The following is a 72,089-nucleotide window of genomic DNA, read 5'->3' as shown; positions in this document are numbered from 1 at the left end:
GGGATTATCATTCTCACCGGTTATCCGGCTGTTGCTTTGTTTTGTATGTGTACTTGGCAACAGGAAGGGCAGGATCAAGTCAGCATAGACCTGGTTAGCGTCCAGAGCAAGAGATAGAAGTGAGACTCGTTTAGAAGTCGAATTAGCATGTCAAACTAGTTATGTTTTGCGATCATGTTTAGTCATTCGAACTTCTCGTATTTGTTTTGTAAGCAAGAAACGATGTAGGTACTATCGAATTGAATGTTTCTCTTCCCTAAACCTTTCTTGTATTGTTATTGGAATGTCAAATACTCTTATGCTAGTGTTTAGGTTTTGATTGAGTTTATTTCAGTGCCTTAACTTCTCTGGGCGAGGGGACGGCGCGGGCGCGCGGCCTCTTTGCGAGGTGTGGGCGCGGGCGCGCTAGTTTTTGCGCAGTATAAGCACGGGCGCGCTTCCTTAGGCGCGGGCGCGCTGGGTTTTGCGGGGCGTAGGCACGGGCGCGCTGATGTCAGCGCGGGCGCGCGAGCCTCCTTTTAAAAAAAAATAAAATAAAATACTTTGGGTTCTTGTTTACATATCGCTTGTCGTCTGATATTAGTTGATTAGAAACGAGGTCTCACAACATGTAATTCAATCATGTAATTAAATCATATCATAATAAAATAAATAAGCAAGGAAGATGACTCGATCTACCCCACTCGCTATCTAACTCAGTCCAGAATTTTCTCGCTCTGATACCACCTGTTGTGACGACCCGAGTTATAATCTCTCATTAATCAAATCATTGTAAATAATAGACAAAGAATCAAAGTCTAAATAAAGTAAAAAAAAAAAAATTCAAAAATGGGGCACCTCGCTCGATCGGTAAAAAGTTACCGATCGAGCGAGCACTTAAGCCCAACTCTCGGGTAAGTTCAAATGAGGCCTCGCTCGATCAGTTACTTCCTACCGATCGAGCGAGCACAAATTGCTCATGGTTCTGCTTCCAAAATTAAGGCCTCGCTCGATCGGCAGGAATCGCACGATCGAGCGAGCTCAATTCCCAGAAAATCCATCTGGTGTAATTTTGCTGTCAAAATGTGTTCCTTTATTTCTTCATCAACTACTATCAACTCATACAAAGCCTATTCCAAATCCTAAGCTATCATGCATTCTAACATGATTAAGTTAATAGAAATAAATCATAACAAAGCCTTAAAATCAATTCAAGATGGCTAACATATCAAACAAGAATCATTGTATACAACAACAATTCAAGTCCTAAGAAGTAATATATATCATCAAAAGTCTTGAGCATATAAGTAATACATCAAACTCATAGCCAACACGTCTTAGTACATGTAACTACAACAAGATCATGTTCTTGAACTCAACACTAACACTAACAGCTCACACAAACCATCTAAACTCGAATCATCACGCTATTCTCCTCATCCCTTGTTCTTCAAGATCGCTTTTGCCCGGTTCCACTCCCGCCTATTGCCATGACACATACAACACAACAATAGCCGGATAACTCCGGTGAGAAATATATTTCCCAGTAAAAGCAAATAAACATGCATATCAAAGCATATATCAAATTCATGATATAAAAGTAACTACAATGCATGTTTTAAAACAAGGTTCTCTAGTTCATCATTTGGGATCCCGAGAAAAAGATATCATAACTAACTACCGACTCTCCCGATCGATATGGGGCTACTTATCTTGCTTCTCTAGACTTTGAAGCCATTATATATGTATATCAGATGCTAAGCTAAATCAACCACCCAGGCCGTACATATATAATCCCTCAAATCATCCATTCGAACGTTTTTGTTCATTTCAAAATCAAAGAATAAGTCTTGCAAGATTAATGCAACGTATATCATCATAAAAGCATTCATTAACATCAAAGACTCATTCAACAATTCATAGAAGAGCATATAAAAGCAAATAAGTATGTGATTTAGGGAACTCGATACAAACCATCTCGAGTTATAATCCCAATCGAATCCTAGTTCACTTTTACCTTTCAATTGTGGCGTTTCAAGGTATCTTCAAAGCTCTCCAAATCTGAACAACAACATAACCAAATCTCTATCAAAATCTGCCCTCAAATTTAATCCAATTCTATTGTCAAATAGGCTTCAAACCTTGCTTCAATTCTCTACCGGTTTGAAGGCGATGTTCTCAAGCTCGATATCCCTTGATTACAAGCTGAAACCATAACATAATTACCAAGAAATATCAGCTTAAACTTATCTTAATAGCAGCTCTCAAATAAGATAGTAAAACAACCTCAAATCAAAAATTCGACGGCATATCGGTATAAGTCGGCAATCCGAAACCCAACTATCAAATCTCACAAATATATACACTTATATCAGCTGCATATCAACTCAAACCCATCATATCAGCAAGCATATAAGTCGACTAGTAGCTGGGAAATCATAAAACTGATCCAACAACCCAACTTCAATATAATCAAGGAATACAAGCTCATCAACCTCAACACAAACACAAATCTGATGTCTGTCAATTTCGAATTCTCAAATCATAATGAAAGAACAGAAAACTTACATCAAATCGAAGGTCTTGTTTCAAGGAGTCCAGAACACCTTTTGGAATCGAAATCGGATAACCTGAACTCAAGATATCTCAATTTGAAAATTGAAATGGCAAAGAAAAGAGGAATCGGTTTCTCTGTTCTTGTTTCTATCAATTGTCTGAATTGATTCTCACACATACACGTATACATGCTGAGTAATAACTTAAAATTCTGATAACTCATTCCTATTTGCAATTTAGCCCCTCAAATCTTAAAAATTGCAATTTGGTCCTCAGCTTCTCATTTCATTCAATTTCAATCCTAAATAATTTAAGAATATTAGATTTTAAATCAAAACACCAAATATTCCCAAATTAAATATTCTCGGATTAAAATTAAATAATTCCGGGCGTTACATCATTCTTCTTTGAATCTACCTCATGAACAAGTTTGGGATGGTCATCCAGCTTCACAACTCGCTCAATCATGCATAATTCCTCGATGGGTGGATTACTTGATTTCTTGAATATGTTAAAAATAACTCTTTCTCCGTCCACACCCATCGACAACTCAACATTCTTCACCTCAATCTTGGCATCAGCAGTGGCCAAGAAAGGTCTCCCCAATATCAATGGCATATTTGCATCCTCCTCCATATCTAGCACAACAAAATCCGCCGGAAAAATAAATTTATCTATTTTTACCAAAACATCTTCAATGATTCCAAGCGAATATGTGATAGATCTATCAGCTAGCTGTAATGCGATCATTGTGGGCTTCACCTCGCCAAGTCCTAAGCTCCTGAAAACAGACAAAGACATCAGGTGTAGTAACTGTTGGAGAACGGTGATCAGATCAATTGAATCGATACCCGGTGCAGCGGAAGTTTAAAATTTTTATATGGAACGATTCCATAATGGGTATCAAAACTTTACGATTAAATTGTGCGTGTAAAAATTAAATCACAATTAAATTTTTACCTCCAATCTCTAATCGAGATTATGGACACCAACAGATTACTCTGCTCTTGTTGTATATCCCAGGAACTGATGGACGAACTGTTCTTCAATCAGGTCCACGAACAGAGATTTAATCCCTCTGATAGATTGCACTAGAAAATCTATCAGAAGTTTCTACGAAGAGAATTAACGAATTTGATCCGTTAAACCAGACTGCAAATTCAAAATTCACAGGCTGGATTTTCCCGAGCAGAGAGGGAAGGGGGGGGGCCACTTAGAGAAAACACAGCTAGGTTTTTCGAAAATATTTTGTGACCTCTGTTATGTAATTTTTGTACTGCAATAACTTATTTATAATGTGGGCTGCTAACAGCTTAGGGCCCATTAGTCATAAGTTCAAGCTTGACAAGCAAAGCCCGCATGTTCAGAAATTAATATAAAATTCATCGTGACTCAGATTGATAAACCAATTTCACCAATGTTCACAGAAACCATTTCTGCATCTTTTAGAGTCAAGATAAATTTTCTGAATCCGAATTCAGTGGTTTTCAAAAATGCCCATCCCTATGTCATTTTAGGCAATCTTACTCCTCTACTCTTAAATAAGAAGTCCCACTTCTTTGTTCATTAAATTTAACTTTTTAAATTTAACTATCTCAACGGGGATTAAAAATCCATTACTCTGTGTGACCCTCAATGGTTCAGGGATACAGCTAGCCGTGGGCTCACAACTCCTTGTGACTCGGAACAACAATTTCCGACTTGCCCATCGAATCATGGTAAGAGCGCCTAGATACATCGCCCCATGATTCCCTAGGTATTACTGATAGTGCCTGCAAGAACCAATAGATTTTGGTTAGCGTACAGTACGGTCTCTTCATCCATATATCCCGATCGAATCAACAACCATTGGTAAATCGAGAGTCGTTCGAGATTCGATAACTATGCAATGCATCTTGAAGATCAAATAGTGACATCGCATGTGCTACTAAGAAACCATTTCTTAAAACACATCATGTACTCTGGCCAGAGATTCGTCACACTAATATCTCCTCAGATTGCATAGGATATCCACACTATCAAGTATGTGGTGAATCCTTGACAATAAAGCATCGACTCCTATATGTGTCGTAACTGCACCCAATCCCGACACCTGATGACCCCAATTGTAGTGACCCTTACCCGGATCACCTACTAAACAGAACTTAGGCATGCAATTAACTTAATAAAATAGATATCAGAATAAAACTGCGGAAACCAATAACATTATAGAATCCCAAGTAAAGGAATCTGTAATTATCCAATAATATACAACCAAATCGAATAGCTGTATAAACCCAAACCAACAGTAATAAAACCTAGACGAAGCTCCAGCTGGCCAACCACTGACTAGCCCCTCCTGGATCCACCCTCCTCGTCCAATCGCAAACCTGCCCCATGGAATAGGGTGTCCAGAAAATACAGAGTACGAGACGTGAGCATAAAATGCTCAGTGCGAGAGTATGAGTATACATGCATGCAAAGTGAACTCCCTATAGACTCGAGGTCAAGGATCAGATAACAGAGACAGACCGGGCCCTGGTATGTAGCACGCTGTGCCGTTGCTTCAGGAGGTGGCTCCCATACCGAGATAACTGTGGATACGCCGGACCCAAATCGATGGAAGTCCATCCACTAACAGGATAGGGTACAACCCTACTAACAGACATCTCGAAGGAGATACAGCAAGATGCAAATGAATGCAGCGTAATATCATGGCATATAAATCATGCAGTCATATAATACATGTATACTCAGTCAGGATATCTCGAACAGTACTTTCGTACCTCAATACAGTGCAAGCTCTACCAACTCTAGGTCCACGCCTATAGTCTGCTCTACACTGCCAAATGATACTACTATCATCAAAGTGCTCTAAAAGCCTTAACTAAGCTATTGCATACTCCTAAATATTTATAGGGAGCAAAAGCTATACCTTCGTCCGTCGTTAGCCCTTTGATGTCGATGCCTCCAGAACTTGGGCACAACTCCGCTACGACTACCGAACGCCTCTCCGACCTCCGAACCAAGCCTAAGAAGACTAGAACAGCTCCAAAAGGACTAGAAATAGAGAGGAAATCTGGAATTGGCAAGGAGAAATGAAGTCTCGGCCTTCTATTTATAGACAACGATCGGAACTTCCTATCCTTGATCGGAACGTCCGAACCTCGATCGGAACGTCCGATCCTGCCATCGGAGCTTCCGAAGATCCTGATCTGCCACGTGTCAAAATATCATTTGATGACTCCGGATAGGGGTGATCGGAACGTCCGATCCTGATCGGAGCTTCCGATCCAGCCATACGTCATGGATGACGTAATATCATCGGTGCCTCCGATCCTCATCGGAGCTTCCGATCCCGATCGAAGCTTTCGATCGTCCCTTCGGAGCTTCCGATCCGTCCGATCCCCAATTTATTTAATTAGCATTAATCCTTTAATTACTCAATTAGGGTTCGGGCTACTACACCAATAGAGTCGGTAAACGAGTCAAAGCACAGTACTAGCATATAGAGTCTCAATGATGTTTCAAGTAGTAAGGACTAATGGTGTACAACTAAAACCGCGGACTTCATCCACTCGATAAGTGATAACCACTTGGAAAGTCCGGATAGGGTAGTTCGATCATTCATCGTATGAATATCCATTTGAATGCTTTGAACATCTCTATATTCCATACCAATGAAACGTGGTACTCGGCATCGTAAATGCTAGTCTCAATCTCGAGCGATCCTTATCCTTATTAACGGACGGCTCAATCGACTAGGAACTGTTTAGAATATACAGTGACTATAAGATGTGTTTCATGATAGACATCCCCATGTACTACCACATCTTACATACACTATAGTATATTCAAGGTCTTTATCAAAACAACAATAGTATATCACAATATAACAATATGAAGAAAGATAAAGTCATTGCCATTAATAAAAGTGTAAATTATATTAAACAAAAGATTATTTATACAAAGTGTCATCAAAGCCCTTAGCCACAAGTTGGCTCACCGGGCACCCACTCTTTCAATCTCCCACTTGCCCTAAAGCCAACTAGTCATACTACGTAGACCCATTGCTTTGCGATGTTTGTCAAATAATGGTCCTGGCAAGGGCTTAGTAAGTGGATCAACGATATTGTCTGTAGAGGCCACTCTCTCGACAGTGATGTCTCCTCTTTCCACGATCTCCCGGATGATGTGGTATTTCCTCAGTACGTGTTTGGATCTTTGATGAGACCTTGGTTCCTTTGCCTGAGCAACGGCACCCGTGTTGTCACAGTACACCGGGACTGGACCAACAACTTCAGGAATGATGCCCAACTCTTGGACGAAATTCCTCATCCAAACGGCCTCTTTAGCAGCAGCTGATGCCGCAATGTATTCTGCCTCAGTGGTGGAATCCGCTGTGGTGTCCTTCTTGGAACTCTTCCAAGAGACAGCACCGCCATTGAGCATGAACACAAATCCAGAGGTTGACTTCGAGTCATCCACGTCACTTTGGAAGCTAGAGTCGGTATAGCCTTCCAATTTTAGTTCTCTTCCTCCATATACCATGAACATATTCTTAGTCCTTCGTAAGTACTTAAGAATGTCCTTCACGGCTTTCCAATGCATTTGACCGGGATTAGCTTGATATCTGCTCGTGACACTCAGAGCAAATGCTACATCCGGTCTGGTAGATATCATCCCATACATGATACTACCTATGGCTGACGCATATGGTACATGTGTCATTTTCTCTGTCTCTTCATCAGTCTTGTGACACATAGACTTGGATAGAGAAACTCCATGACACATAGGTAGATGTCCTCTCTTGGACCCATCCATTGAAAACCTTTTCAATATGGTTTCGATGTAAGTTGATTGAGTGAGTCCTATCATTCTCTTAGATCTATCTCTATAGATCTGTATCCCTAGAATATAGGATGCCTCACCCAAATCCTTCATCGAGAATCTACCTGATAACCATATCTTTGTTGACTGCAACATCCCTACATCATTTCCAATGAGTAGGATGTCATCAACATAAAGTACTAAGAATGTCACAGCATCCTTAACTACTTTCTTGTACAAGCACGGTTCCTCCGGGTTCTTGATGAAACCAAAATCCTTTATTGTTTCATCAAATTTCTGGTTCCAACTTCTTGATGCTTGTTTGAGACCATAGATTGATCTCTGAAGCTTGCATACCTTATGCTCGCTTCCCATGGATGTGTATCCCTCAGGCCGCGTCATATAGATCTCTTCCTTAATGTTTCCATTAAGAAATGCAGTCTTCACATCCATTTGCCATATCTCATAGTCATACCAAGCAGCTATGGCAATAAGGATTCTTATGGACTTGAACATTGCAACTGGTGAAAAGGTTTCATCATATTTAACTCCTTGTCTTTGAGTATAACCTTTCGCCACCAATCGTGCCTTGTAGGTCAATACCTTACCATCAGGCCCAAGCTTTCTCTTGTAGATCCATTTACACCCTATTGGAACAATTCCATTGGGAGGATCTACTAAAGACCAAACTTGGTTTGTATGCATCGAATCTATTTCCGACTGCATAGCTTCAAGCCATAAATTTGAATCCGCATCAGAAATTGCTTCCTTGAAGTTTCTTGGATCACATCCAACATCGGGTTCATCTTGATCCCCTTCAAGAAGAAGATCATATCGAATAGGAGGTCTAGAAGTCCTCTCGGATCTTCTAGGTATAGGCGTGTCTATCAATGGTTCCTGAGGTGTAGGATCATTATTTTATATTTCGGGTTCTTCTCGAATTTCTTCGAGTTCCATCATCTCGCCTTTCTTATCCAATAAGAACTCCTTCTCCAAGAAGGTGGCATTCCTTGAAACAAACACCTTTGTTTCAGCAGGATGATAGAAATAATATCCGATTGAATTCTTCGGATACCCTACAAAATAACATAAGGTGGATCGACTATCCAACTTATCTCCCACTGTCTGCTTCACGTAAGCAGGACATCCCCAAATCCTCAAGTACGAATACTTAGGAGCTTTGCCATTCCATAACTCGTATGGTGTTTTGTCCACTGCTTTGGTGTGGACGTTGTTCAACAACAACACCGCCGTTTCAAGAGCGTAGCCCCAAAACGAAGGTGGAAGCTCAGTGAAGCTCATCATGGATCGAACCATGTCCAACAAAGTTCGATTACGACGCTCCGATGCACCATTTAGCTGAGGTGTCATAGGAGGAGTCCACTGAGAAAGAATCCCATTCTCTTTCAGATAGTCCAAAAACTCGGTACTTAAGTATTCTCAACCTCGATCCGATCGAAGTGCTTTAATACTTTTACCTAGCTTGTTTTCTACTTCAGCCTTGAATTCTTTGTACTTTTAAAATGCTTCAGACTTATATTTCATTAAATATAAATACTCATACCTTGAATAATCATCAGTAAAGGTAATGAAGTAGGTGTGGCCATATTGAGTACCAATTCTAAATGGACCACAAACGTCTGTATGGATCAAATCCAACAGATTTTGACTACGCTCAGGTTTCCCCTTAAAAGGAGATTTAGTCATTTTTCCTTTCAGGCAGGACTCACAAGTAGGTAGAGAGTTAATATCAGACATATCAAACATGCCCTCTCCCACTAGCTTATTCATTCTCCTTGAGGAAATATGACCTAGCCTAGCATGCCAAAGGTTTGCCGGGTTTTGACTATCGATTTTCCTTTTGTTTGTTGTTACCGGTTTATCAACATAATTTATTGGAACGTCTTTTAATTTTAAGTTATATAGATCATTTTCAAGTTGTCCATTTCCAATCAAACATTCATTCTTGTAAATATTGCAAATCCCATTCACAAAATTGCAAGAATAACCATCTCTATCAAGCCTAGAAACAGAAATAATGTTTTTAATCAAATCTGGAACAAATAAAACATCTCTCAAAAGTAACTTAAAATCGTTCTGCAAAATTAAATAAGTGTCTCCTATAGCTTTGGATTTATCTCTAGAACCATTCCCGAGCCTTGACTGGGTCTCACCCATCCTTAGCCTTTTACTTCTTGTCATCATTTGCAACTCATTGCAAATATGAGATCTACATCTGGTATCCAATACCCAAAAAGTAGTATTAAGAAAAACATTTATTTCAATGTAAAACATACCCTTTGAAGTTCGCAACTGCTCGAGGTATTCCTTGCAGTTACGTTTCCAATGACCGGGTTCTTGCAGTGATGGCAAACTTGTTTAGACTTGTCCAATTTTTCATGTAACATTTGGCCTTGAGATTATGGTCCAACCATTTCTCTAGTTCGGCCAACCTTTCGGCAGTTACATTAGCCGGGGCTGTTTTCGGAGAAGCCTTTTCTAACACTTAGAAAATCTTTTCCGAACTTAAGACAATCTTAACTTATGGAATCATTCTGTATTGTTTGCGCCAGTAAGTTTGTTTTGTTGGAGAATTGAAACATGTGGATTACGAAGATTCATCATAATGATATACTGAGATGAAACAGACAATTATCGATGATTGTTTAATTAATTTACTAAGACATAAAATAGGCGAAATTTATTTTATGAATCTCACTTCCACTATTTTAATGATTTCACTACCCTCTATTGAAAATGGGAAACTGTTTTCCTTAGTGGGAACATGGAGTCCAATTGACAAACTTGTTGGAGAACGGCGATCAGATCAATCAGAATTGATACCCGGTGCAGCGGAAGTTTAAAATTTTTATATGGAACGATTCCATAATGGGTATCAAAACATTACGATTAAATTGTATGTGTAAAAATTAAATAACAATTATAAATTTTTACCTCCAATCTCGAATCGAGATTATGGACACCAACAGATTACTCTGCTCTTGTTGTATATCCCAGGAACTGATGGACGAACTGTTCTTCAATCAGGTCCACGAACAGAGATTTAATCCCTCTGATAGATTGCACTAGAAAATCTATCAGAAGTTTCTACGAAGAGAATTAACGAATTTGATCCGTTAAACCAGACTGCAAATTCAAAATTCACAGGCTGGATTTTCCCGAGCAGACGGGAGGGGGGCGGCCACTTTTAGAGAGAAAAACTAGGGTTTTCGAAAATTGTGACCTCTGTTGTGTAATTTCTGTACTGCAATAACTTATTTATAATGTGGGCTGCTAACAGCTTAGGGCCCATTAGCCATAATTTCAAACCTGACAAGAAAAGCCCGCATGTTCAGAAATTAATATAAAATTTATCATGACTCCGATTGATAAACCGATTTCACCAATGTGCACAGAAACCATTTCTGCACCTTTTAAAGTCAAGATAAATTTTTCTGAATCCGAATTCAGTGATTTCCAAAAATGCCCATCCCTATGTCATTTTAGGAAATCTTACTCCTCTACTCTTAAATAAGAAGTCCCACTTCTTTGTTCATTAAATTTAACTCTTTAAATTTAACTATCTCAACGGAGATTAAAAATCCATTACTCTGTGTGACCCTCAATGGTTCAGGGATACAGCTAGCCGTGGGCTCACAACTCCTTGTGACTCGGAACAACAATTTCCGACTTGCCCATCGAATCATGGTAAGAGCACCTAGCAACATCGCCCCATGATTCCCTAGGTATCACTGATAGTGCCTACAAGAACCAATAGATTTTGGTTAGCGTACAATACGGTCCCTTCATCCATATATCCCGATCGAATCAACAACCATTGGTAAATCGAGAGTCGTTCGAGATTCGATAACTATGCAATGCATCTTGAAGATCAAATAGTGACATCGCATGTGTTACTAAGAAACCATTTCTTAAAACACATCATGTACTTTGGCCAGAGATTCGTCACACTAATATCTCCTCAGATTGCATAGGATATCCACACTCGAAAGTATGTGGTGAATCCTTGATGACCCCAATAGAGTCGGTAACGAGTCAAAGCACAGTACTAGCATATAGAGTCTCAATGATGTTTCAATTAGTAAGGACTAATGGTGTACAACCAAAACCGTGGACTTTATCCACTCGATAAGTGATAACCACTTGGAAAGTCCGGATAGGGTAGTTCGATCATTCATCGTATGAATATCCATTTGCATGCTTCGAACATCTCTATGTTCCTTACCAATGAAACGTGGTACTCTGCATCGCAAATGCTAGTCTCAAACTCGAGCGATCCTTATCCTTATTAACGGACGGCTCAATCGACTAGGAACTGTTTAGAATATACAGTGACTATAAGATGTGTTTCATGATAGACATCCCCATGTACTACCACATCTTACATACACTATAGTATATTCAAGGTCTTTATCAAAACAACAATAGTATATCACAATATAACAATATGAAGAAAGATAAAGTCATTGCCATTATAAAAGTGTAAATTATATTAAACAAAAGATTGTTTATACAAAGAGTCATCAAAGCCCTTAGCCACAAGTTGGCTCACCGGGCACCCACTCTTTCAATCTCCCACTTGCCCTAAAGCCAACTAGTCATACTACGTAGACCCATTGCTTCGCGATGTTTGTCAAATAATGGTCCTAGCAAGGGCTTAGTAAGTGGATCAGCGATATTGTCTGTAGAGGCCACTCTCTCGACAGTGATGTCTCCTCTTTCCACGATCTCCCGGATGATGTGGTATTTCCTCAGTACGTGTTTGGATCTTTGATGAGACCTTGGTTCCTTTGCCTGAGCAACGGCACCCGTGTTGTCACAGTACACCGGGACTGGACCAACAACTTCAGGAATGACGCCCAACTCTTGGACGAAATTCCTCATCCAAACGGCCTCTTTAGCAGCAGCTGATGCTGCAATGTATTCTGCCTCAGTGGTGGAATCCGCTGTGGTGTCCTGCTTGGAACTCTTCCAAGAGACAGCACCGCCATTGAGCATGAACACAAATCCAGAGGTTGACTTCGAGTCATCCACGTCACTTTGGAAGTTAGAGTCGGTATAGCCTTCCAATTTTAGTTCTCTTCCTCCATATACCATGAACATATTCTTAGTCCTTCGTAAGTACTTAAGAATGTCCTTCACGGCTTTCCAATGCATTTGATCGGGATTAGCTTGATATCTGCTCGTGACACTCAGAGCAAATGCTACATCCGGTCTGGTAGATATCATCCCATACAGGATACTACCTATGACTGACGCATATGGTACATGTGTCATTTTCTCTATCTCTTCATCAGTCTTGGGACACATAGACCTGGATAGAGAAACTCCATGACACATAGGTAGATGTCCTCTCTTGGACCCATCCATTGAAAACCGTTTCAATATGGTGTCGATGTAGGTTGCTTGAGTGAGTCCTATCATTCTCTTAGATCTATCTCTATAGATCTGTATCCCTAGAATATAGGATGCCTCACCCAAATCCTTCATCGAGAATCTACCTGATAACCATATCTTTGTTGACTGCAACATACCTACATCATTCCCAATGAGTAGGATGTCATCAACATAAAGTACTAAGAATGTCACAACATCCTTAACTACTTTCTTGTACACGCATGGTTCCTCCGGGTTCTTGATGAAACCAAAATCCTTTATTGTTTCATCAAATTTCTGGTTCCAACTTCTTGATGCTTGTTTGAGACCATAGATTGATCTCTGAAGCTTGCATACCTTATGCTCGCTTCCCATGGATGTGTATCCCTCAGGCTTCCTTAATGTTTCCATTAAGAAATGCAGTTTTCACATCCATTTGCCATATCTCATAAGTCATACCAAGCAGCTATGGCAATAAGGATTCTTATGGACTTGAACATTGCAACTGGTGAAAAGGTTTCATCATAGTCAACTCCTTGTCTTTGAGTATAACCTTTCGCCACCAATCGTGCCTTGTAGGTCAATACCTTACCATCAGGCCCAAGCTTTTTCTTGTAGATCCATTTACACCCTATTGGAACAATTCCATCGGGAGGATCTACTAAAGACCAAACTTGGTTTGTATGCATCGAATCTATTTCCGACTGCATAGCTTCAAGCCATAAATTTGAATCCGCATCAGAAATTGCTTCCTTGAAGTTTCTTGGATCACATCCAACGTCGGGTTCATCTTGATCCCCTTCAAGAAGAAGACCATATCGAATAGGAGGTCTAGAAGTCCTCTCGGATCTTCTAGGTATAAGCGTGTCTATCAATGGTTCCTGAGGTGTAGGATCATTATTTTGTATTTCGGGTTCTTCTCGAATTTCTTCGAGTTCCATCATCTCGCCTTTCTTATCCAATAAGAACTCCTTCTCCAAGAAGGTGGCATTCCTTGAAACAAACACCTTTGTTTCAGCAGGATGATAGAAATAATATCCGATTGAATTCTTCGGATACCCTACAAAATAACATAAGGTGGATCGACTATCCAACTTATCTCCCACTGTCTGCTTCACGTAAGCAGGACATCCCCAAATCCTCAAGTATGAATACTTAGGAGCTTTGTCATTCCATAACTCGTATGGTGTTTTGTCCACTGCTTTGGTGTGGACGTTGTTCAACAACAATACCGCCGTTTCAAGTGCGTAGCCCCAAAATGAAGGTGGAAGCTCAGTGAAGCTCATCATGGATCGAACCATGTCCAACAAAGTTCGATTATATTGCTTCGATACACCATTTAGCTGAGGTGTCATAGGAGGAGTCCACTGAGAGAGAATCTCATTCTCTTTCAGATAGTCCAAAAACTCGGTACTTAAGTATTCTCCACCTCGATCCGATCGAAGTGCTTTAATACTTTTACCTATCTTGTTTTCTACTTCAGCCTTGAATTCTTTGAACTTTTCAAATGCTTCAGACTTATATTTCATTAAATATAAATACTCATACCTTGAATAATCATCAGTAAAGGTAATGAAGTAGGTGTGGCCAAATTGAGTACCAATTCTAAATGGACCACAAACATCTGTATGGATCAAATCCAACAGATTTTGACTACGCTCAGGTTTCCCCTTAAAAGGAGATTTAGTCATTTTTCCTTTTAGGCAGGACTCACAAGTAGGTAGAGAGTTAATATCAAACATATCAAACATGTCCTCTCCCACTAACTTGTTCATCCTCCTTGAGGAAATATGACCTAGCCTAGCATGCCAAAGGTTTGCCGGATTTTGACTATCGATTTTCCTTTTGTTTGTTGTTACCGGTTTATCAACATAATTTATTGGTACGTATTTTAATTTTAAGTTATATAGATCGTTTTCAAGTTGTCCATTTCCAATCAAACGTTCATTCTTGTAAATATTGCAAATCCCATTCACAAAATTGCAAGAATAACCATCTCTATCAAGCATAGAAACAAAAATAATATTTTTAATCAAATCTGGAACAAATAAAACATCTCTCAAAAGTAACTTAAAATCGTTCTGCAAAATTAAATAAACATCTCCCACAGCTTTAGCTTCAACTCTGGAACCATTTCCGAGCCTCAGCTGGGTCTCACCCATTCTAAGCTTGCGACTTCTTGTCATCACCTACAAATCATTGCAAATGTGAGATCCACATCTGGTATCCAATACCCAAGAAGTAGTATTAAGTGAAACATTTATTTCAATATAGAACATACCCTTCGCAGTTCGCAATTGCTCTAGATATTCCTTGCAGTTACGTTTCCAATGACCGGGTTTCTTGCAGTGATGGCAAACTTGTTTAGACTTGTCCAATTTTGCATGTAACATTTGGCCTTGAGATCATGGTCCAACCATTTCTCTAGTTCGGCCAACCTTATGGCAGTTACATCAGCCAGGGCTGTTTTTGGAGAAGCCTTTTCTAACACTTAGAAAATTTTTTCCGAACTTAGGACAATCTTAACTTATGGAATCATTCTGTGTTGTTTGCGCCAGTAAGTTTGTTTTGTTGGAGAATTGAGACATGTGGATTACGAAGATTCATCATAATGATATACTGATATGAAACAGACAATTATCGATGATTGTTTAATTAATTTACTAAGACATAAAATAGGCAAAATTTATTTTATGAATCTCACTCCCACAATTTTAACGATTTCACTACCCTCTAGTGAAAACGGGAAACTGTTTTCCTTAGTGGGAACATGGAGTCCAATTGACAAACTATGGTCCCGAATAATATCAGCCAACCATAATTTTCAAAAGGTAGAGCCCAATTGCTTCCAAAGCAACCTCCACGTTTTTACCTCATGTCCAATAAGAGCCCAATAATATGACGCCGTTTATTGTGACATGTCAAGATGACCCATCAATATTAAGTTGTGATGGACGGTCGCCATGTGGATCCCCCAATAATATGAGCCGATCCCATGGGAGTTCCACCCAACTTACAACATGTGTCGATCCAATGTACAGCTTTCCGACGAACGGGCCCCCCCAATAATATGAGCCGGAGCGTATCCGCGGGTAGCATCTCATACATTGATCGTTGATGGAAGGTAGGAACATTTAAACAATTTTAAATTTCCTTTATTTATCTTGATATCAATTTTAAATCATATTTAAAATGAGGAATTTTAATTTTGAAAATTTGTCTCATCATTTTAGAATTTGTATGCTTGCCGGATTCACACAATTTAGTCTAAAACATGCATACAACAATAATATCATATATTATATAGGATGATCGATTCCATTTCTAATCGACCCGTGGTTGCCAATCACGAGTCTTAGTCCAATCCTAGGTAATATGCAGGTATGCAATGCAATCCTATTACATTGTGCTTCCAATTTACATTTCTTCTGTCTTTATTGTCTGCTGGGCCCACCTCCGTCTTCAAATCTTCATCTCCCACTAAGTCTAATGTATTTACAATAAATAACCATGACAAGTAGGGGATACATTTTAAGGGGTGGGAACGGGCCATTAACCAGACCCACTTTTATTATATATGACAATTCATATTGAGCCATAAACCAGGCCCATTAATAAATCCAACAACAATAAAACAAATGTAAATTCCTAACATACACCTACAAAATTGGTCATGGCAATCGATCATCCTTATCCAATAATATTTAATTCAAAATTAATTTATTGGATAACATGCAATGACAATTTAAATTAAAAGGATAAAATCATATTCCATATATAAAATCTTATTTTATATACAAAATCATATTTTATTTTTTTATCAAATAAAATCATATTTTACATATAAAATCCAATTTTATACATAAAATCATATTTTACTCAATATTTCCATAAGATCATATCTTATCATCAATTGTACCAAAAATAATTAATTTCATAAAATCTGATTTAACGGATAAAATCTATAAATTTTCCAAAAATTCAAATTTATCCAAAAATCAATTTTAAAATTTTCGAACTCGAACAATTCGATCCGACGCCTCGTGGACCAATCAAAAACAATTTTCGATCGGACCAAAAATAGAATTTTAACATATTAAAATTTTAATTTAAAATAAAAAAATTAATTTTTCCCGGGCCGCCCGGGACGCTCCCGGGCTGCCCGCGCCCCAAAGGGGCTCGGGCCGGGCAGCCCGTCGCTGCCCCCCAGGCAGCGATCCAATCGCTGCCCGTGTCTTGCCCGAAATTTTTTTTTTATTTTTAAAAAATTTATTTTGTTTCAAAAACCGAGGCTTAAAAATTTTTGTACAATCGATTAATTTAATCGCTTGATCTGAGCAACCTGGCTCTGATACCACTGTTGGAGAACGGCGATCAGATCAATCAGAATTGATACCCGGTGCAGCGGAAGTTTAAAATTTTTATATGGAACGATTCCATAATGGGTATCAAAACTTTACGATTAAATTGTGTGTGTAAAAATTAAATAACAATTATAAATTTTTACCTCCAATCTCGAATCGAGATTATGGACACCAACAGATTACTCTGCTCTTGTTGTATATCCCAGGAACTGATGGACGAACTGTTCTTCAATCAGGTCCATGAACAAAGATTTAATCCCTCTGATAGATTGCACTAGAAAATCTATCAGAAGTTTCTACGAAGAGAATTAACGAATTTGATCCGTTAAACCAGACTAAAAATTCAAAATTCACAGGCTGGATTTTCCCGAGCAGAGGGGAGGGGGGCGGCCACTTTTAGAGAGAAAAACTAGGGTTTTCGAAAATTGTGACCTCTGTTGTGTAATTTCTGTACTGCAATAACTTATTTATAATGTGGGCTGCTAACAGCTTAGGGCCCATTAGCCATAAGTTCAAGCCTGACAAGCAAAGCCCGCATGTTCAAAAATTAATATAAAATTCATCATGACTCCGATTGATAAACCGATTTCACCAATGTGCACAGAAACCATTTCTGCACCTTTTAAAGTCAAGATAAATTTTTCTGAATCCGAATTCAGTGATTTCCAAAAATGCCAATCCCTATGTCATTTTAGAAAATCTTACTCCTCTACTCTTAAATAAGAAGTCCCACTTCTTTGTTCATTAAATTTAACTTTTTAAATTTAACTATCTCAACGGGGATTAAAAATCCATTACTCTGTGTGACCCTTAATGGTTCAGGGATACAGCTAGCCGTGGGCTCACAACTCCTTGTGACTCGAAACAACAATTTCCGACTTGCCCATCGAATCATGGTAAGAGCGCCTAGCAACATCGCCCCATGATTCCCTAGGTATCACTGATAGTGCCTACAAGAACCAATAGATTTTGGTTAGCGTACAGTACGGTCCCTTCATCCATATATCTCGATCGAATCAACAACCATTGGTATATCGAGAGTCGTTCGAGATTCGATAACTATGCAATGCATCTTGAAGATCAAATAGTGACATCGCATGTGTTACTAAGAAACCATTTCTTAAAACACATCATGTACTCTGGCCAGAGATTCGTTACACTAATATCTCCTCAGATTGCATAGGATATCCACACTCTCAAGTATGTGGTGAATCCTTGACAACAAAGCATCGACTCCTATATGTGTTGTAACTGTACCCAATCCCGACACCTGATGACCCCAATAGAGTCGGTAAACGAGTCAAAGCACAGTACTAGCATATAGAGTCTCAATGATGTTTCAAGTAGTAAGGACTAATGGTGTACAACCAAAACCGCGGACTTCATCCACTCGATAAGTGATAACCACTTGGAAAGTCCGGATAGGGTAGTTCGATCATTCATCGTATGAATATCCATTTGCATGCTTCGAACATCTCTATGTTCCTTACCAATGAAACGTGGTACTCTGCATCACAAATGCTAGTCTCAAACTCGAGCGATCCTTATCCTTATTAACGGACGGCTCAATCGACTAGGAACTGTTTAGAATATACAGTGACTATAAGATGTGTTTCATGATAGACATCCCTATGTACTACCACATCTTACATACACTATAGTATATTCAAGGTCTTTATCAAAACAACAATAGTATATCACAATATAACAATATGAAGAAAGATAAAGTCATTGCCATTATAAAAGTGTAAATTATATTAAACAAAAGATTGTTTATACAAAGAGTCATCAAAGCCCTTAGCCACAAGTTGGCTCACCGGGCACCCACTCTTTCAAAACTATGGTCCCGAATAATATCAGCCAACCATAATTTTCAAAAGGTAGAGCCCAATTGCTTCCAAAGCAACCTCCACGTTTTTACCTCATGTCCAATAAGGGCCCAATAATATGACGCCGTTTATTGTGACATTTCAAGATGACCCATCAATATTAAGTTGTGATGGACGGTCGCTATGTGGATCCCCCAATAATATGAGCCGATCCCATGGGAGTTCCACCCAACTTACAACATGTGTCGATCCAATGTACAGCTTTCCGACTAACGGGTCCCCCCAATAATATGAGCCGGAGCGTATCCGCGGGTAGCATCTCATACATTGATCGTTGATGGAAGTTAGGAACATTTAAACAATATTTAAATTTCCTTTATTTATCTTGATATCAATTTTAAATCATATTTAAAATGAGGGATTTTAATTTTGAAAATTTGTCTCATAATTTTAAAAATTTGTATGCTTGCGGGATTCATACAATTTTGTCTAAAACATGCATACAACTATAATATCATATATTATATAGGATGATCGATTCCATTTCTAATCGACCCGTGGTTGCCAATCACGAGTCTAAGTCCAATCCTAGGTAATATGCAGGTATGCACTGCAATCCTATTACATTGAGCTTCCAATTTACATTTCTTCAGTCTTTATTGTCTGCTGGGCCCACCTCCGTCTTCAAATCTTCATCTCCCACTAAGTCTAATGTATTTACAATAAATAACCATGACAAGTAGGGGATACATTTTAAGGGGTGGGAACGGGCCATAAACCAGGCCCACTTTTATTATATATGACAATTCATATTGGTCCATAAACCAGGCCCATTAATAAATCCAACAACAATAAAAACAAATGTAAATTCCTAACATACACCTACAAAATTGGTCATGGCAATCGATCATCCTTATCCAATAATATTTAATTCAAAATTAATTTATTGGATAACATGCAATGACAATTTAAATTAAAAGGATAAAATCATATTCCATATATAAAATCTTATTTTACATACAAAATCATATTTTATCTTTTTATCAAATAAAATCATATTTTACATATAAAATCCAATTTTATACATAAAATCATATTTTACTCAATATTTCCATAAGATCATATCTTATCATCAATTGTACCAAAAATAATTAATTTCATAAAATCTGATTTAACGGATAAAATCTATAAATTTTCCAAAAATTCAAATTTATCCAAAAATCAATTTTAAAATTTTTGGACTCGAACAATTTGATCCGACGCCTCGTGGACCAATCAAAAACAATTTTCGATCGGACCAAAAATAGAATTTTAACATATTAAAATTTTAATTTAAAATAAAAAAATTAATTTTTCCCGGGCCGCCCGTGCCCCAAAGGGGCTCGGGCCGGGCAGCCCGTCGCTGCCCTGGGCAGCGACCATCGCTGCCCGTGTTTTGCACGAAAAAATTTTTTTTTTTTTTATTTTAAAAAATTTATTTTGTTTCAAAAACCGAGGCTTAAAATTTTTTTTGTACAATCGATTAATTTAATCGCTTGATCTGAGCAACCTGGCTCTGATACCACTGTTGGAGAATGGTGATCAGATCAATTGAATCGATACCCGGTGCAGCGGAAGTTTAAAATTTTTATATGGAACGATTCCAAAATGGGTATCAAAACTTTACGATTAAATTGTGCGTGTAAAAATTAAATCACAATTAAATTTTTACTTCCAATCTCTAATCGAGATTATGGACACCAACAGATTACTCTGCTCTTGTTGTATATCCCAGGAACTGATGGACGAACTGTTCTTCAATCAGGTCCACGAATAGAGATTTAATCCCTCTGATAGATTGCACTAGAAAATCTATCAGAAGTTTCTACGAAGAGAATTAACGAATTTGATCCGTTAAACAAGACTGCAAATTCAAAATTCACAGGCTGGATTTTCCCGAGCAGAGTGGGAAGGGGGGCGGCCACTTAGAGAAAACACAGCTAGGGTTTTCGAAAATATTTTGTGACCTCTGTTATGTAATTTCTGTACTGCAATAACTTATTTATAATGTGGGCTGCTAACAGCTTAGGGCACATTAGTCATAAGTTCAAGCCTGACAAGCAAAGCCCGCATGTTCAGAAATTAATATAAAATTCATCGTGACTCAGATTGATAAACCAATTTCACCAATGTTCACAGAAACCATTTCTGCATCTTTTAGAGTCAAGATAAATTTTCTGAATCCGAATTCAGTGGTTTCCAAAAATGCCCTTTCCTATGTCATTTTAGGCAATCTTACTCCTCTACTCTTAAATAAGAAGTCCCACTTCTTTGTTTATTAAATTTAACTCTTTAAATTTAACTATCTCAACGGGGATTAAAAATCCATTACTCTGTGTGACCCTCAATGGTTCAGGGATACAGCTAGCCGTGGGCTCACAACTCCTTGTGACTCGGAACAACAATTTCCGACTTGCCCATCGAATCATGGTAAGAGCGCCTAGCAACATCGCCCCATGATTCCCTAGGTATCACTGATAGTGCCTGCAAGAACCAATAGATTTTGGTTAGCGTACAGTACGGTCCCTTCATCCATATATCCCGATCGAATCAACAACCATTGGTAAATCGAGAGTCGTTCGAGATTCGATAACTATGCAATGCATCTTGAAGATCAAATAGTGACATCGCATGTGCTACTAAGAAACCATTTCTTAAAACACATCATGTACTCTGGCCAAAGATTCGTCACACTAATATCTCCTCAGATTGCATAGGATATCCACACTATCAAGTATGTGGTGAATCCTTGACAACAAAGCATCAACTCCTATATGTGTCGTAACTGCACCCAATCCCGACACCTGATGACCCCAATAGAGTCGGTAAACGAGTCAAAGCACAGTACTAGCATATAGAGTCTCAATGATGTTTCAAGTAGTAAGGACTAATGGTGTACAACCAAAAACGCGGACTTCATCCACTCGATAAGTGATAACCACTTGAAAAGTCCGGATAGGGTAGTTCGATCATTCATCGTATGAATATCCATTTGCATGCTTTGAACATCTCTATGTTCCATACCAATGAAACGTGGTACTCGGCATCGCAAATGCTAGTCTCAATCTCGAGCGATCCTTATCCTTATTAACGGACGGCTCAATCGACTAGGAACTGTTTAGAATATACAGTGACTATAAGATGTGTTTCATGATAGACATCCCATGTACTACCACATCTTACATACACTATAGTATATTCAAGGTCTTTATCAAAACAACAATAGTATATCACAATATAACAATATGAAGAAAGATAAAGTCATTGCCATTAATAAAAGTGTAAATTATATTAAACAAAAGATTGTTTATACAAAGAGTCATCAAAGCCCTTAGCCACAAGTTGGCTCACCGGGCACCCACTCTTTCAGTAACCCGTATCCAGAATTATCGATTTATGAGTAATTAATAATACGATCATGTTTAGACATAATAAAACATGATTAAGGGAGTCCCAGATGGATTAACAGAGTTCGGAAATGGATTCAGAATTCTCAAAAATGGTTCGAGGGTCGTCGGGTTCGGAGGCTCCGTTGGTGAGTTCGGACGGTCTGAAGTCAGGGTTCGGACGATCCGAAGAGTGGTTCGGACGCTCCGAACGTGCTGCCGACAGTCTTCATGGATGACGTCATTATGCTGATGTAAGCAATGATGTAATATCGAGTTTGGATGATCCGAAGTCCAGTTCGGAAGATCCGAACGTGTTCGGAGGCTCCGAAGTCAGTTCGAAGGGCCCGAACTCTTTCTATAAATAGGGGGTGCCGAGCTCACATTTGAGTGCACCAATTACTCTCTTATCTCTCGATTCTTTAGCCTTCTAACTCAGATCTAAGGAATTATAGGCGTCCCATTGGGAATCCGGAAGTGGCATAGCAGTCCAGGCGTCGTAGCAGAGCTGTGGCCTAGTTTTGAGGCAATCGACAGCAAAGGGCTAACGACGGACGAAGGTATAGCTTTTGCTTCCTAAAAATATTTAGTAGTATGCTTTAGCTTAGTTAAGGTTTTTAGAGCGCTATAATGATAGTAGTATCATTTGGCAGTGTAGCACGGATTATAGGCGTGGACCTAGGGCTGATAGCACTTGCCTAGTATTTGAGGTACGAAAGTACTGTTCGAGATATCCTGACTGAGTATGCATGTATTATGTGACTGCATGATTTTTATGTCATTGATTTATGCTGCATTCATTTGCATATTGAGCTATCTCGTTCGAAATGTCTATAGTAGGGTTTTACCCTATCCTGTTAGTGGTTGGACTTCCATCGATTTAGGTCCGGCATATGCACTGGTATTTTGGTATGGGAGCCACCTCCTGAAGCGACGGCACAACGTGCTACATACCAGGTCCTGATCTGTCTCTGTTATCTTATCCTTGACCTCGAGTTTATAGGGAGTTCACTTTGCATGCATGTATACTCATACTCTCGTGATGAGCGTTTTATGCTCACGTCTCGTACTCTGTGTTTTTGGACAACCTATTCTATGGGGCAGGTTTGAGATTGGACGAGGCGGGTGGATCCAAGAAGGGCTAGGCAGTGGTTGATTGGCTGGAGCTTCGTTTAGGTTTTTATTCTGTTGTTTTGGGTTTATACAACTATTCGATTTGGTTTTATATTTTTGGATATTTACAGATTCCTTTCCTTGGGATTGTATAAATTTTATGTTTTTCATAGTTAAATTCTGATTTCTGTTTAATTAAGTTAATTGCATGCCTAAGTTTTGTTTAGTAGGTGATCCGGGTAAGGGTCACTACATTTATGGTATCAGAGCATGCATAGTATTCTTTGGATTTAGATTCTGCATAAGGTAACTGTGAGGTACTTTTGTAGATGGCGAACTACGATGACCAGAGTAGCCATGGTAGTGGAGGTGGATGCTGGGGAGATGACGATCGTGAGCGTCGTCGGGACCGTCATCATTGTCATCGTGATGAGGACCATTTTAGCATGCGCCGATTCTTGCTGATGGGTCCCAAGCCCTTGATTGGAGGTGAGTCTTCGGAGGATGCGGAGAACTGGTTAGACCACATGGAGACGACTTTTCAGACTTTTCACTGCACCGAGGAGCAGAAGATGGAGACCCTTGGCTATCTTCTGGATGGGCGAGCTCGTAGGTGGTGGAGGTTTACTTCTGCACCCTTTGTTATGGAGAAAGGAGTGGCCACCTGGGCCGAGTTCCCACAGCTTTTCAGAAGCTGTATTTTCCTCCTGCACTCCGACAGTCGAAGGCGGGCGAGCTACTGAGTCTGCAAAAGGGTGTCATGTCTATTGACAAGTATCATCAGAAGTTCTTTGATCTGCTATCATATTGCCCCGATATTGCTGACAGCTCTGAGATGAAGTATAATCTGTTCCTTCAGGGCCTTAACCCTGAGATCCATGACCGTGTGGCGGTCGGTGATGACATGTCCTACGAGGGTTTGGTGAGACGTTGTCACCAGGCAGAGAACAGCATTTGGCGGAACAGGCCTTTCTCTCAGTCGAGACCTGCTAGTTCTTTGGGTCCCCGTGCCCAATCTTTCAAGAAGTTTGGATCTACTTCTTCCTCTGGTTCTAGAGGTGTTGCTCGCTTTGGGAAGAAGGACAAGTGTGACCATTGCGGGAAGAACCATCCGTCAGACAAGTGTCGTAGAGCTTCTGGAGCTTGTTTCTAATGTGGAGAGGTTGGTCATATCCAGAGGAATTGTCCACTATCCGGGGGAGGCGGTTTTGGTTCAGGATCAGGTTCTCAGGCCACCGTTCAGCAGAGGTCGTAGGGACAGCCTGCTGGGAGTTCTCATTTGAGGCCACGGGCTTCTGGTCAGATGTTTGCCTTGAGGCATGATCAGGCTATGGAGGAGAATGAGAAAGTCATCGCAGGTACATTTCTACTTTATGGTATACCTGCTATCGTACTTATTGACACTGGTGCATCTCATTCCTTCATTTCTGCACGTTTTGTTAAGAGGCATAAGTTACCATGCATTGAACTAGACGTAGTAGTTTCTATTTCTACTCCGACGGGTCAATCTGCTTTGGCCAAGCATCTAGTGATGGGTTGCCCTTTAGAGTTTGAAGGGAACATTCTGTTGGCGAATCTCATGGTCCTTGCGATGGACGATTTCGATTGTATTCTGGGGATAGACATGCTGACTACCTGTCGAGCTTCAGTGGACTGCTATCAGAGATTAGTACGCTTTCATCCGGATGAGAGTGATAGCTGGTTCTTCTATGGTGAGGGAGCGCGAACTCCGATGCCTTTGGTATCAGCTTTGAGAGCCTATCGAGCTCTAGAGTCTGGCGGGGAAGGCTACCTTATCTATGCAGTTTATTTGTCCGCTGAGAGTATTGGGATAGAGAGTATTCCTGTTGTGGATGAATTCCCATATGTATTTCCAGATGAGATTCCGGGTTTTTCTCCTGCTAGGGAAGTCGAGTTTGGCATAGAGTTGATGCCGGGTACTTTTCCTATTTCTCAAGCACTGTATCGTCTGGCTCCGTCAGAGATGAGTGAGTTGAAGAATCAGTTACAGGATCTTTTGGACAAGGGGTACATTCGTCCTAGTGTATCTCCTTTGGGAGCTCCTGTTCTTTTTGTAAAGAAGAAGGATGGGTCTATGCGGTTGTGCATTGACTATCGGTAGCTGAATTGAGTTACTGTGAAGAACAAGTATCCGTTGCCTCGCATTGATGACTTGTTTTATCAGCTACAGGGAACTTCAGTTTACTGCAAGATTGACTTAAGATCTGGGTATCATCAGTTAAGAGTCCGAGATCAGGATATAGCCAAGACTGCATTCCATACTCGCTATGGGCATTACGAGTTTCTAGTGATGCCGTTTGGATTAACTAATGCACCGGCTATATTTATGGATCTGATGAACCGTGCCTTCAGGGAGTTTCTAGATAAGTTTGTTGTAGTTTTCATTGACGACATTCTGGTGTATTCGCGTAATGCAGAAGAGCATGTTTCTCACTTGCGAGTGGTAACGCAGACTCTTCGGGACGAGCAGTTGCATGCCAAAATGAGCAAGTGTGAGTTTTGGATGGATCGAGTGGTCTTTCTTGGCCATATCATATCCAGGGAGGGGATTTCTGTTGATCCGAGCAAGATTGAGGTTGTGCTGAATTGGTCGCGTCCAACGACGGTTGCTGAGATCCGTAGTTTTCTGGGTCTAGCAGAATATTATCGACGCTTCATTTTGAACTTCTCTCAGCTAGCTCGACCGTTGACGCAGCTTACCCGCAAGGGTGTTGATTTCGAGTGGTCCTCCGAGTGTGAGGAGAATTTTTGTGAGCTTCGACGGCGGTTAACTTCTGCGCCGGTGTTGGAATTACCATCAGGATCTGGAGGGTATGTGGTTGAAAGAGTGGGTGCCCGGTGAGCCAACTTGTGGCTAAGGGCTTTGATGACTCTTTGTATAAACAATCTTTTGTTTAATATAATTTACACTTTTATTAATGGCAATGACTTTATATTTCTTCATATTGTTATATTGTGATATACTATTGTTGTTTTGATAAAGACCTTGAATATACTATAGTGTATGTAAGATGTGGTAGAACATGGAGATGTCTATCATGAAACACATCTTATAGTCACTGTATATTCTAAACTGTTCCTAGTCGATTGAGCCGTCCGATAATAAGGATAAGGATCGCTCGAGTTTGAGACTAGCATTTGCGATGCAGAGTACCACGTTTCATTGGTAAGGAACATAGAGATGTTCGAAGCATGCAAATGGATATTCATATGATGAATGATCGAACTACCCTATCCGGACTTTCCAAGTGGTTATCACTTATTGAGTGGATAAAGTCTGCGGTTTTGGTTCTACACCATTAGTCCTTACTACTTGAAACATCATTGAGACTCTATATGCTAGTACTGTGCTTTGACTCGTTTACCGACTCTATTGGGGTCATCAGGTGTCGGGATTGGGTACAGTTACAACACATATAGGAGTCGATGCTTTGTTGTCAAGGATTCACCACATACTTGCGAGTGTGGATATCCTATGCGATCTGAGGAGATATTAGTGTGACGAATCTCTGTCAGAGTACATGATGTGATTTAAGAAATGGTTTCTTAGTAGCACATGCGATGTCACTATTTGATCTTCAAGATGTATTGCATAGTTATCGAATCTCGAACGACTCTCGATATACCAATGGTTGTTGATTCGATCGGGATATATGGATGAAGGGACCGTACTGTACGCTAACCAAAATCTATTGGTTCTTGCAGGCACTATCAGTGATACCTAGGGAATCATGGGGCGATGTTGCTAGGCGCTCATACCATGATTCGATGGGCAAGTCGGAAATTGTTGTTCCGAGTCACAAGGAGTTGTGAGCCCATGGCTAGTTGTATCCCTGAACCATTGAGGGTCACACAGTGTAATGGATTTTTTAATCCCCGTTGAGATAGTTAAATTTAAAGAGTTAAATTTAATGAACAAAGAAGTTGGACTTCTTAATTATGAGTAGAGGAGTAAGATTTCCTAAAATGACATAGGGATGGGCATTTTTGGAAACCACTGAATTCGGATTCAGAAAAATTTATCTTGACTTTAAAAGGTGCAAAAATAGTTTCTGTGCACATTGATGAAATCGGTTTATCAATCGGAGTCACGATGAATTTTATATTAATTTCTGAACATGCGGGCTTTGCTTGTCGGGCTTGAACTTATGACTAATGGGCCCTAAGCTGTTAGTGGCCTACATTATAAATAAGTTATTGCAGTACAGAAATTACACACAACAAGGTCACAATTTTCGAAAAAACCCTATTTTTCTCTCTGAAGTGGCCGACCCCCTCTCCCCTCTGCTCGGTAAAATCCAGTCTGTGAATTTTGAATTGCAGTCTGGTTTAACGGATCAAATTCGTTAATCTCTTCGTAGAAACTTCTGATAGATTTTCTAGTGCAATCTATCAGAGGGATTAAATATCCGTTCGTGGACCTGATTGAAGAACAGTTCGTCCATCAGTTCCAGGGATATACAACAAGAGCAGAGAAATCTGTTGGTGTCCAAAATCTCGCTTCGAGATTGGAGGTAAAAATTTTATAATCGTTATTTAATTTTTACACACACAATTTAATCGTAAGGTTGATACCCATTATGGAATCGTTCCATATAAAATTTTTAAACTTCCGCTGCACCGGGTATCAATCCTAATTGATCTGATCGCCGCGTTCTACAACATTGGTATCAGAGCCAGGTTGCTCAAATCAAGCGATTAAATTAATCGATTGTACAAAAATTTTTAGGCCTCGGTTTTTGAAACAAAATAAATATTTTAAAAATAAAAAAAAAAATTTCGGGCAAAAACCCGAGCAGCGATTGGATCGCTGCCCAGGGGGGCAGCAATGGTCGCTGCCCCGGGCAGCGCACGGCGCTGCCCTAGGGGCAGCCGGGCTGCCCGGCCCGACCCCATTAGGGCGCGGGCAGCCCGGGAATGTCCCGGCCGGCCCGCGGGAAAAATTATTTTTTAATTTTTAAATTAAATTTTAATATGTTAAAATTCTATTTTTGGTCCGATCGAAAATTGTTTTTGATTGGTCCACGAGGCGTCAGATCGAATTGTTCGAGTCCGAAAATTTTAAAATTGATTTTTGGATAAATTTAAATTTTTGGAAAATTTAAATATTTTATCCGTTAAATTGAATTTTGAAATTAATTATTTTTGGTGCAATTGATGATAAGATATGATCTTATGGATATATTGAGTAAAATATGATTTTATGTATAAAATTGGATTTTATAGATAAAATATGATTTTATTTGATAAAAAGATAAAATATGATTTTGTATGTAAAATAAGATTTTATGTATGAAATATGATTTTATCCTTTTAAATTTAAATTACCATTGCATGTTATCCAATAAATTAATTTTGAATTAAATGTTATTGGATAAGGATGATCGATTGCCATGACCAATTTTGTAGGTGTATGTTAGGAATTTACATTTGTTTTTATTGTTGTTGGTTTTATTAATGGCCTGGTTTATGGCCCAATATGAATTGTCATATGTAATAAAAGTGGGCTTGGTTTATGGCCCGTTCCCACCCCTTGAAAATGTATCCCCTACTTGTCATTGTTATTTATTGTAAATACATTAGATTTAGTGGGAGATCAAGATTTGAAGATGGAGGTGAGCCCAGCAGACAATAAAGACAGAAGAAATGTAAATTGGAAGCTCAATGTAATAGGATTGCATTGCATACTGCATATTACCTAGGATTGGACTAAGACTCGTGATTGGCAACCACGGGTCGATTAGAAATGGAATCGATCATCCTATATAATATGTGATATTATAGTTGTATGCATGTTTTAGACAAAACTGTGTGAATCCGACAAGCATACAAAATTTTAAAAATGATGGACAAATTTTCAAAATTAAAATCCCTCATTTTAAATATGATTTAAAATTGATATCAAGATAAATAAAGAAAATTTAAATTTGTTTAAATGTTCCTACCTTCCATCAACGATCAATGTATGAGATGCTACCCGCGGATACGGTCCGGCTCATATTTTGGGGGGGACCGTTCGTCGGAAAGCTGTACATTGGATCGACACATGTTGTAAGTTGGGTGGAACTCCCATGGGATCGGCTCATATTATTGGGGGATCCACATGGCGACCGTCCATCACAACTTAATATTGATGGGTCATCTTGACATGTCACAATAAACGGCGTCATATTATTGGGCCCTTATTGGACATGAGGTAAAAACGTGGAGGTTGCTTTGGAAGCAATTGGGCTCTACCTTTTGAAAATTATGGTTGGCTGATATTATTCGGGACCATAAGTTTGTCAATTGGACTCCATGTTCTCACTAAGGAAAACAGTTTCCCGTTTTCACTAGAGGGTAGTGAAATCGTTAAAATAGTGGGAGTGAGATTCATAAAATAAATTTCGCCTATTTTATGTCTTAGTAAATTGCTTAAACAATCACTGATATTTGTCTGTTTCTTTTCAGTATTTCATAAAGATGAATTCGCGTAATCCACTTTTCTCGATCCTCGAACAAAATAAGTTGACTGGCGCAAACTATACGGAATGGTTCCGTAAGTTGAAGATTGTCTTGACTTCGGAGAAGATGCTCTACGTGTTAGAAAAATCTCCTCCGAAGGAAGCACCAGCTGACATAAGTCCGGAAGAGTTAGCCAAACTTGATACATGGTGGGACCATGATATCAAGGCCAAATGCTATATGCAAGCCTCGATGTCTGATGAACTCCAGAGGCGATTTGAGGACACTGTGAATGCTGCTGACATTCACGTACAACTCAAGGAACTTTTTGGGGCTCAATTGAGGGCTGAAAGGTTCGCTACTGTAAAGGAGCTAATGACGTGTCGCATGCGTGAAGGGACTTCGGTCCGTGATCATGGGGTACGAGTGATTTGGCTCATACAGAAGTTGGTAACCCTTGATTTGGTGTTGGAGCAAGAACTCAACGTGGACTTACTACTTCTGTCTCTTCCTTCTTCGTTTGACGGATTTGTGGTGAATTTTAATATGAACAAGATAAAGGCCTCCCTTGAAGAGATGGTCAATATGCTTGTGACATATGAATCCACATTAAAGAAGGATAAACCGGCTTTCTTGGTGGGCTCCTCTTCTTCTGCTAAGAAGGGGCCAAGTACAAAGGGTAAGAAACGTTCTGCCCCACCCAAGAAAATCGAACCCGAGAAGAAGTACAAGACAAAGGCTTCAAACATGGAAAAATCCAAGGATGTTTGCCATTACTGCAAGAAGCCCGGTCATTGGAAGCGTAACTGCAAGGAATATCTAGAGCAGTTGCGAACCGCGAAGGGTATGTTCTATATTGAAATAAATGTTTCACTTAATACTACTTCTTGGGTATTGGATACCGGATGTGGATCTCACATTTGCAATGATTTGCAGGTGATGACAAGAAGTCGCAGGCTTAGAATGGGTGAGACCCAGCTGAGGCTCGGAAATGGTTCCAGAGTTGAAGCTAAAGCTGTGGGAGATGTTTATTTACTTTTGCAGAACGGTTTTAAGTTACTTTTAAGAGATGTTTTATTTGTTCCGGATTTGATTAAAAACATTATTTCTGTTTCTATGCTTGATAGAGATGGTTATTCTTGCAATTTTGTGAATGAGATTTGCAATATTTACAAGAATGAATGTTTGATTGGAAATGGACAACTTGAAAACGATCTATACAACTTAAAACTAAAAGACGTTCCAATAAATTATGTTGATAAACCGGCAACAACAAACAAAAGGAAAATCGATAGCCAAAACCCGGCAAACCTTTGGCACGCTAGGCTAGGTCATATTTCCTCAAGGAGGATGAACAAGCTAGTGGGAGAGGGCATGTTTGATATGTCTGATATTAACTCTCTACCTACTTGTGAATCCTGCCTAAAAGGAAAAATGACTAAATCTCCTTTTAAGGGGAAACCTGAGCGTAGTCAAAATCTGTTGGATTTGATCCATACAGATGTTTGTGGTCCATTTAGAGTTGGTACTCAATATGGCCACACCTACTTCATTACCTTTACTGATGATTATTCAAGGTATGGGTATTTATATTTAATGAAATATAAGTCTGAAGCATTTGAAAAGTTCAAAGAATTCAAGGCTGAAGTAGAAAACAAGCTAGGTAAAAGTATTAAAGCACTTCGATCGGATCGAGGTGGAGAATACTTGAGTACCGAGTTTTTGGACTATCTGAAAGAGAATGAGGATTCTCTCTCAGTGGACTCCTCCTATGACACCACAGCTGAATGGTGTATCGGAGCGTCGTAATCGAACTTTGTTGGACATGGTTCGATCCATGATGAGCTTCACTGAGCTTCCACCTTCGTTTTGGGGCTATGCGCTTGAAACGGCTGTATTGTTGTTGAACAACGTCCACACTAAAGCAGTGGACAAAACACCATACGAGTTATGGAATGGCAAAGCTCCTAAGTATTCGTACTTGAGGATTTGGGGATGTCCTGCTTACGTGAAGCGGACAGTGGGAGATAAGTTGGATAGTCGATCCAGCTTATGTTATTTTGTAGGGTATCCGAAGAATTCAATCGGATATTATTTCTATTATCCTGCTGAAACAAAGGAGTTTGTTTCAAGGAATGCCACCTTCTTGGAGAAGGAGTTCTTATTGGATAAGAAAGGCTAGATGATGGAACTCGAAGAAATTCGAGAAGAACCCGAAATACAAAATAACGATCCTACACCTCAGAAACCATTAATAGACACGCCTGTACCTAGAAGATCCGAGAGGACTTCTAGACCTCCTATTCGATATGGTCTTCTTCTTGAAGGGGATCAAGATGAACCCGATGTTGGATGTGATCCAAGAAACTTCAAGGAAGAAATTTCTGATGCGGATTCAAATTTATGGCTTGAAGCTATGCAGTCGGAAATAGATTCGATGCATACAAACCAAGTTTGGTCTTTAGTAGATCCTCCCGATGGAATTGTTCCAATAGGGTGTAAATGGATCTACAAGAGAAAGCTTGGGCCTGATGGTAAGGTATTGACCTACAAGGCGCGATTGGTGGCAAAAGGTTATACTCAAAGACAAGGAGTTGACTATGATGAAACCTTTTCACCAGTTGCAATGTTCAAGTCCATAAGAATCCTTATTGCCATAGCTGCTTGGTATGACTATGAGATATGGCAAATGGATGTGAAGACTTCTTTTCTTAATGGAGACATTAAGGAAGAAATCTATATGAAGCAGCCTGAGGGGTACACATCCATGGGAAGCGAGCATAAGGTATGCAAGCTTCAGAGATCAATTTATGGTCTAAAACAAGCATCAAGAAGTTGGAACCAGAAATTTGATGAAACAATAAAGGATTTTGGTTTCATCAAGAACCCGGAGGAACCATGCGTGTACAAGAAAGTAGTTAAGGATGCTGTGACATTCTTAGTACTTTATGTTGATGACATCCTACTCATTGGGAATGATGTAGGGATGTTGCAGTCAACAAAGATATGGTTATCAGGTAGATTCTCGATGAAGGATTTGGGTGAGGCATCCTATATTCTAGGGATACAGATCTATAGAGATAGATCTAAGAGAATGATAGGACTCACTCAAGCAACCTACTTCGACACCATATTGAAACGGTTTTCAATGGATGGGTCCAAGAGAGGACATCTACCAATGTGTCATGGAGTTTCTCTATCCAAGTCTATGTGTCCCAAGACTGATGAAGAGATAGAGAAAATGACACATGTACCATATGCGTCAGCCATAGGTAGTATCATGTATGGGATGATATCTACCAGACCGGATGTAGCATTTGCTCTGAGTGTCACGAGCAGATATCAAGCTAATCCCGGTCAAATGCATTGGAAAGCCGTGAAGGACATTCTTAAGTACTTACGAAGGATTAAGAATATGTTCATGGTATATGGAGGAAGAGAACTAAAATTGGAAGACTATACCGACTCTAGCTTCCAAAGTGACGTGGATGACTCGAAGTCAACCTCTGGATTTGTGTTCATGCTCAATGGCGGTGCTGTCTCTTGGAAGAGTTCCAAGCAGGACACCACAGCGGATTCCACCACAGAAGCAGAATACATTGCAGCATCAGCTGCTGCTAAAGAGGCCGTTTGGATGAGGAATTTCGTCCAAGAGTTGGGCGTCATTCCTGAAGTTGTTGGTCCAGTCCCGGTGTACTGTGACAACACGGGTGCCGTTGCTCAGGCAAAGGAACCAAGGTTTCATCAAAGATCCAAACACGTACTGAGGAAATACCACATCATCCGGGAGATTGTGGAAAGAGGAGACATCACTGTCGAAAGAGTGGCCTCTGCAGACAATATCGCTGATCCACTTACTAAGCCCTTGCCAGGACCATTATTTGACAAACATCGTGAAGCAATGGGTCTACGTAGTATGACTAGTTGGCTGTAGGGCAAGTGGGAGATTGAAAGAGTGGGTGCCCGGTGAGCCAACTTGTGGCTAAGGGCTTTGATGACTCTTTGTATAAACAATCTTTTGTTTAATATAATTTACACTTTTATTAATGGCAATGACTTTATCTTTCTTCATATTGTTATATTGTGATATACTATTGTTGTTTTGATAAAGACCTTGAATATACTATAGTGTATGTAAGATGTGGTAGAACATGGAGATGTCTATCATGAAACACATCTTATAGTCACTGTATATTCTAAACTGTTCCTAGTCGATTGAGCCGTCCGATAATAAGGATAAGGATCGCTCGAGTTTGAGACTAGCATTTGCGATGCAGAGTACCACGTTTCATTGGTAAGGAACATAGAGATGTTCGAAGCATGCAAATGGATATTCATATGATGAATGATCGAACTACCCTATCCGGACTTTCCAAGTGGTTATCACTTATCGAGTGGATAATGTCCGCGGTTTTGGTTGTACACCATTAGTCCTTACTACTTGAAACATCATTGAGACTCTATATGCTAGTACTGTGCTTTGACTCATTTACCGACTCTATTGGGGTCATCAGGTGTCGGGATTGGGTACAGTTACAACACATATAGGAGTCGATGCTTTGTTGTCAAGGATTCACCACATACTTGCGAGTGTGGATATCCTATGCGATCTGAGGAGATATTAGTGTGACGAATCTCTGGCCAGAGTACATGATGTGATTTAAGAAATGGTTTCTTAGTAGCACATGCGATGTCACTATTTGATCTTCAAGATGTATTGCATAGTTATCGAATCTCGAACGACTCTCGATATACCAATGGTTGTTGATTCGATCGGGATATATGGATGAAGGGACCGTACTGTACGCTAACCAAAATCTATTGGTTCTTGCAGGCACTATCAGTGATACCTAGGGAATCATGGGGCGATGTTGCTAGGCGCTCATACCATGATTCGATGGGCAAGTCGGAAATTGTTGTTCCGAGTCACAAGGAGTTGTAAGCCCACGGCTAGTTGTATCCCTGAACCATTGAGGGTCACACAGTGTAATGGATTTTTTAATCCCCGTTGATATAGTTAAATTTAAAGAGTTAAATTTAATGAACAAAGAAGTTGGACTTCTTAATTATGAGTAGAGGAGTAAGATTTCCTAAAATGACATAAGGATGGGCATTTTTGGAAACCACTGAATTCGGATTCAGAAAAATTTATCTTGACTTTAAAAGGTGCAGAAATGGTTTCTGTGCACATTGGTGAAATCGGTTTATCAATCGGAGTCACGATGAATTTTATATTAATTTCTGAACATGCGGGCTTTGCTTGTCGGGCTTGAACTTATGACTAATGGGCCCTAAGCTGTTAGTGGCCTACATTATAAATAAGTTATTGCAGTACAGAAATTACACACAACAAGGTCACAATTTTCGAAAAAACCCTATTTTTCTCTCTGAAGTGGCCGACCCCCTCTCCCCTCTGCTCGGTAAAATCCAGTCTGTGAATTTTGAATTGCAGTCTGGTTTAACGGATCAAATTCGTTAATCTCTTCGTAGAAACTTCTGATAGATTTTCTAGTGCAATCTATCAGAGGGATTAAATATCCGTTCGTGGACCTGATTGAAGAACAGTTCGTCCATCAGTTCCAGGGATATACAACAAGAGCAGAGAAATCTGTTGGTGTCCAAAATCTCGCTTCGAGATTGGAGGTAAAAATTTTATAATCGTTATTTAATTTTTACACACATAATTTAATCGTAAGGTTGATACCCATTATGGAATCGTTCCATATAAAATTTTTAAACTTCCGCTGCACCGGGTATCAATCCTAATTGATCTGATCGCCGCGTTCTACAACAGTGGTTTACACAGATGCTTCTTTTCAGGGGTTAGGTTGTGTCCTGACTTAGAATGGGCATGTGATTGCATACGCTTCTAGACAGCCGAAGCTTCACGAGGACAACTACCCAGTCCATGATTTGGAATTGGCAGCCATTGTGTTCGCTTTGAAGATCTGGCGTCATTATTTGTATGGCGAGAAATTCGAGATCTTTACCAACCACAAGAGTCTCAAGTATTTGTTCACTCAGGCGGAGTTGAACATGAGGCAGAGACGTTGGATGGACTTGCTTAAGGATTATGATTGCGAGATTAAGTACCATCCGGGAGCTGCTAATCTCACCGCTGATGCTTTGAGTCGCAAGGTGCGACTATCCGCACTGCAGACTTGTTCGATGTCTAGTGAGATCATTGATTGTTGTACTTCGGGGTATACCTTCAAGCATAAGAAAGGTATGCAGAGTATCCAGATGTTTGCGATATTATCTGAGCCAGCTTTGTATTCGCGGATTCGGGATGCTCAGATGTCTGACTCGAAGACCCAACATTTAGCTCGCATAGCTAACGAGGGTAGCTCGTCTGTATTTCACTATCAGTCAGATGATTTTTTGTGTTTTCTGGTAGACTTGTGATTCCGCAGGATGAAGAGTTGCGAGTGGAGATCTTGTCTCAGGCACATCGCACCAAGTTGAGTATTCATCCGGGAAGCAACAAGATGTACAAGGATCTACGTACTCGGTTTTGGTGGAAGGGGATGAAACGCAGCGTGTATCAGTATGTCTCGAGATATTTGGTGTGTCAACAAGTCAAGGCAGAACACCGACGACCTGGAGGTTTGCTTCACAGTCTGCCTATTCCTGAGTGGAAATGGGAGTTTATCACGATGGATTTTGTGACACATTTGCCGATGTACTCGAGGAATTGTGATGCTATCTGGGTTGTGGTGGACCGACTCACCAATTCAGCGCATTTCATTGCCTATATTCGAGAGTACTCTGTGGATCGCATGGCACGGTTGTATGTTTAGGAGATCTTTCGACTTCATGGAGTGCCTGTGAGCATTGTCAGCGATCGAGACCCCAGGTTCACTTCTAGGTTCTGGGGGAGTGTTCAACGTGTGATGGGTACTACTCTCAGTTTGAGTACTGCCTATCATCCGGAGACAGATGGTCAGTCAGATCGCACTATCAGTACTTTGGAGGATATGCTTCGAGCGTGCGTTATGGATTTTGGTTCAACCTGGCAGGATCATTTTCCATTGATCGAGTTCGCGTACAACAACAGCTATCATACTAGCATTGGGATGGCACCTTTTGAGGCATTGTACGGGCAACGTTGTCGTACTCCACTCTTCTGGGAAGAAGTGGGGGAGAGACAGGCTGAGGGACCGGAGTTTATCCAGCAGGCAGTAGATATTATTGATTAGATCAAGAAACGGATTAAGACTGCACAGGATCGTCAGGCCAGCTATGCTAACACTAAGCGTAGGCCTTTGCAGTTTGATGTTGGGGAGAAAGTGTTTCTGAGGGTGTCACCTTTTCGCAGGATTCTCAGATTTAGCCTTAAGATCAAGTTGTCTCCCTGATTTATCGGTCCGTTTGAGATCTTGGAGAGCATTGGCGATTTGGCTTATCGTTTGGCTTTGCCACCGTATCTGTCCAGTATTCACAACGTGTTCCACGTATCTCTATTGCGACGATATGTGGCAGATCCGTCTCATATTCTGCAGCAGTCTGAAGTTCAAGTGGATAAGGATTTGACCTATGTTGAAAGACCTATTTGTATCCTGGATCATAAGGATAAGGTCTTGCGGAACAAAGTCATTCCTTTGGTTTTAGTGCAGTGGCAGCTCCGAGGCACTGAGGAAGCTACTTGGAAACTTGAGGACATGATGCGTACAGAACATCTTGAGTTATTTTGATTTCATTTTCGATTTGTATTCAGATGTAACGTTTGATTTGAATAAGAATGTTTTGGATTGTTGTTTTACATTCGGTACTTAAGATCGGATTTCGAGGATGAAATATCTTAAGTGGGGGAGAATGTAGTAACCCGTATCCAGAATTATCGATTTATGAGTAATTAATAATACGATCATGTTTAGACATAATAAAACATGATTAAGGGAGTCCCAGATGGATTAACAGAGTTTGGAAATGGATTCAGAATGCTCGAAAATGGTTCGAGGGTCGTCGGGTTCGGAGGCTCCGTTGGTGAGTTCGGATGATCCGAAGAGTGGTTCGGGCGCTCCGAACGTGCTGCCGACAGTCGTCAAGGATGATGTCATTATACTTACGTAAGCAATGACGTAATATCGAGTTCGGACGATCCGAAGTCCAGTTCGGACGATCCGAACGTGTTCGGAGGCTCCGAAGTCAGTTCGGAGGGCCCGAACTCTGTCTATAAATAGGGGGTGCCGAGCTCACATTTGAGTGCACCAATTCCTCTCTTCTCTCTCGATTCCTTAGCCTTCTAACTCAGATCTAGGGAATTCTAGGTGTCCCGTTGGGAATCCAGAAGTGGCATAGCAATCCAGGCGTCGTTGCGGAGATGTGGCCTAGTTTTGAGGCAATCGACAGCAAAGGGCTAACTACGGACAAAGGTATAGATTTTGCTTCCTAAAAATATTTAGGAGTATGCTTTAGCTTAGTTAAGGTTTTTAGAGCGCTATAATGATAGTAGTATCATTTGGCAGTGTAGCACGGATTATAGGCATGGACCTAGGGCTGATAGCACTTGCCTAGTATTTGAGGTACGAAAGTACTGTTCGAGATATCCTTGAAAGAGTGGGTGCCCGATTAGCCAACAAGTGGCTAAGGGCTTTTATGACTCTATGTAAAACAATCTTTTGTTTAATATAATTTACACTTTTATAATGGAATTGACTTTATCTTTCTTCATATTGTTATATTATGATATACTATTGTTGTTTTGATAAAGACCTTAAATATATTATAGTGTATGTAAGATGTGGTAGAACATGGGGATGGCTATCATGAAACACATCTTATAGTCACTGTATATTCTAAACAGTTCCTAGTCAATTGAGCCGTCCGCAAATAAGGATAAGGATCGCTCGAGATTGAGACTAGCATTTGCGATGCCGAGTATCACGTTTCATTGGTATGGAACATAGAGATGTTCAAAGCATGCAAATGGATATTCATATGATGAATGATCGAATTACCCTATTCGGACTTTCCAAGTGGTTATCACTTATCGAGTGGATAAAGTCCGCGGTTTTGGTTGTACACCATTAGTTCTTATTACTTGAAACATCATTGAGACTCTATATGCTAGTATTGTACTTTGACTCGTTTACCGACTCTATTGGGGTCATCAGGTGTCGGGATTGGGTACAGTTACGACACATATAGGAGTCGATGCTTTGTTGTCAAGGATTCACCACATACTTGTGAGTGTGGATATCCTATGCGATCTGAGGAGATATTAGTGTGACGAATCTCTGGCCAGAGTACATGATGTGTTTTAGGTTACTTGGTGTTCCTAGTAACACATGCGATGTCACTAATAGATCTCCAAGATGTTATGCATAGTTATCGAATCTTGAACGACTCTCGATACACCAATGGTTGTTGATTCGATCGGGATATTTGGTTCAAGGGACCGTACTGTACGCTAACCAAAATCTACTGGTTCTTGCAGGCACTATCAGTAATACCTAGGGAATCATGGGGCGATGTTGCTAGGCGCTCTTACCATGATTCGATGGATAAGTCGGAAATTGTTGTTCCGAGTCACAAGGAGTTGTGAGCCCACAGCTAGCTGTATTCCTGAACCATTGAGGGTTACACAAGCAATGGATTCCTAAAACCCCGTAGAGATAGTTAAATTTAAAGAGTTAAATTTAATGAAAGAGAAGTTGGGCTTCTTAATTAAAAGGGAGTGGGATTTCCTAAAATGACATAGGGATGGGCATTTTTGGAAATCACTGAATTCAGATTCAGAAAAATTATCTTGACTCTAAAAGATGCAGAAATGGTTTCTGTGCACATTGGTGAAATCAGTTTATCAATCGGAGTCACGATGAATTTTATATTAATTTCTATAACAACAGGCTTGGCTTGTTGGGCTTAAGTTATGGATTGTGAGCTTTAAGGAGTTAGAGTCCTGATACAATTATAAATAGAAATTATCTATAAATATATGTACTGTGTTCGAAAATTACACAAGCTTTCAGTCTAGCAATTTTCGAAAATCAGTCTATATTATTCAAGAGGTTTTTCGAAAATTCCTCTGTCCCTTTTGGAGAAAATTCGACTTGTGATTTTTGTGAAAAATTACTAATCGGATTAACAGATCATATCTGTTTATTCTCTACGTAAAACTTCTGATTGATTTCTAGTGCAGTCAATCAGAGGGTTTCTGTTTTTCATTCGTGGACCTAATTCCGGAGTTAGATCGTGACTGTCATCGGTTCCCGGGATTTACAAGAAGAGCAGATTAAATTCTGTTGGAGTCCACGATCAAGCCTTTTCTTGACGAGGTAAAAATTTAATTGTGATTTTATTTTTACTTGAACAAATTTAATCGTAAAAGTTTTTGATACCCATATATGGAATCGTTCCATATAATACAATAAAATTTTAAACTTCCGCTGCACCGGGTATCAATTCTTAATTGATCTGAACACCGTTTTCCAACAGTGGTATCAAAGCCAGGTTGCTCAGATCAAAAGATTAAATTAATCGATTGTACAAAATTTTTAAGCCTCGGTATTTGAAACAAAACGAAAATTTAAAATTGAATTTTAATGGGCATATCGGGCGGGCAGCGATCGCCACTGCCCGGGGCAGCGAACGTCGCTGCCCAGGGCAGAGAGTCCATCGCTGCCCAGGGCAGCGACGGGCTGCCCAGCCCGGGCAGCCCGGAAAAATTATTTTTTAATTTTTAATTAAAATTTTAATTTTTTAAAATTCTAGTTTTTGATCCGATCGAAAATTGTTTTTGATTGGTTCATGAGGCATCGGATCGAATTGTTCGAGTCCGAAAATTTTAAAATTGATTTTTGGATAAATTTGAATTTTTGGAAAATTTATAAATTTTATTCGTTAAATTAAATTTTATAAAATTAATTATTTTGGTACAATTGATGATAAGATATGATCTTATAGATGGATAAGATAAAATATGATTTTATCTTTTAAATTATGATGTCTTTGTATGTTTATCCAATTATTTAATTATTGAATTAATTAATGGATAAAGGATGATCGATTGTCATGACCAATGTTTTAGGTGTATGTTAGGTAATTTACATTTGTCTTATTGTTGTTGGTGTTTATTAATGGGCTTGGTTTATAACCCAATATGATTGTCATATGTAATAAAAGTGGGCCTGGTTTATGGCCCGTTCCCACCCCTAAAAATGTATCCCATATTTGTCATCGAAATTTATTGTAAATTTATTAGACTTAGTGGGAGACAAAGATTTGAAGAAATGGTGGGCCCAGCAGACAATCAAGACCGAAGAAATGTAAATTGAAAGCACAATGTAATAGGATTGCATTGCATACTTGCATATCACCTAGGATTGGACTTAGACTCGTGATTGGAAAGCACGGGTCGATTAGTTAATGAGATCGATCATCCTTAAATAATATATGATATTATTGATGTATGCATGTTTAGAATAAATTGTATGAATCCCGCAAGCATACATAAATTGCATGATGAGACAAATTTTCAAAATTAAAAATCCCTCATTTTAAATATGATTTAAAATTGATATCAAGATTAATAAAAAGGGAATTTAAATATTGTTTAAATATTCCTACCTTCCATCAACGATCAATGTATGAGATGCTACCCGCGGATACGATCCGGCTCATATTATTGGGGGGGCTCGTTCGTCGGAAAGCTGTACATTGGATCGACACATGTTGTAAGTTGGGTGGAACTCCCATGGGATTGGCTCATATTATTGGGGATCCACATGGCGACCGTCCATCATAACTTAATATTGATGGGTTATTTTAACATGTCACAATAAACGGCGTCATATTATTGGGCCCTTATTGGACATGAGGTAAAAACATGGGGGTTACTTTGGAAGTAATTGGGCTCTACCTTTTGAAAATTATGGTTGGCTGATATTATTCGGGATCATGATTTGTCAATTGGACTCCATGTTCTCACTAAGGAAAACAGTTTCTCGTTTTCACTAAAGGGTAGTGAAATCGTTAAAATAGTGGGAGTGTAATTCATAAAATTAAAATTTGCCATATTTTATGTCTTAGTAAATTAATTAAACAATCATTGATTATTTTTTGTTTCCTTTTCAGTATACTATGACTTCTCGCAATCCACTGTTTTCAATTCTCGAACAAAACAAATTGACTGGCGCAAACTATACGAAATGGTTCCGTAAGTTGAAAATTATTCTTACTTCGGAAAAAGCTTTCTACGTGTTAGAGAAGCCGCCTCCGAAGGAAGCCCCGGCTAATACAAGTCCGGAAGAGTTGGCCAAACTTGATTTATGGTGGGACCATGACATCAAGGCCAAATGCTACATGCAGGCTTCGATGTCTGATGAGCTTCAAAGGAGATTCGAGGATACCGTGAATGCTTCTGACATTCATAAGAACCTCAAGGAACTCTTTGGAGCTCAGTCAAGGTCGGAGAGGTATGCCACCGTCAGAGAGCTCATGACGAGCCGCATGCGAGATGGGAATTTGGTCCGTGAGCATGGGGTGCACATGATTGGGATCATTGAAAAGTTGGTAACACTCGACTTGACTTTGGAGCATGAACTTAGCGCGGACTTGTTGCTTCTATCACTTCCTTCATCATTTGACGGTTTTGTGAAGAACTTCAATATGAACAAGATAGAGGTCACCCTTGAAGAGATGGTCAATATGCTTGTCATATATGAAGCCACACTAAAGAAGGATAAACCGGTACTCTTGGTTGGCTCCTCTTCTAACTCTAAGAAAGGACCAAGTGGAAAGGGAAAGAAACGTTCTGCCCCACGCAAAAAGATTGTACCAAATAAGAAGGGAAAGGCCAAGGCTTCAATTGGGACAAAAGATGAAAACGTTTGCCATTACTGCAAGAAACCCGGTCATTGGAAACGTAACTGCAAAGGAATACCTCGAACAGTTGCGAACTGCAAAGGGTATGTTTTACATTGAAATAAATGTTTCGCTTAATACTTCTTCTTGGGTATTGGATACCGGATGTGGATCTCACATTTGCAATGATTTGCAGATGATGACAAGAAGTCGTAAGCTAAGGATGGGTGAGACCCAGCTAAGGCTCGGGAATGGTTCTAGAGTCGAAGCCAAAGCTATAGGAGACATTTATTTAGTTTTGCAAAACAATTTTAAGTTATTTTTGAGAGATGTTTTATATGTTCCGGATTTGGTCAAAAACATTATATCTATTTCTATGCTTGATAGAGATGGTTTTTCTTGCAATTTTGTAAATGGGATTTGCAATATTTACAAGAATGAATGTTTGATTGGAAATGGACAACTTCAAAACGATCTATATAGCATAAAATTAAAAGACGTTCCAATTAATTATGTTGATAAACCGGTAACAACAATTAAAAGGAAGGATGATAGTCAAAACCCGGCAAACCTTTGGCATGCTTGGCTAGGTCATATTTCCTCAAGGAGGATGAACAAGCTAGTGGGAGAGGGCATGTTTGATATGTCTGATATTAACTCTCTACCTACTTGTGAGTCCTGCCTAAAGGGAAAAATGACTAAATCTCCTTTCAAATGAAAACCTGAGCGTAGTCAAAATCTGTTGGATTTGATCCATACAGATGTTTGCGGTCCATTTAGGATTGGTACTAAATGTGGCAACACCTACTTCATTACCTTTACTGATGATCATTCTAGGTATGGGTATTTATATTTAATGAAATATAAGTCTGAAGCATTTGAAAGGTTCAAAGAATTCAAGGCTGAAGTAGAAAAAAAACTAGGTAAAAGTATTAAGGCACTTCGATCGGATCGAGGTGGAGAATACTTAAGTACAGAGTTTTTGAACTATCTAAAAGAGAATGAGATTCTCTCTCAGTGGACTCCTCCTATGACACCTCAGCTTAATGGTGTTTCGGAGCGTCAAAATCAAACTTTGTTGGACATGGTTCGATCCATGATGAGCTTCACTGAGCTCCCACCTTCGTTTTGGGGCTACGCGCTTGAAACGGCGATATTGTTGTTAAACAACGTCCACACTAAAGCAGTAAATAAAACACCATACGAGTTATGGAATGGCAAAACTCCTAAGTATTCGTACTTGAGGATTTGGGGATGTCCTGCTTACGTGAAGCAGACAGTGGGAGATAAGTTGGATAGTCGATCCACCTTATGTTATTTTGTAGGGTATCCGAAGAATTCAATCGGATATTATTTCTATCATCCTGCTGAAACAAAAGTGTTTGTTTCAAGGAATGCCACCTTCTTGGAGAAGGAGTTCTTATTGGATAAGAAAGGCAAGATGATGGAACTCGAAGAAATTAGAGAAGAACCCGAGATACAAAATAGCGATCCTACACCTCAAGAATCATCACAAGACACGCCTACTACTAGGAGATCCGAGAGGACTTCTAGGCCTCCTATTAGATATGGTCTTCTTCTTGAAGGAGATCAAAGTGAACCCGACATTGGATGTGATCCAAAAAAATTCAAGGAAGCAATTTCTGATGCGGATTCGAATTTACGGCTTGAAGCTATGCAATCGGAAATAGATTCGATGCATTCTAACCAAGTTTGGTCTTTAGTAGATCCTCCCGATGGAATTGTTCCAATTGGGTGCAAATGGATCTACAAGAGAAAGCTTGGTCCTGATGGAAAGGTATTGACCTACAAGGCACGATTGGTGGCAAAAGATTATACTCAAAGACAAGGAGTTGACTATGATGAAACCTTTTCACCAGTCGCAATGTTCAAGTCCATAAGAATCCTTATTGTCATAGCAGCATGGTATGACTATGAGATATGACAAATGGATGTAAAGACTGCATTTCTTAATGGAAACATTAAGGAAGAGATCTATATGATGCAGCCTGAGGGATACACATCCATGGGAAGCGAGCATAAGGTATGCAAGCTTCAGAGATCAATCTATGGTCTCAAACAAGCATCAAGAAGTTGGAACCAGAAATTTGATGAAACAATAAAGGATTTTGGTTTCATCAAGAACCCGAAGGAACCATGCGTGTACAAGAAAGTAGTTAAGAATGCGGTAACATTCTTAGTACTTTATGTTGATGACATCCTACTCATGGGGAATGATGTAGGGATGTTGCAGTCAACAAAGATATGGTTATCTGGTAGATTCTCGATAAAGGATTTAGGTGAGGCATCCTATATTCTAGGAATTCAGATCTATAGAGATAGATCTAAAAGAATGATAGGACTCACTCAATCAACCTACATCGACACCATATTGAAAAGGTTTTCTATGGATGAGTCCAAGAGAGGACATCTACCTATGTGTCATGGAGTTTCTCTATCCAAGTCTATGTGTCCCAAGACTGACGAAGATATAGAGAAGATGACACACGTGCCATATGCGTCAGCCATAGGTAGTATCATGTATGGGATGATATCTACCAGACCGGATGTGGCCTATGCTCTGAGCGTCATGAGCAGATACCAAGCCAATCCCGGTCAAATGCATTGGAAAGCCGTGAAGGATATTCTTAAGTACTTGCAAAGGATTAAGAATTTATTCATGGTTTATGGAGGGAGAGAATTGAAGTTGGAAGGCTATACCGACTCTAGCTTCCAATGTGACGTGGATGACTCGAAATCAACCTCTGGATTTGTATTCGTGCTCAATGGCGGTGCTATCTCTTGGAAGAGTTCCAAGCAGGACACCACAGCGGATTCCACCACAGAAGCAGAATACATTGCAGCATCAGCTGCTGCTAAAGAGGCCGTTTGGATGAGGAATTTCGTCCAAGAGTTGGGCGTCATTCCTGAAGTTGTTGGTCCAGTCCCGGTGTACTGTGACAACACGGGTGCCGTTGCTCAGGCAAAGGAACCAAGGTTTCATCAAAGATCCAAACACGTACTGAGGAAATACCACATCATCCGGGAGATCGTGGAAAGAGGAGACATCAGTGTCGAGAGAGTGGCCTCTACAGACAATATCGCTGATCCGCTTACTAAGCTCTTGCCAGGACCATTGTTTGACAAACATCGCGAAGCAATGGGATTACGTAGTATGACTAGTTGGCTTTAGGGCAAGTGGAAGATTGAAAGAGTGGGTACCCGGTTAGCCAAGTTGTGGCTAAGATCTTTTATGACTCTATGTAAAACAATCTTTTGTTTAATATAATTTACACTTTTATAATGTCATTGACTTTATCTTTCTTCATATTGTTATATTATGATATACTATTGTTGTTTTGATAAAGACCTTGAATATACTATAGTGTATGTAAGATGTGGTAGCACATGGAGATGGCTATCATGAAACACATCTTATAGTCACTGTATATTCTAAACAGTTCCTAGTCAATTGAGCCGTCCGCAAATAAGGATTAGGATCGCTCGAGATTGAGACTAGCATTTGCGATGCCGAGTATCACGTTTCATTGGTATGGAACATAGAGATGTTCAAAGCATGCAAATGGATATTCATATGATGAATGATCGAATTACCCTATTCGGACTTTCCAAGTGGTTATCACTTATCGAGTGGATAAAGTCCGCGGTTTTGGTTGTACACCATTAGTCCTTATTACTTGAAACATCATTGAGACTCTATATGCTAGTACTGTACTTTGACTCATTTATCGACTCTATTGGGGTCATCAGGTGTCGGGATTGGGTACAGTTACGACACATATAGGAGTCGATGCTTTGTTGTCAATGATTCACCACATACTTGCGAGTGTGGATATCCTATGCGATCTGAGGAGATATTAGTGTGACAAATCTCTGGCCAGAGTACATGATGTGTTTTAGGTTACTTGGTGTTCCTAGTAACACATGCGATGTCACTAATAGATCTCCAAGATTTTATGCATAGTTATCGAATCTCGAACGACTCTCGATGCACCAATGGTTGTTCATTCGATCGGGATATTTGGTTGAAGGGACCATACTGTACGCTAACCAAAATCTACTGGTTCTTGCAGGCACTATCAGTAATACCTAGGGAATCATGGGGCGATGTTGCTAGGCGCTCTTACCATGATTCGATGGGTAAGTCGGAAATTGTTGTTCCGAGTCACAAGGAGTTGTGAGCCCACGGCTAGCTGTATTCCTGAACTATTGAGGGTTACATAAGAAATGGATTACTAAAACCCCGTAGAGATAGTTAAATTTAAAGAGTTAAATTTAATGAAAGAGAAGTTGGGCTTCTTAATTAAAAGGGAGTGGGATTTCCTAAAATGACATAGGGATGAGAATTTTTGGAAATCACTGAATTCGGATTCAGAAAAATTATCTTGACTCTAAAAGATGCAGAAATGGTTTCTGTGCACATTGGTGAAATCAGTTTATCAATCGGAGTCACGATGAATTTTATATTAATTTCTATAACAACAGGCTTGGCTTGTTGGGCTTAAGTTATGGATTGTGAGCTTTAAGAAGTTAGAGTCCTGATACAATTATAACTAGAAATTATCTATAAATATATGTACTGTGTTCGAAAATTACACAAGCTTTCAGTCTAGCAATTTTAGAAAATCAGTCTATATTATTCAAGAGGTTTTTCGAAAATTCCTCTGTCCCTTTTGGAGAAAATTCGACTTGTGATTTTTGTGAAAAATTACAAATCGGATTAACAGATCATATCTGTTTATTCTCTACGTAAAACTTCTGATTGATTTTTAGTGCAGTCAATCAGAGGGTTTCTGTTTTTCATTCGTGGACCTAATTCCGGAGTTAGATCGTGACTGTCATCGGTTCCCGGGATTTACAAGAAGAGCAGATTAAATTCTGTTGGAGTCCACGATCAAGCCTTTGCTTGACGAGGTAAAAATTTAATTGTGATTTTATTTTTACTTGAACAAATTTAATCGTAAAAGTTTTTGATACCCATATATGGAATCGTTCCATATAATAAAATAAAATTTTAAACTTCCGCTGCACCGGGTATCAATTCTTAATTGATCTGAACACCGTTTTCCAACAATCCTGACTGAGTATGCATGTATTATGTGACTGCATGATTTATATGTCATTGATTTATACTGAATTCATTTGCATATTGAGCTATCTCATTCGAGATGTATATAGTAGGGTTTTACTCTATCCTGTTAGTGGTTGAACTTCCATCGATTTGGGTCTGGCATATCCACTGGTATTTTGGTATGGGAGCCACATCCTGAAGCGACGGCACAGCGTGCTACATACCAGGGCCCGATCTATCTCTGTTATCTGATCCTTGACCTCGAGTTTATATGGAGTTCACTTTGCATGCATGTATACTCATACTCTCGTGCTGAGCATTTTATGCTCACGTCTCGTACTCTGTGTTTCTGGACACCCTATTCTATGGGGAAGGTTTGCGATTGGACGAGGCGGGTGGATCCAAGAGGGGCTAGGCAGTGGTTGATCGGCTAGAGCTTCGTTTAGGTTTTTATTCTGTTGTTTTGGGTTTATACAGCTATTCGATTTGGTTGTATATTTTTGAATATTTACAGATTCATTTCCTTGGGATTGTATAAATGTTATGGTTTTCGCAGTTGAATTCTGATTTCTGTTTAATTAAGTTAATTGCATGCCTAAGTTTTGTTTAGTAGGTGATCCGGGTAAGGGTCACTACATCAGGTTAATGCTAGCTCCTAGATCGCAAAGTGCATTATTAAAATAAGAAGAACCAATAGTGCAAGGAATAGTAAAACTCCCTGGATCCTTCAGCTTTTGTGACATCTTCTTTTGGAGCACAGCACTACATTCTTCAGTTAAGCTCACCACCTCATTTTCTTGCAGCTTCCTTTTCTTGGACATCACCTCTTTAATAAAATTCGCATAATTCGGCATTTGTGCCAAAGCATCAACAAAAGGGATGTTGATATGTATCTTCTTGAAAATCTCCAAGAATTTTGAGAACTGCTCGTCCACTGCCTTCTTCTTGAACCTTTGGGGGTATGGAAGAGGAGGTTTGTACATCGGTTTCTGCTCAGGTTCAGACTCTTTCTCCTCGACCTTCTTCTCGTCAACTGCAACATTTTCAAACGTCTTGCTCTCAGATTTTCCCTCTTTATTATCCACCTGCTTCCCACTCCTCAACGTGATAGCATTACACTGCTCCTTGGGATTCACCTCAGTATTACTTGGGAATTGGCCTCTGTTATTATCTTTCAGTGCGTTTGCCAACTGCCCAATGCTAGTCTCCATGGATTGCAATACAACACCCATGTTGGCCACATACGTCTCTAAGCTATCAAGGCGAGTCTCAGTCCTCGCCATCCTCTTGCTCGATTCCTGCACAAAAGCACTAACAACATCCTCCAAAAGAGGCTTACCCTCACCCTTATTTGTATTGTATCCCGGAGGAGGATTCAACACATTATTATTATTATTTTCATATAAAAAATTCTCATGATTACGCAAACTAGGATGATATTGATTGGGTATAGGATTACCTCGATAGTTGTAATTTATGTTGTTCACATATTGAGCTTGCTCCACACTCTCAAATCCATCAGCAGAATTTACGGCAGTCGCCAGCGATGCTGTCTTAATAGAAACTTGATTTCCTTTGGTCAGTGCAGCCAACTGTGTAGAAATAGTAGTCATCTGAGCAGTCAAAGCAGTGAATGCATCAACCTCATGAATTCCAGAAGGCTTCCTTATTACAGATCTCTCACTCGGCCACTGATAACTGTTAACAGTCATTTGCTCAAGCATCTCATAAGCCTGTTCAGGAAATTTAGAAAATATTGAACCTCCAGCTGCAGCATCCACAGAAATCCTCGTTGGGCCATTCAAACCATTGTAGAATAACTCAATCTGTTCTCAATCCGGAAAATTATGGTTTGGACACTTCCTAAGCAACTCCTTGTACCGCTCCAAAGCTTCATAAAGCTGCTCATAATCTTGCTGTTTGAAAGTTGTGATCTCAATTTTTAGTTGGGCAGACTTGGCAGGAGGAAAGTATTTAGCCAAAAATTTAGATGTCATGTCTTCCCATGTAGTGATGCTCCCTAGAGGTAGTGACTGCAACCAACTGCGAGCATTGTCCCTAAGAGAGAATGGGAACAATCATAGTCTAATGGTGTCCTCAATAACACCATGAATCTTCATTGTGTCAGCAATCTTTAAAAAAATACGCAGGTGCAAATTTGGATCTTCAGTAGCCGCACCCTTAAACTGATTCTGCTGCACCATATTAATCAGAGCTGGCTTCAACTCAAAATTATTCGCCGTGATGTTCTGCCGAGCTATCCTAAAATAATGAGTATTGATCACCGGTAGAAAGTGATCTGTGATCGGCACCGGAGCATTATTGACAGCTCTTTTCCTTTCTTCAGCCATTTGTTGCAACTCTTCTCTTCTAGCTTTTCTCAAAGCTTTAGCAGTTTTCTCAATTTCCGGATCAAAGAGCAGTGAGTCGTAACTTTGGCTTTTTTGCATAAACTGCATAGACAGGGAAAATTTTAAAATAGAACCAACAAAATAAAATAAAATGCTCTAAATCAAAATTAAGACTAATTAGCACAATTTAATATAAATCAAATAAAATTCAATCCCCCGCAACGGCGCCAAAAACTTGTTGCGTGTTTTTCGCTCGCAAGCGCACGATGTCAAGTTATAATATAGGAATTAAGTCCAAGTAGATCCCACGGAGAATGAATAAATGATATTATATCAAATATTTGCAACTAATAAAATCTTAATCCTATGTAGAGCTACGGAAATGATTTGAGTTATATCAAACTAAAATTTGCAAGAAACAAAAATAAATAACCACGAGTTCACGAGATGAAAATTCAATAAGCGATGAATGCTAGAGGTTCGACTTCACTTGACTGTACACAAAAATTTATTTCTAATGATTGTTCCATTATAAAATCTTATAGTTTATTAGCCAAGAATTCCTATTATTTTCTGCTACCTCTCGTGAGTGTCAAGCAGAAATTCGTTGCAATAGCAAACTCAATATGTCTATCTAAGTTTGACTATTAAATCCGATAAATGGCATGAGAATTCTTCTAATGATTTCTATGGAGTTATATGCCTCTCGAACAGTATAAACACCAAAGATGTATTTTCCTATGTCGCATTCAAAATATCCTCTCTCGAGTGATAGATTCTAAATCAATTATCATTCAATCTATGGCCAGTAAATTAAAAGCATTAAAATCAGGAAAACACAAATAAAATGTGCGAAGAATTCAAATATATAAATCAAAATATCTCAATCATGGTTTCCAGTTAAGATCCGTCTACCTCTAGACAAAGAAATTAGTTCATAACAAATTCAAAGAACAAACAAAACTTGTTCTTCAAATAATCCATCAAACTAGAAAAATGGAGTTTAAAGGAAAACTAGAACGAAGTAAAATTAAGCTTTTCCGTCACTGGATGCCGCCGTCTTCCGTCTTCGTATCAAATTCTCGAGCTCTTGTGCACTTCAAAAATCTCAATAGCCGTCTCTATGCTCTGAAAACTCTCTAAGCCCTCCTCTCTAAACCCTCGTATCCCCCAGAATAAGTTGTAAAATTTCTTTTTAAACTCGATTAGAGACTTTCCATATTTTTGGAGACTACAGCGCTAATTATTCGGCGCTGGGGCGCTACTTGTTCTTCCATTTCACCATCTGCGCAGCAGTTTTGTAAAAATCATTAATCAAGTTCTAGCTGTCGGATCAAGCTGAAATTTTGACAAAAACTTAAACCCATCCTAAAATGCAATTTGAACGGTGAAGATCGGATTTGTATGCCAATAACATTCCCAGTAATTTTCTAAAGTTTGATGTCCCGTAATTCCTTTTTCCGTCTCTTCTCGATACTTTTCTTCAAATCCTTGCATTTAACACAAACAACAACAAATACGCATAAAATCCACTCAATACATAAAAAAATCCAAGTCAAATCATATGCAAATTAAATGCATAAAATGCACTTATCAATATTTTAAATGTTTTTATATTTAATATTTTACTTAATTTTTCTTATTTTAATTTTTTAAGCTCAATATATTTTTATAATGATAAAAATATCATATTTAAAGTATTAATTTTATAAAATTTTAATTTTTTAATTTTTTTTAAAAAAATCGGTTATTTCGATCGGTTAACCGAATTAACCAATTTTTAATTCGGTTTGGTTAAATCGGTTTTAGTATAAATTCGGTTCGGTTCGGCTAACCAAAATGCAATTCGGTTAATTCGGTTCAGTTTCTGACCGAATTAACCGAATGCTCACCCCTAGTACTAGTGATCAAGAACAAGAAGCTGATGTAATCTTTTTTAGTTTCTGAATGCAATTTTTAGTATTGTTTAAATCTGATCCCAACAATCTCATTCTAAATTCCTTGTGATATCTAACTTCGAATTAAAAAAACAAAAACAAAAAAAAACGACGAGTTTATATGTATCATATCCTTGTGAAAGGTATGTGCATGTTATATGGGAAAAATTATTTCAAAATCTGGTGCAAACTGCAAACACAACTTCAATATAATTTACACGTATGCCAAGAAAATCTACAAATGTAAATTTTTTTAGCGTTGGAATCAAAACTTCTTCTAGAATTCTAGACGGACTTCTAGACTGGAAGCATCACCTCAATCCGCCTATGATTTCTATGGCGTGTATAATCCCTCATATTGATCAAGAATCGGACGACTCGAACTCGACGACGACTATGGAGCCATTCACTGACTTCCCTCGATGCAAGGTCCAAAAGTCCACTAGCTTAATCACGTTAAGATAATTAAATCATGTGATTTAATGCATGTTATTTAGTATGCTTAATTGTTATGTTTAATAATGTGAATTATTTGAATGCTTGAAATATTATGTAATATGTATGATTTTAAAGTTTTCATGTTAGAATTAATCTTGGGTCGCAGGAATGAGTCTAGCCTTGAAACGAGTTTAAAAAATATTTTAAATTAAGTTTAAAGGGATGCAATGTATTTTTATTTAATTGGGAGAGTAAAATTTTTAAAAGATTTTAAATGTAACTAATGGGCCGTGTTAGAGCCCATTAGTCACAAAAGAAATAAGCGTTCAGAATTTTATTCTGAACTTTCATTTAAACGCTCCCTTTTCTTAACTCAAAATCACTCTCAAACACTGCGATCTTCGGGCTAGGGTTCTTCCACTTCTCAAGGCTCGATCGTTCTGCAGTCCAGGTTAATCCCAATCAAACAATTCAGGCAAGTTTTCATCGGTTTGAACCCATTCAAGAATATAGCTATTTTAAATATTTAAACCTTATGTTGAATATTGTTGATCTATGCATATTTCTTGATGTTTCATGAATATATATGATTAATTGTGAAACGTGAGGTGTTTCTGATGTTTTCGGTACAAGTTTGATGAGTTGTAAGGGCTTAGATGTTTGAAATCCAAGTTTTGAGTTTGAGTGTGTTGGGTATGGATTTTTGATTCAAATCTTTGAATTAATGGATTGATGAATGAGTTTTGAGGTGTTATTTGAAGGTTTATCAGAGTTTTGAATTGTTTTTCCAAGGTTCAAGAAGATTGGCCGAATTAGGAACCCAAAAATCTGATTTTCGTGAAAGCTGTTCGCAGGACAGAATTTTTATTTCGCGAATGTCCAGACCCTGGAAGGAGGTCCGGAAGGGGGTCCGGGTGCCCTCTGTTCCTAAAAATCAAAATTTTGTTGTGCACAGATGTTGGCATGGGCTCTGTGCCCAATCCGGACAAGGGTCCGGAATGCCGCTGTCCCAAAATTTTTAACCTTCGTTTTAAGGGTACTAAATTCATGTTCATGTTATTTTAAGATGTCTTAAGTATATTTAGGAGGTTTTATGCAAACATTTCAAGTTTTGAATGTCTGTGACGGATGGAACGACTCACGTGGACCAAATATATTTTGTAATGTAAGTTATATTTTCAACCTTCATAAAAACTATTTTTTTCATGAAAATCATGAAATGTAGGAAGTATTTTATGCATGAAGGGTTCTCACATTGGTTTATGCATGCACGATATTGTTTATGAAAGTTCATGATGATGGAAGAATGACGATGATATGTATGAAGCATGATATGTTATGATGTATGAAAAATATTTTGATGACTTATGCGTCTTGTTGTGATTACATGGGGTATGCACTTCGGGATGAGCTCCGGAGCGGCTATCCAAACATGGCTCACGGGATGGTTATATGGGGTATGCACTTCGGGATGAGCTCCGAAGAGGCTATCCAAAGAATGAAAGTTACGGGCATAATGACATATGCTTGTTGATCAACAGGAAACTATGAATGGCTCGTTATGCATTTTCTTGCTGAGTCTTTCGACTCACTATACATTAATGGTGCAGGTAACGAGGATGTGGATGCTTTTATTGATGATTATGTGGGCGGACATGAAGAAGAGGCAGGGGTTGGTCCGACGGGCAATGCATGAGTGTGAATGCTTTAGACTGGAAGATGTTTTAAACATTTTTATTTGATGAGAGGCAAACAATTTTTTAATCTTATGTTGATGGCCATGTTTGGCAAAGATTTTTAAATGCTATTTTATTTTGTGCACTTATTATACGCTATTTTTATTAAAAAAGAATATTCTTCCGCAAAATTTTTATTTTTACCAAATTTTAAGTATGTATGTTGAGTAACGCTCCGATGTTCGATTTTAGAAATTGGGACGTTACACTCAAAATTCTCCGGCGCAGAGGACACATCAACTCAAAACCGGATACCACGAAACAGAGAACATACAGAACCGGCCTAACGGAGTCTCGGAGCATGATCTCAGACTAATGAAACACAAGTAAATAGACAACACACAAACACGCAATGATTCAAGACATTATTATAGGTGGATGATCTCAACTCACACTTGAGCCGACTGAAATACACGAGAAACAGCAAAGAAACGAGTGCAGAACAAATGGTTTTCGGGTTGGTATCTGAAAGAACATGTTGTGCACATGTCTAGGAGAGTTCACGGTTCGGATAACCGCCCGATCCGAACCGAAACCGAAAATTCGGTTCGAACCGAAAATTCAGTTCGGTTTTCAATTTTCGGATTTCCGGATTTTCGGTTTTTCGGTTCGGTTTTTTTCGCGGTTAACCGAACCGAAAAACCGTTTTTTTTTTTTTTGCTTTTTTTTTTGAATTTGAATTTTTTAAATTACTTATCTAATTAGTCAAATATACTTGAATTGTGGATTCAACTTGAAAAATGTATTGATTTAGTGATTTTAAAAAATATTGATTTTTGAAATAGAAATAATTAAAAATTAATGAAGTTATTTTATTATATTATATATACATATATTTGCATTATATATTATATTATTTTTATAAATTCATAAATTATTATTATTGAAATTAAAAAAGTTAGCAATTTTTTGTTCGAAATGCAATATTTTCAAATATATTTTTCGAAGCATTAAATCACAAAAATTTGATTTAAAAATTAATTTTTTCCAAAAAAATCATTCCAATAACTAAAAATATTTAGTTTTTTTAAAAAAAATTTATTTTAAATTTTTTTTTACAAAAAACCAATTTTTAGAAGAAAAAAAATTTGCGAATTTTTTTTTAAAAAAACCTAAAAACCGAACCGAAAAATCGAAATAATTTCGGTTAAAAACCGAACCGAACCGCCCAATTCGGTTTGGTTTTCGGTTTGGCTTGTCGGAGAAGCAAAATTTCGGAAACCCCTACACATGTCTTTTAAATTATTTCCTTATTGCATTTAAATTCCATATTTATAGTTTTGCCTTTCTTAGAACAAGTTTTAAAATTGGTAATATCATATATATATTGATTCGAAATATTTGATTCTGATGATATATTGTTTCCATGCTTTGTAGATCCTTATTTATGGAAACATATTGAAGATTTATTTATAGGAATGCTTGGACCGATCAGAGAAAGAACAAGAGAGACAATCAAGAGAGAAGAGAGTGAAACGTAGAGAGCAAAATACATAAAAAAAAGTACTGCAGAAATTCTAGTGTATTGAAGATCGATCATTGAAGAATTTCTGAAGAGATACTACTGCTACGTTGTGTTGTCGAGTAGTGTTGGAAACAATGAAGAACACACGAGTGAAGTGTTGTTCTGAAAGTGGTTATTTGGTTTTCGTTTTTCGGTTTAGAACTTCCTATTGGTTTATTATTCTAGTATTACTAGTTTTTAGGAAGTCTTTTATTTTCTCAATCTGTTGAGAAAAGTAGATTTTTCGTAAAACAATCACTAGTTGGTTTTTGTAAACTGATTTGATTTTCTAGTGATTATTTCGTCATGAGGCATTGTACAAGTACTTAGTACTTGTGCATAAATATCTGTGTGTTATTTATTTTTACTGTTAGTTAATTATTCTGCTGCATAGTGTTATCATGAAGTGTTGACAACACTGAAAGATAACACACACTCGAAAAGTTTTCTGATATTTTTGTGATTTCATACTGTCCAAACCTTACAATTGGCGTCAGAGACATTCACTTGACGATACTAAGTGTGATTCTGTTTTTGTGTTTGACAGGAAATCACAATGGAGATACCTTACTCAGGAACTTCTCAACGTCCTCCAATCTTGTATGGATCCAACTATTCTATCTGGAAAGTTAGGATGCGTGTCTACATCAAATCCATTGATGAAAAGGCATGACAGCGTGTGCTACAAGGATGGAATCCACCAAGGAGAACTGATGGAGAAGGAGACTTTCCACTCAAACCAGAAACAGACTGGAATGCCGATGAGACTGCTGCTTCGAATATGAACAATAAAGCCCTTAATGCTACATTTACTTCTCTTGATTCTAATATATTTTCATTAGTCACTAACTGTGTACGTGCTGAACAGGCTTGGGAAAAACTTCAAATGCACTGTGAAGGATCCGATAGTGTGCGCCGAACCAAAAGAAGGATTCTCACTACTCAGTTTGAAAATCTGAGAATGGAAGAAAGTGAGACAATCGATGATTATGAGCGCCGCTTGAGGAAGATCGAGAATGAGGCAATTGATCTTGGTGATGCTATTTCGAATGAACGTTTAGTAAGCAAAGTTTTGATATCACTGCCTGAAAAATTTCAAATGAAGATTTGTGTCATTGATGAATCAAAAGACACATCAATTCTAGGATTGGATGAATTGATGAGTTCACTTCGAACATATGAGTTAGAGATGAATTTTGGAAAAAAGGACAAAGGTAAGTCTATTGCACTTCAAGTTTTTAATGACTCATACAATGATTTTGTTGATCTGACATAGGGAGTCAACGAATCTGACTTAGGAGATGATTCCATCGCCTTTCTTACCAAGAAATTTGGTAACTACTTGAAGAGAATGAGAGATTTTAAGAAACCTGGTCAGAAACCTAAAGTTTTGAATGCTCCTACTGTTGGAAAACCATTGAGGATTTGCGAACCAGAACAGAATACCATTCCTTCAAAGAGTCAAAATCACTTTCAGAAAGAAGGAAAAACACTGAATATCTCAAAGAAGTTTGAGTCTGTGAAGTGTCATGAGTGCACAGGCTTTGGTCACTTTGCTAATGAGTGTCCAACAAGAATTCGCATAGGAATGTGTGCTTCCCTAAGTGATGATGAAGATGAGGAAGGAACAGAACAAGGAGAAGAAGAGACTCACAATGCCCTTTCAGTTTTGGTGATGCAGAAGAAACACAGTGCTGTCACAGGTGTCACAACACTGACCAAAAAGTACTTTGTCTGAATGCATCTGTTTCTGGAGACTCAAATCAGGAAGCTGGTGAAGTAGAACTTTCTTGGGATAATGCTCAGAAGATGTATGAAGAATTGTATAATGACTGGATATTAAGGAACAAGACAAATTCTGCATTAACAAAGGAGAACAGTGAACTGAAAGCTTCAGTGGCTAGACTTGAAGTTGTTCTGAGCAAGAAGGATTTAGAACTAGGCGAGGTCAAAGAAGAGCTTGGAAGAGCCAATGCAACTCTCGCAAAGTATAATTCAAGAAAGACCAAGTTGGATTCAATTTTGATGATGGGAAAAGATGATAGAGCTGGTTTAGGATTTCATAATAGCAAGTTTGAAGTTGGGGAGTCATCAAAAACTATTTTTGTCAAAGAGAACAGTAAATCTGCTAGCGTTCCTATTGCAATTCCAAAGGAAAAACCAATTCCATTGAAAACACAAGCTTCTGTTCAGAAGAAAAAGCAAAGGAAGCATAGGTTTGTTTGTCATTACTGTCACAAGCAAGGTTACATCAAGACTTACTGTTTCAAACTCAGGTATGACTATATGTACTGGAATTCCAGGTAAGAACTATCATCAGTGTTGCCAACACTGAACCAGAACACTGTCAGGAGGAAAAATACTGAGAAAAAGGTTTGGGTACCAAAAGCTAAATCCAGTTGTAATGTTGTTTATACTTCCTTAAAAGCTAATGTTGCAGGTCATTGGTACTTCGACAGTGGCAGTTCACGCCACATGATAGGATTGAAGAAGTATCTTTCTGACTATGTTGGATAGGATAAATGAAAAGTGACTTATGGAGGAGGAACCAATGAAAAGATTGTTGGAAAAGGAACTTTGAATGTAGAAGGACTGCCTAAGTTTCACAATGTTCTACATGTTGAAGGATTAAATGCTAATCTTATTAGCATTAGTCAACTTTGTGATGATGATCTTTATGTTGAATTTGATAAGAATTTATGTCAAGTATTTGATAAGAGTAATTCGTGTGTTTTGACAGGGTCTAGATCATCGGACAACTGTTATCAACTTGGAGAGGAACTTGCTTGCAAATTCACCAAGGTTGATGAATTTAATTTATGGCATCAAAAGTTGGGACATGCCAACTTCAAAGCAGTGAAGAAATTAAGCCAGTATGATTCTGTACGGGGAATGCCAAATCTAACTTCTGGAGTTCCATATGTGTGTGGAGACTGTCAAAAAGGTAAGCAAACTCGTGTGTCACATCCAGTGTTACAACACTGTGGGACAACACGATGTCTTGAACTCCTACACATGGACTTAATGGGACCTATGGAGGTTGAAAGCTGTGGAGGTAAGAGGTATTCATTTGTGTGTGTTGATGACTTTTCAAGATACTCATGGGTAAGTTTTCTAAGAAAAAAGTCAGAAACATTCGAAGCTTTCAAAAAATTGATAAAATAGATTACTAATCTGTATGTTTTGAAGGTTATCAGGATTCGAACCGACCATGGTAAGGAATTTGAAAACTCATTGTTTGATCAATTTTGTGAAAAGAAAGGTATTTCACATGAATATTCAGCACCTAAGACACCTCAGCAGAATGGCATTGCCGAAAGGAAAAACAGAACTCTACAAGAGATGACAAGGGTTATTGATAAGTGCATTTTGTATGCATTAGTTTGTGACATTTTTATATATAATTTTGTGTGCATTCATATTGTTTTTATGTGTTTTTATGTGTATTAGTTCATGTGTGTGTATTTCACTCCTCCGCTTAATTTTGTAGGAAAATGGATTTTTGAAGAGTTAATTACGGAGCAGCCTTGATCTAAAAATCATATTTAATTTTAGAGAGCTCCAAATCCGATCTCCACCATTCAAAATGAAGTTCAAGTTGTTTTGAAGTTGCAGTCCAAATTTCAGATCAATCCGACAGCTAGAACTCAAGATATGAATTTTTCAAAAACGTCGCTCGGAGCAGGTTGAAGGTTGCGCTGATGGTGAGAGTTGTTGCGCGTTTGCACAACAATAGGCGCAAACAAACATGGAGAAGGCGCTATCACGCATCAAGTATTGTGTTTGGCGCTAAAGAGATGAGTTCAGCGCTTGACAAGGCGCAATCGCGCACGTCTTTAGCATTTCAGAAATTAAAGAACGTGCGCGGGCGAGCTTTACACCTCGCGCTCGCGCAAGAGGAAATTCTAGAGAATTGTGAGAAGAACGCGCGCGAGCGAGCATCTACGTCGCGCGAGCGCGAGAGAGGATGTCTGAGCCACTGCTTATTATAACTGCGCGCGCGCGAGAATCTCATGGCGCACGCGCGCGTGTCGTGAAGAGAGTTATTTCCGAGAATTTCTTGTTACGTAAGGAATTAATTTTTTAGGAAATTAAAATACTATAAATAGGAGTTTTCAATATTTTTGAAGGGTTCCAGAATTTTCAACGGAGTAGAGGAGGCGGCTACAAGGCTTGGGAGAGAAGATTTCTTCTTCTTTTTCTTTTTCTTCTTTTTATTTTTATTTTTGAATTATTGTTTTTAATTATTGAGTAGTTTATTTTCAACCAAGATGGCGTGATTGGGCCGAACAAATTTATGTAGAAAACTTGGATGTTTGTTTGGGATTTTTTAGAGTTGATTTTATTTTATTGATTGTCAGATTTATATTTGTCTTGTGAATAGTCTGATCAACTGTTTGCTTGCATGTTAATCAATTCCAAATCGACAGAGGAGGTTTTGATTTTGATCACTCTGATAATTAACATATTGTAAAACCGACTAGAAATATAATTCGGTTTCATTGTGCGGTTTGGGTGTAAACTGAATTTTCACAAATATTTAATGCATTCAAATTTGATTAGAATTACGAAAGATTAGTTCATCAATATTTGAATAGGTTTGATTGTTCTAGAAATAGTCCTTTGAACAAATTAGGAGAATTCCCGTGAATTAAGATTAAATCTGAGTCCTGAATCGACTACATGTTACAAGATTTGTTCGGTACCTACGTGTGTGTTGGTTGTCTTTATTTTAATTATTTTTATCTTTAGTTATTTTTATTCGTATTTCTTAAGCAGTTTTTATTTTATATTCTTATTTTATTTAATTCAAAATATTTTCTATTATTTTGTCTAGATTAAGTAAAATAATTAAATCTTGAGAATTGACAACAGTCCCTGTGGGATCGATACTTGGACTCTCAGTCCACTTTACTATTACTTGACCTGGTGCGCTTGCCAGTAGATTTTTATCAAACCGATTTAGCCGATCAAGTTTTTGGCGCCGTTGCCGGGGACTGTTTAGTTAATATTAGGATAGATTATTTTCTTGAGACTAGATTTTTTTTTCTTCTTGCATTTGTTTAATTATTTATTTTAATTTTAATTTTATTCTCTTTTGCTTGTGAGGTACTTGGAGATGGACCATCGACAGGTGTTCACAAGATTTGGCCAACAATACTTGGAGCCTTTCTATGCTGCTAGGGGGAGATTCAATGATTTGGCGAACAGATTTCAATGCCATCAGTTTTCTACTTATACCCTCACTAAAAATTTTTATGGTGGTTTGGATGAGATTACAAGAAGTTGGGTAGATTCTGGAGCTTTGGCCACTGGCAGTCAATTGTTTAGAAGAGATGAAGACAGTGCGATGCACTTGTTGAACGATATGGTAGATTTTGACAACCATTGGCATTGTGATCCTTCACTGCAGGGTTGGAGTCACCAATATCCTCAAGATATCAACTCTAAAAATTTTGCGAACCAACCACCAGAGCATCAAGAAGAGTGTATAGGGCGTTCCGAAGATTATGTGGCTCAGTTGGAGAATTTTTTGCGGCAACAGACAGAGACAAATCAATTTTTAGAAAGCCGCATAAGTCTTTTGGATGAACAGATTGCGCTTATTAGAGAACCAATTTTGGATATCTGCCAATTGAGTGAAGTAACTGAGCCAAAGCATGAAGAAATAATTTTTGAGGAATCTTCTTGTGAGGATGAGCCAAACATGATAGTGGAGGAGGAAGAACCATTCAAGGAGAGAGATTTTACCTCGTCAGTGGTCGTTCCATGTACACCGTTAGAAGATACTTTCTTGCCATTGACGCCAATCCCACAGTATTCCATCCTCTATGACCTTCAGCCTAGATTCGGAGTCTCCTTCCAAAAGAAAAATTTCAGAACAAGTGTTGTTGGACCGACGAGCTTACAAAGTATATATCACGCCAAGCTTGAGGGCGAAGGAAATCAAGACCCATACGTAGAGTTGTATGATTCTTACTATGGGTGGCAACCGCTCTTTGATGGTTGCTTCTGCATAGTCGGGCATTATACTATAAATTTAGCGCTGACTGGAAGGCAACCCAGTGTTCTTTCTTTTTGCTTTTTATTTTATTTTTGGTTTTTGTTTTTGTTTTTGTTTGATTTTTGTTTCTTTCCCATGCCAGTTTGTCGTGTCTGCCGATATATACAATCTGCTGCTGCTGTCCCAGCTGATACTATCAAGAAGGAAGAGGATGCATCGAAAACCAGGGGAGTGTTATTTTTGTTCTCATTGTGTTTTTGTTTGTCTTTGCATTTGTGGATTTGTTATGCATTCTGTTCATTGTTCTGAAGCATTGAGGACAATGCTTTGGATAAGTATGGGGGGGTAGACTAGTATTGCATTGTCTATGTGTTTGTGTTGCATCTGTCGTGTTTCGTATTTCTTTGCATACAGTTTATTTTTGTTGTTGTTTGCATTGTTATGAGTAGGATGAATCATAATAACCAATGATGATGAAGTTTATTTAAAAAAATGGATTTTTGAAAAAAATTTGCTCTTGACTGGACATGAGAAACTGTAGGTTGAACCGTGAATATTTTTAAGCACTAATGTTAGACCAGTGAATTGTAGTGAAAGATTTGATGAAATTTCTATCTGTTTGACCATTGCACGGCAATAGGTGATTTGTGGATCTTGATTGTGTTTTATGAATTTTGATGAGGCTCTAGTTTACACTTATGATCTTGGGCGCACCTAGAAAAAAATTTATATACAATTCCATCCGGGTCTTGAAAGGATTAAAATCCTAAAAAAAAAAATTAAATTTAAGGCTAAGTATGCGGATTCAATGGGATTGATGCTCCATCCAGGCTATAGACGAGGGGATTAGAAAGAAAAAATATAATGATTTTTCGTATCCTAGCCAGTTATAGCTAAGTCAGCGGGTAATTATTGGGGCTAATACAATACCGGGTGCAAAATCCGGAGGTGTGTAATTCATTATCTCAAGGGAGGTGGGTTTAGTCTAGAGGTCGTTGGAAGGAATGGGCACTTGAAGAGTGAAACTTGCACTAATTTGTCACAGGTCGCTAAGCAGATTTGAGACGAATTTGGTCTAAGTTTCATGAAACTCGAATGACATTTCACACACAAACGTTCACGTTAAACCGAAAGTGTATTATGAAAAGTTGAGAGCATGTTTGTGTTTTTGGTTTTGTGATTGAACTTCTCGGAGGCTTTGCACATTTATGAATCATCCTTACTTATGTTTTTGTTTGCATTTTGTTTTTGCATGTCTTGCTCGAGAGCGAGCAAGAGTTAAGTATGGGGGTGTTGATAAGTGCATTTTGTATGCATTAGTTTGTGACATTTTATATATAATTTTGTGTGCATTCATATTGTTTTTATGTGTTTTTATGTGTTTTAGTTCATGTGTGTGTATTTCACTCCTCCGCTTAATTTTGTAGAAAAATCAATTTTTGAAGAGTTAATTACGGAGCAGCCTTGATCTAAAAATCATATTTAATTTTAGAGAGATCCAAATCCGATCTTCACTGTTCAGAATGAAGTTCAAGGTGTTTTGAAGTTGCAGTCCAAATTTCAGGTCAATTCGACGGCTAGAACTCAAGATATAAATTTTTCAAAATCGTCGCTCGGAGCAGGTTGAAGGTTGCGCTGATGGTGAGAGTTGTTGCGCGTTTGCACAACAATAGGCGCAAACAAACATGGAGAAGGTGCTATCGCGCATCAAGGATTGTGTTTGGCGCTAAAGAGATGAGTTCAGTGCTCGACAAGGCGCAATCGCGCACGTCTTTAGCATTTCAGAAATTAAAGAACGCGCGCGGGCGAGCTTTATACCTCGCGCGCGCGAAAGAGGAAATTCCAGAGAATTGTGAGAAGAACGCACGCGAGCGAGCGTCTACGTCGTGCGAGCGCGAGAGAGGATGTCTGAGCCACTGTTTATTATAACTGCGTGCGCGCGAGGATCTCATGGCGCACGCGCGCGTGTCGTGAAGAGAGTTATTTCCGAGAATTTCTTGTTACGTAAGGAATTAATTTTTTAGGGAATTAAAATACTATAAATAGGAGTTTTCAATATTTTTGAAGGGTTCCAGAATTTTCAACGGAGCAGAGGAGGCGGCTACAAGGCTTGGGAGAGAAGATTTCTTCTTCTTTTTTTTCTTTTTATTTTTATTTTAGAATTATTGTTTTGAATTATTGAGTAGTTTATTTTCAACCAAGACGGCGTGATTGGGCCGAACAAATTTATGTAGAAAACTTGGATGTTTGTTTGGGATTTTTTAGAGTTGATTTTATTTTATTGATTGTCAGATTTATATTTGTCTTGTGAATAGTCTGATCAAATGTTTGCTTGCATGTTAATCAATTCCAAACGACAGAGGAGGTTTTGATTTTGATCACTCTGATAATTAACATATTGTAAAACCGACTAGAAATAGAATTCGGTTTCAGTGTGCGGTTTGGGTGTAAACTGAATTTTCACAAATATTTAATGCATTCAAATTTCATTAGAATTACGAAAGATTAGTTCATCAATATTTGAATAGGTTTGATTGTTTTAAAAATAGTCCTTTGAACAAATTAGGAGAATTCCCGTGAATTAAGTTTAAATCTGAGTCCTGAATCGACTACATGTTACAAGATTTGTTCGGTACCTACGTGTGTCTTGGTTGTCTTTATTTTAATTATTTTTATCTTTAGTTATTTTTATTCGTATTTCTTAAGCAGTTTTTATTTTATATTCTTATTTTATTTAATTCAAAATATTTTCTATTATTTTGTCTAGATTAAGTAAAATAATTAAATCTTGAGAATTGAAAACAGTCCCTGTGGGATCGATACTTGGACTCTCAGTCCACTTTACTATTACTTGACCTGGTGCGCTTGCCAGTATATTTTTATCAAACTGATTTAGCCGGTCAGTTATGTTAAGCTCCAAAAATATTGCAAAAAGATTTTGGGCTGAGGCTTTAAATACTGGATGTCACATATCCAATAGGGTGTATTTAAGAAAAGGTTCTACTATGACTTCCTATGAAATTCTCATGGGAAAGAGGCCTAACCTTAAATATTTTCATTTTTTTGGATGCATATGTTATGTTTTGAATGACAGGATGCAGTTGGCTAAGTTTGATTCAAAAAGCGATAAGTGTTTATTTCTTGGATATGCTTTAAATAGTTGAGCTTATCGTGTGTTTAACTTGAGACCTAGAACTATCATTGAATCTATTAATGTGGTATTTGATGATTATGCAGATCTAAAGGGGAAAACAATTGAAGACAATATTGATGATCTGCTAGATACTGTCTCTTCACAGACTGATTCAAGTGTTGTCAATAGTGTTGTCCCTCCTGAAAAATCACCCAGCACAACACTGAGTCCAACACTGAATATGAATGAACAGAGTACAGAAGAACATGATGATTTTGAAGATGAAATACGAGATGCTAGACATAATGTTAAAAGAGTGGGTGCCCGGTTAGCCAACTTGTGGCTAAGGGCTTTTATGACTCTATGTAAAACAATCTTTTGTTTAATATAATTTACACTTTTATAATGGCATTGACTTTATCTTTCTTCATAATGTTATATTATGATATACTATTGTTGTTTTGATAAAGACCTTGAATATACTATAGTGTATGTAAGATGTGGTAGCACATGGGGATGGCTATCATGAAACACATCTTATAGTCACTGTATATTCTAAACTGTTCCTAGTCAATTGAGCCGTCCGCAAATAAGGATAAGGATCGCTCGAGATTGAGACTAGCATTTGCGATGCCGAGTACCACGTTTCATTGGTATGGAACATAGAGATGTTCAAAGCATGCAAATGGATATTCATATGATGAATGATCGAACTACCCTATTCGGACTTTCCAAGTGGTTATCACTTATCGAGTGGATAAAGTCTGCGGTTTTGGTTGTACACCATTAGTCCTTATTACTTGAAACATCATTGAGACTCTATATGCTAGTACTGTACTTTGACTCGTTTACCGACTCTATTGGGGTCATCAGGTGTCGGGATTGGGTACAGTTACGACACATATAGGAGTCGATGCTTTGTTGTCAAGGATTCACCACATACTTACGAGTGTGGATATCCTATGCGATCTGAGGAGATATTAGTGTGACGAATCTCTGGCCAGAGTACATGATGTGTTTTAGGTTAATGGGTTATCCTAGTAACACATGCGATGTCACTAATAGATCTCCAAGATGTTATGCATAGTTATCGAATCTCGAACGACTCTCGATATACCAATGGTTGTTGATTCGATCGGGATATTTGGATGAAGGGACCGTACTGTACGCTAACCAAAATCTACTGGTTCTTGCAGGCACTATGAGTAATACCTAAGGAATCATGGAGCGATGTTGCTAGGCACTCTTACCATGATTCGATGGGTAAGTCGGAAATTGTTGTTCCGAGTCACAAGGAGTTGTGAGCCCACGGCTAGCTGTATTCCTGAACCATTGAGGGTTACACAAGTAATGGATTACTAAAACCCCGTAGAGATAGTTAAATTTAAAGAGTTAAATTTAATGAAAGAGAAGTTGGACTTCTTAACTAAAGGGAGTGGGATTTCCTAAAATGACATAGGGATGGGCATTTTTGGAAATCACTGAATTCGGATTCAGAAAAATTGTCTTGACTCTAAAAGATGCAAAAATGGTTTCTGTGCACATTGGTGAAATCAGTTTATCAATCGGAGTCACGATGAATTTTATATTAATTTCTATAACAACAGGCTTGGCTTGTTGGGCTTAAGTTATGGATTGTGGGCTTTAAGGAGTTAGAGTCCTGATACAATTATAACTAGAAATTATCTATAAATAGGACTGCAGTGTTCGAAAATTGGGTGTGATTTTCAGTCTTGAATTTTCAAAAATCAGTCTAGATTATTCAAGAGGATTTTCAAAATCCTCTGTCCCTTTCGGAGAAAATTCGGCTTGTGATTTTTATGAAAAATTACAATCTGAATTAACAGATCATATCTGTTTATTCTCTACGCAAACTTCTGATTGATTTCTAGTGCAGTCAATCAGAGGGTTTTGTTTTCTATTCGTGGACCTGATTGAAGAAACGTTCGTTCATCAGTTCCTGGGATATACAACAAGAGCAGATTAAATTATGTTGGTGTCCATAATCTCGCTTCGAGATTTTAAGGTAAAATATTTAATTGTGATTATTTATTTTACTTACACAAATTTAATCGTAAAAGTTTTGATACCTAGATATGGAATCGTTCCATATTAATAAAATAAAATTTTTAAACTTCCGCTGCACCGGGTATCAATTCTAATTGATCTGAACACCGATTTCCAACAGTGGTATCAGAGACAGGTTGCTCAGATCAAACAATTAAATTCATCGATTGTACAAAATTTTTAAGCCTCGGTTTTTGAAACAAAACGAAAATTTAAAATTAAATTTTAATGGGCAAATCGGGCAGCGAGCGTCGCTGCCCAGGGCAGCGCTGGGCGCTGCTCAAGGGCAGCGAGTCCATCGCTGCCCAGGGCAGCGATCGTCGCTGCCCAGGGCAGCGATCGTCGCTGCCCAAGGGGCAGCGACGGGCTGCCCAACCCGGGCCCTTTTTGGGGCACGGGCTGCCCGGGATTGTCCCGGGCAGCCCGGAAAAATTATTTTTTAATTTTTAATTAAAATTTTAATTTTTTGAAATTCTAGTTTTTGATCCGATCGAAAATTGTTTTTTGATTGGTTCACGAGGCATTGGATCGAATTTTTCGAGTCCGGAAATTTTAAAATTGATTTTTGGATAAATTTGAATTTTTGGAAAATTTATAAATTTTATCCGTTAAATTAAATTTTATAAAATTAATTATTTTGGTACAATTGATGATAAGATATGATCTTATGGATGGATAAGATAAAATATGATTTTATCTTTTAAATTATGATGTTTTTGCATGTTTATCCAATTATTTAATTATTAAATTAATTATTGGATAAAGGATGATCGATTGCCATGACCAATGTTTTAGGTGTATGTTAGGTGATTTACATTTGTCTTATTGTTGTTGGTGTTTATTAATGGGTTTGGTTTATAGCCCAATATGATTTTCATATGTAATAAAAGTGGGCCTGGTTTATGGCCCGTTCCCACCCCTAAAAATGTATCCCATCCCATATTTGTCATCGAAATTTATTGTAAATTTGTTAGACTTAGTGGGAGACAAAGATTTGAAGAAATGGTGGGCCCAGCAGACAATGAAGACCGAAGAAATGTAAATTGGAAGCACAATGTAATAGGATTGCATTGCATACTTTCATATCACCTAGGATTGGACTTAGACTCGTGATTGGAAACCACGGGTCGATTAGTTAATGGGATCGATCATCCTTAAATAATATATGATATTATTGATGTATGCATGTTTAGACTAAATTGTATGAATCCCGCAAGCATACATAAATGGCATGATGAGACAAATTTTCAAAATTAAAATCCCTCATTTTAAATATGATTTAAAATTGATATCAAGATTAATAAAAAGGGAATTTAAATATTGTTTAAATATTCCTACCTTCCATCAACGATCAATGTATGAGATGCTACCCGCGGATACGGTCCGGCTCATATTATTGGGGGGCCCGTTCGTCGGAAAGCTGTACATTGGATCGACACATGTTGTAAGTTGGGTGGAACTCCCATGGGATTGGCTCATATTATTGGGGATCCACATGGCGACCGTCCATCACAACTTAATATTGATGGGTTATCTTGACATGTCACAATAAACGGCGTCATATTATTGGGCCCTTATTGGACATGAGGTAAAAACGTGGAGGTTGCTTTGGAAGCAATTGGGCTCTACCTTTTGAAAATTATGGTTGGCTGATATTATTCGGGACTATAGTTTGTCAATTGGACTCCATGTTCCCACTAAAGAAAATGTTTCTCGTTTTCACTAGAGGGTGGTGAAATGGTCAAAATAGTGGGAGTGTGATTCATAAAATAAAATTCGCCATATTTTATGTCTTAGTAAATTATTAAAAAAATCATCGATTATTGTCTGTTTCATCTCAGTATTTCATTACAATGAATTCGTAATCCACATGTTTCAATTCTCGAACAAAACAAATTTTCTGACGCAATCTATACAGGATGGTTCCATAAGTTAAGATTGTCCTGAGTTCGGAAAAGATTTTCTAAGTGTTAGAAAAGGCTTCTCCGAAAATAGCCTCGGCTGATGTAACTGCCGAAAGGTTGGCCGAACTAGAGAAATGGTTGGACCATGATCTCAAGGCCAAATGTTACATGCAAAATTCGACAAGTCTAAACAAGTTTGCCACTACTGCAAGAAACCCGGTCATTGGAAATGTAACTGCAAGGAATACCTCGAGCAGTTGAGAACTGCAAAGGGTTTGTTTTACATTGAAATAAATGTTTTACTTTATACTACTTCTTGGGTATTGGATACCAGATATAGATCTCACATTTACAATGAGTTGCAAATGATGACAAGAAGTAATAAGCTAAGGATGGGTGAGACCCAGCTAAGGCTCGGGAATGGTTCTAGAGTCGAAGCCAAAGCTATAGGAGACATTTATTTAGTTTTGCAGAACAATTTTAAGTTATTTTTTAAAGATGTTTTATATGTTTCGGATTTGGTCAAAAACATTATATCTATTTCTATGCTTGATAGAGATGGTTTTTCTTGCAATTTTGTAAATGGGATTTGCAATATTTACAAGAATGAATGTTTGATTGGAAATGGACAACTTGAAAACGATCTATATAGCTTAAAATTAAAAGACGTTCCAATTAATTATGTTGATAAACCGGTGACAACAATTAAAAGGAAAAACGATAGTCAAAACCCGGCAAACCTTTGGCATGCTAGGCTAGGTCATATTTCCTCAAGGAGGATGAACAAGCTAGTGGGAGAGGGCATGTTTGATATGTCTGATATTAACTCTCTACCTACTTGTGAATCCTGTCTAAAGGGAAAAATGACTAAATCTCCTTTCAAAGGGAAACCTGAGCGTAGCCAAAATCCGTTGGATTTGATCCATACGGATGTTTGCGGTCCATTTAGGATTGGTACTAAATGTGGCAACACCTACTTCATTACCTTTACTGATGATTATTCAAAGTATGGATATTTATATTTAATGAAATATCAGTCTGAAGCATTTGAAAGGTTCAAAGAATTCAAGGCTGAAGTAGAAAATATGCAAGGGAAAAGTATTAAAGCACTTCGATCGGATCGAGGTGGAGAATACTTAAGTACCGAATTTTTGGACTATCTAAAAGAGAATGGGATTCTCTCTCAGTGGACTCCTCCTATGACACCTCAGCTGAATGGTGTTTCGGAGCGTCGCAATCGAACTTTGTTGGACATGGTTCGATCCATAATGAGCTTCACTGAGCTTCCACCTTTGTTTTGGGGCTACGTGCTTGAAACGGCGGTATTGTTGTTGAACAACATCCACACTAAAGCAGTAGATAAAACACCATACGAGTTATGGAATGGCAAAGCTCCTAAGTATTCGTACATGAGGATTTGGGGATGTCCTGCTTACGTAAAGCAGACAGTGGGAGATAAGTTGGATAGTCGATCCACCTTATGTTATTTTGTAGGGTATCCAAAGAATTCAATCGGATATTATTTCTATCATCCTAATGAAACAAAAGTGTTTGTTTCAAGGAATGCCACCTTGTTGAAGAAGGAGTTCTTATTGGATAAGAAAGGCAAGATGATGGAACTCGAAGAAATTCAAGAAGAACCCGAGATACAAAACAGCGATCCTACACCTCAAGAATCATCACAAGACACGCCTATTGCTAGAAGATCCAAGAGGACTTCTAGACCTCCTATTAGATATGGTCTTCTTCTTGAAGGGGATCAAAGTGAACCCGACATTGGATGTGATCCAAGAACCTTCAAGGAAGCAATTTCTGATGCGGATTCGAATTTATGGCTTGAAGCTATGCAATCGGAAATAGACTCGATGCATTCTAACCAAGTTTGGTCTTTAGTAGATCCTCCCGGTGGAATTGTTCCAATTGGGTGCAAATGGATCTACAAGAGAAAGCTTGGGCCTGATAGAAAGGTATTGACCTACAAGGCACGATTGGTGGCAAAAGGTTATACTCAAAGACAAGGAGTTGACTATGATGAAATCTTTTCACCAGTCGCAATGTTCAAGTCCATAAGAATCCTTATTGCCATAGCAGTATAAGATGACTATGAGATATGGCAAATGGATGTAAAGACTGCATATCTTAATGGAAACATTAAGGAAGAGATCTATATGATGCAGCCTGAGGGATACACATCCATGGGAAGCGAGCATAAGGTATGCAAGCTTCAGAGATCAATCTATGGTCTCAAACAAGCATCAAGAAGTTGGAACCAAAAATTTGATGAAACAATAAAGGATTTTGGTTTCATCAAGAACCCGGAGGAACCATGCGTGTACAAGAAAGTAGTTAAGAATGCGGTAACATTCTTAGTACTTTATGTTGATGACATCCTACTCATGGGGAATGATGTAGGGATGCTGCAGTCAACAAAGATATGGTTATCAGGTAGATTCTCGATGAAGGATTTAGGTGAGGCATCCTATATTTTAGAAATTCAGATCTATAGAGATAGATCAAAAAGAATGATAGGACTCACTCAATCAACCTACATCGACACCATATTGAAAAGGTTTTCTATGGATGAGTCCAAGAGAGGACATCTACCTATGTGTCATGGAGTTTCTCTATCCAAGTCTATGTGTCCCAAGACTGACGAAGAGATAGAGAAGATGACACACGTGCCATATGCGTCAGCCATAGGTAGTATCATGTATGGGATGATATCTACCAGACCGGATGTGGCCTATGCTCTGAGCGTCACGAGCAGATACCAAGCCAATCCCGGTCAAATGCATTGGAAAGCCGTGAAGGATATTCTTAAGTACTTGCGAAGGACTAAGAATTTGTTCATGGTTTATGGAGGGAGAGAATTGAAGTTGGAAGGCTATACCGACTCTAGCTTCCAATGTGACGTGGATGACTCGAAATCAACCTCTGGATTTGTATTCGTGCTCAATGGCGGTGCTATCTTTTGGAAGAGTTCCAAGCAAGACACCACAGCGGATTCCACCACTGAGGCAGAATACATTGCAGCATCAGCTGCTGCTAAAGAGGCGGTTTGGATAAGGAAATTCATCCAAGAGTTGGGTGTAATTCCTGAAGCTGTTGGTCCAGTCCCGGTGTACTGTGACAACACGGGTGCCGTTGCTCAGGCAAAGGAGCCAAGGTCTCATCAGAAG

General features: G+C 38.6%; 1 non-coding gene across 1 annotated transcript; it reads left to right on the top strand.

Annotated features, from left to right (window-relative positions):
• Positions 1–49,678: 49,678 nt before the first annotated feature.
• On the top strand, positions 49,679–49,785 carry LOC140894090 (small nucleolar RNA R71). The gene has a single exon (XR_012153641.1). It is a non-coding gene; the product is annotated as a small nucleolar RNA R71 (small nucleolar RNA).
• Positions 49,786–72,089: the final 22,304 nt, after the last annotated feature.

The sequence above is a fragment of the Henckelia pumila genome, chromosome 3 (assembly GCF_033568475.1).
Source record: "Henckelia pumila isolate YLH828 chromosome 3, ASM3356847v2, whole genome shotgun sequence".
NCBI classification, from domain to species: domain Eukaryota; kingdom Viridiplantae; phylum Streptophyta; class Magnoliopsida; order Lamiales; family Gesneriaceae; genus Henckelia; species Henckelia pumila.
This window is presented reverse-complemented; position numbering and strand designations above follow the sequence as displayed.